The following is a 72,089-nucleotide window of genomic DNA, read 5'->3' as shown; positions in this document are numbered from 1 at the left end:
AGGAGGCGGCTAGAACGACGGCGCATTATTGGAGAGGGAAACGGTGGTCGGTGGACGACAGAGACGTGACAGAGGAGGAGTAAAAGTGAGCTCTGACGTGAATGGGGAGCTTTAGGGTTTTGGAGGGTGAAAAGGAATTACCTCTCTCGCACCTATTGTAATCCTCTTCTGTTCCCTTTTTTTTCGTTTTTTTTTTCGTTTTATTTTTGAAAGAGAGGACTCATTCAGTATTTGGTTGTGGTGATGTTAATGCAACAGTTGTTACATTCTTTTTGCAAACATCACCTACATACACCTTCAATCTTTGACCATTCACTCTAAAACTTCTTTTTGAATTGAGGTCTGAAATTTTAATTGTACCAAAGGGAAAAACTTGCTTCACAACAAATGGACTAGACCACCTTGACTTTAATTTACCAGGAAACAATTTGAGCCTAGTATTGTATAACCACTAGCATCACACATAATTTCAAATGGTAAAGACCAGATAGGTGTTGTAATTATAGGAGCAGAGACAAGTTGTTTCTTTAAAGTTATGAATGCTTTCAAACATGCATCATCAAACACAAAAGGGGCTTTTTTTTCAAGAAGGTTTGTCATAGGCTTTGCAATTTTAAAAAAATCTTTAATAAATCGCCTATAAAAACCTGCATGTCCTAAAAAACTCCTTACCCCTTTTACATTCAATGGAGGAGGTAATTGTTCAATTATTTCCACTTTTGCTTTATCATTCTCTATGTCTTTAGCATAAATTTGATGACCAAGAACAATACCCTCCTTTACCATAAATTGACATTTTTCCCAATTTAGCACTAAATTAGTTTCTTGACATCTTTTCAACACCTAGGTCAAATTAGATAGACAAGAATCAAATGAAGAGCCAAATACAGAAAAATCATCCATGAAGATTTCAATGCAATTTTCAACCAAATCAGAGAAAATGGAATACATACACCTTTGAAATGTTGTAGGTGCATTGCAGAGACCGAAGGGCATCCTCCTGTATGCAAAGACTCCATAACGGCATGTAAACGCTGTCTTCTCTTGATCTTCAGGAGCGACGACTGTTTGGTTGTAACCAGAATAGCCATCTAGAAAACAATAGTATTCATGTCCAGCCAATTTCTCAAGCACTTGATTTATAAATGGGAGGGGAAAATGGTCCTTCCTTGTGGCTTGATTAAGCCTTCTATAATCAATGCACATGCGCCACCCAATCACCTTTCTTGTGGGAATGAGTTCATTCTTTTCATTTTTTACAACTGTCATCCTACCTTTCTTAGGCACCACATGAACCGGACTCACCCACTCACTATCCGAAATTGGATAAATAATGCCCGCGTCTAATAGCTTTATCACTTCTTTCCTCACCACATCTTTCATTGTGGGATTGAGCCTTCTTTGTGGTTGTCGGATTGAGCCTTCACCGTAGGACTAATACCTTGTAAATCATCAATTTGCCAACCTATAGCAGATTTGTACTTCCTCAACACCTTTAACCTTTACAAGCTCTTCTTCTTCAACAATAGTAAGTTCATTGCTTATAATGACAGGATTGAGCTTTTTCTCATCTAAGAAATTGTATTTAAGGTGAGAAGGAAGTGGTTTTAATTCTACCTTGGATGTCTCGTTTCCTCCACCTTCACTTCTGTTGAGATCTTCTACTCTTCTGGTAGAACTGAATAAAGGCTTAAGAACTTCTAATTGATGTGCACATTGAACTACCTCTTCATCACTCACTTCTGCCTATAACTCCTCCGCTTGCATACCTGATAACAAAGTGAGCTCTAATGGACTCTTCCTGCCATGATTATCCATTTCTTTATACACCAGAGACTCAATAGTTTCAGCTCGAAAACTATCCTCCTTTTCCACCTTGTGTTTCATTGCTTCATTTATGGAAAATGTGACTTTATCATCGGCCACTCTTAACATCAACTTGCCTTGTTGTACATCTATCAATGCTCTTCCCGTGGCTAAGAATGGTCTTCCCAATATAATTGGAACTTTAGTATCTTCTTCCATGTCAAGGACCACAAAATCAGCTGGAAAGATAAATTTATCCACCATTACTAAGATGTCCTCCACTACTCCATATGGATAAGTCACTGAACGGTCCGCCAATTGGAGAGTTATCATAGTAGGCTTCACTTCTCCAATACCCAACCTTTTAAAAATGGATAAAGGCATCAAATTAATGCTTGCTCCAAGATCACACAATGCCTTACTTACCATTATATTTCCAATCTCACATGGAATTACAAAACTTCCTAGATCCTTCAACTTGGGAGGTAATTTTTGTTGAATTATTGCACTGCACTCCTCTGTGAGCATTATGGTTTCATCTTCTTGCAGCTTCCTCTTCCCAAACAACAAATCCTTCATAAATTTCGTATAGCTTGGCATTTGTTCCAATGCCTCTACAAATGGGATATTAATATGGTGCTTCTTAATGACATCAAGAAATCTTGTAAATTATTTCTCTTGATCTTTCTTCTTCAACCTTTGAGGAAATGGAATTGTAGGAACATATTCTCTCATTTTACCTTTTTCACTCTCTTCATTTTTCTCTCTCTCACTCTTCTCCTCACAATTTTTCCGCTCATTTTTTTTCACTCTCTTTTACAATATCATCTCCTTGTGCATTTTTCTTGCTACTCACCTCACTCTTTTTCTCATTTTCAACCAACCTCCCACTCCTCAATTGAATTGCCTTACATTGCTCCTTTGGGTTTGGAACGGTGTCACTGGGAAATGTTCCAGGAGGCCTTTCTGAAATTCGACGTGAAAGTTGACCAATTTGATTCTCCAACTTCCGGATTGAAGCTTCCTGATTCTTGAAATTAGTCCTTGTCTCATTCATGAAATTAGTAGTTTGCTCCACAAATGTTGAGGTTTGCACAGTTAATTTCTCCACAGCACTCTCCAACGTAGACATCTTATTTCCTTGGTTACTAGATTGTGCTTGATATTGATAAGGAGGCCTTGGTTGATTGGGTTGATTTGAACCACTCCAAGGTTTATTTGGTGGGCTCCTCCAATTTGAGAAATTATTAGCAAACTGATTTTGTTGTTGTCCCATTGCATTCACCTGCGCCTCTTTTGAGTTACTTGACACTCACCATTTTGATGCATTCCTCCACAAAAATCACATAGAAGAGACGTTGTATTAACAGCTTTTGCTTGCATATTACCCAACTTCTGCGTCAACTCAGTAATTTGTTGTGTTAACAACTTGTTTTGGGCAAGGATAGCATCCAAGGTATTAACCTCCAACACTCCAGCTTTTCTATTTTGCCGGTCAAACTGCATATTCATTGTATTACTTGCCATTAACTCCAAAGTCTCCAAAGCTTCCTTAGATGTTTTCAAATTAAACGATCCTCCAAACTTGCTGCATCCAGAATTGCTTTAAAAGATGGTACAAGACCATTATAGAATATTTGGACTTGCAACCAATCTGGTAAAGCATGATGTGGACATTTCCTCAATAGCTCCTTGTACCTTTCCCAAGCCTCGTACAGCGATTCAATTTCTTGTTGCACAAAAGTAGTGATTTCATTTCTCATTCTCGCTGACTTGGATGGAGGAAAGCATTTGGTTACAAATTTTGTAGCCATATCTTCCCATGTACAAATACTACATTGAGGTTGTTTATGAAGCCAACTTTTAGCTTTATCCCGTAATGAGAAAGGAAAAAGCCTCAAGCGGATTGCATCATTTGAAACTCCATTAATCTTCAAAGTGTCACAAATCGCCAGAAAATTCTCCAAATGAGAATTAGGATCCTCTGAACCTGCACCTCCAAATTGATTCTACTGGATGACTTGTAATAGTGCAGGCTTGATTTCAAAATTGTTCGCTTGAATAGGAGGTCTCACGATGCTCCCTTGGTAAGTATTTGTATTTGGCATCGAGTAGTCAAGCAAAGTCCTCCTCATAGGTTGTTCCTCAGCCATTGTTGATATATGCTCCTTCTTATCAATTGATGGCCCTGCTTTTCTTTCTTGCGATACTCCTATTGCATCTAGCAGTACGTTCAATTTCTGGGTCAAAAAGCAAGATTTTTTCTGCAACTGTACCTCGCATGAACGCTTAAAGACACAAGATTCTAACAATAAAAATCACTTGAAAACAAATTAACAACAAAAAAATAATTAAAACAGAAAAAACAACAAACTGAAAAAACAAACAATTTTAACTAACTAAAAATTAAAACTCAAATCTCAAGCAAATTAGATCATTAATATCAACAGAAAAATCAATCCCCGGCAACGGCGCCAAAAACTTGATGAACGTTTGGCAAGTGAACCAATCGTTAACGTAGTAATAAAATATCGTCCTCTAGGATTGACTTGTTGAATACTAGATTCCTAATTTACGTAATTTTGAGCAAATGTGAATCAATATAATTGCAAGCATAAAATTTGTAGCAAAAACTTTAATCAAGAGAAGAATCGTTAGAGGATTGATTTCGTACTTTTTCCTATAAAATTTTACTCCTTTTCAATTGATGCAAGTAATGTAATCATCCACTTGAGTTCACTGAGAGTTGTTTTACCCCTAATCCCTTAGTAGGTAAAATCTATTTATTGAATTCGAACTCCCAATTTCTTAGGTCAGTTTACAAAAATTCAATAAAATCATGAAAAATCAATGATCATCTCTATTGCAAACTAATTAGATACGCCCAATTTCCCAATTGTGACATACTCTAACCTGTCTTGTTTATAATCGCAAATAATCCCTAATTTCCCAATTGTGAAATTGCTCATAAATAAACGATAAAACCATAAACAGAGCACTGAGATGAAGAACATTAACAAAACATCAAATGTAAAAAGTAGAATTAAGTGATGCAGCTATTGTAAAATGTCCTCCTTGAAGAATTGAAATTGTAATGGCCAATAATATTTGCACCTGGCTATGGAAAGTGAGAAAGATCGAAGAGGAAATTGAATCAAGGAGTTGATTCCTGTCTGAACCTTGGAAAGTGGTTGGGGCAATTGCTAGCAACTTCGAAAAACCAATTGGAATTCAAATGGACAAGTTCTGCATGGAGAACTAACCTACACCAACCAATGATTTTAGGAAGACCTAATGATGTCTTTGGATAGAGTATTTTAATGAAGCAATTCATTCTTTTTGAAGAATTTAGAATTATTTGGAATGAAATGCTTTGTTTGGATAGAGAAATTAAAAAGCATTTAAAATGCATGCATTCTTTTGAAGTATTTCAATTAGCTAAATTAGAAGAAATTAAAATACCCCCAAATTTGTGGAATTTGAAATTCTTCTCCCCCCAAACTCACACTCTAGACTCAACCTCAAACGGACCCGGCAAGCCTGACAACCATGACGAGCTGGGCTGGCCGCACAATCCAAATGCATCGGGTCATCCTAACGACATAAACAAGTCAGGCAAGCCTGACTACCCACATAGGTCAGGTCGGCCCGACGACCCAGATAGGTTGGGTGGGCCCAACGACCCAGATGGGTCGAGTGGGCCCAATGATCTAGACAAACCGGGGTGGCCTGAGGGCACATACAAGTCGGGCGGGCCGACAACCCAAATAGGTCAGTCAAGCCCGACAACCCACACGGGTCGAGCAGGCCCGATGACCCAAACAAGTCTGACAACCCAAATGAGTCGGACGGGCTCGAAGATAAAGACAAGTCGAACCGACTCGACAACCAAGACGAATATGGCGTGCTCGATGGCCCGAAAGGGCTGGGCGGGTCTGACGACCCACACGGGCTGCATGGGCCAAACGACCTTGAGGTATCGAGTGTGCCTAATGACCTAGACGTGTCGACCAGGCCCAATGACCCGTATGGGCCCCACCTACTCAACAATCCATACTGGCACCACTAACCCGCTGACCCGACAATCCTAACTAGCTTGACGACCTAGACAGACCTCACTGGTCTGACGACCTAAGTGGTGTTTACCGACCCGATGACCTAGCCGGGTCGAGCCGATCCAACGACACAGACTGACCGGGTGTGCCCAATGACACGATAACCTAGATGGGCTGGCGAGCCCAATGACCTAGTGGGGCCAAGTTGGGCCAACGATTCAAACGGGTCGGGTCGGACTGGGTCGATGAATTTGACGGGCACGACCAACTCGTATGGGTCTTCAAGCTGACCAGACCTGTCTGGATCGTCGGGCCATCCCAACTCGTCTGGGTTTCCCGGTTGGCCTAACCTGACTAGGACATCGAGTTGGCCTGGCCCATCTTGGTCGTCAAGCTCATTTCCAAATTTATCATGAACTCAAAACATAATTAAGCCTAAAATAATATTGTTAAAATGAAATTTTATCTCACAAGAAATTCAGTTATTTTATCCAAACAAAAAATTGAGATGTAAGGTATTTTAATTTTTGTATCCAACTAAGTTATTTAGAAAATGAAGGGAATTTAATTGCAAGCAATTCAAATACAATGCATTTGAATTTCTCAGCATCGTTGAAATGCTTCGTCCAAACACAAGGTAAAGAAGTTGACTTGTTAGTTAGGTGACTTGTAAATAAGACTATGATTGTTTAGATAGTTTGTAAGTCTTTTAACCTGTTGTTGGCGGTTAATATGAATATTAATAATATGTTTTTTCAAATTTCCAAGTACAAGTTGCATGGAAGCCTATATAAGGCCTTAACCAAACTTTAATAGACACAACCTACATTAGTGTAGCAAAGGCTTTCTATGTCGATTAAAGAAGGTCTTTTTTGTCGATTCTAGACCTGACATAAATATAATTGGCGTAGAAAGTTTTCACTTTCTATACCAGTTTTGGACCCACAATAGGGGTTTTAAGATGTCCTATGGACCAGCCTTAGGCCCATCTGACTAAAAGAGACCATTAAATTTTAGGACATAATTAAAGTGGGTCTTACCGAATAAACATATAGAATATTTTGTATGGTACAAAGCTAACTTAAAAGTATATTCTTATCATAAGTGAGAGTTTTCTTATCAAACAAAGGAAAAGTACAAGATGTTTTTGCGTTTGTTAGCTAAAACACATGCTTGTTACAATATATTTTATTTAGGAAACACTTATGTTTTTTTAGACCAAACACTCATGACTGTTACTTTGTTGTAGAAACATTTGATCAAAACTAATAAGGGTCTTTTAGACTTTACTCTAGTATTCTCAAATCATGTTCCAGTGATTGAATTATTTCCTTCACATTCCCTTTTTGGAATTGTTTATTTGTAACTTCCAATCTCCTAAGAAGGTTGTATACATTCATATTTACTTCCATCGCAAGGTGTTTTCCAATGCAGTACATAATTGAACCATTTAGAGATCTTTTATGGCAATTTCTAACGGTTGTAGATTCATTATATGCACAAATTGTGACTAAGCCCCCTGCTATATTATTTCTCTTCCAACCAAAATTTGCTCTAGTTAGCCCTCAAAATGACCTTGAAAGTTCTCACATGTGAAAAAAAAATCTTATCTAGCACTAAAAACCCCATGCTTGATGTTTAAATTTTGTTCATCTATTCGTTATGGATTTTCCTCACAGGCTATATATGTGCCGCAATAACAACTGAATTTTTTTTCTAGACTATATGGAAAATCTGAATATGGTTATGTAATGAACCAACCCAACTGAAATCTTTTTATGAACATTCCTTACAAAACAGAATCCATAATAATCCTTGTATAACATATAGAGAATACGATAGCATGTTGAATAGATATCAATACTTTTTAACCTTGTTCAAGATAGATTTGTGCAAGTAGATGGATAGGGCATGGAACATCATGTTTTATAGGTCAGTGTTCCTCCTTGATTGGTAGAGGATATCCAACTTGTATGACATGTACTTTAATGTTTAGACCCCTCCATTGTAGCTTTTAGCCAACTAGACTTTATGTAAACATCATCTATTTTTCGATACTTTTTATGCAATATTTTCGACAAAAACTACCAACTTTAATAGGAGAATGTGGGTCAATGGATTCTACGAGATATTAATGTCCATGTCCTACTTGTGCTAATCCAATCTATGTTATCCTTCCTTAAAAAATAATGTCATTTCTTTGATTCCATATATACTAAACCACAACCATTCACGTATATATGATCTTCCAAATTTGGTTTCGAGATTCTTTTAAACATAAACTATTCTAAGTGGTATTTTTGTTCGTTATGTGATACAAACACATCTCTATCCAGATTTATATGAATTCCATGTAAAGAAAGCAATATTACAGCTGAAAAATAAGTGATTGATAAAGAAATATTTACAATTATGTTTTTTTTTTCTATTTCGTATAAAAATTTAAATTAGTCTCCAAATTTTATTTTTCTCAATTAAATCTCTATTTTTAAAAATATGATCTAACTTGGTCATTTATGTTATTATTTTACTAATAACGTTAAACATACATCGCATGTTAGTTAATTATTTTTTTACTACTTGATGTTGAAATTAACATGTGACATGGTCACTATTACATGACACGCACAGACTATTGAAATATGAATTTTAAAAATCAAATAAAAATTTAAAAAACCTAAAAAAAAACTCTTTTTTTTTTAAATATAGAAACCACATTAAATTAAATATAAATAAAAAAACATTGAATATAAAGATAAAATTTTCAAATATTAAGTAAAAGAAAATAGATATTAATTAGTATGAGCACTCGGTAGCCAGCTAGGTTTTGGTCCCAAAGGATGGCATTATTGAGCAAACAAAAGATGGCATGCATGGTTGAAAAGTTTGAAAAGCACTTATTTTATGTTTTTAGTATGCAAAATTTTGAGGAGTGTGGCGGCGTAAACATTAAGGGTTGAGGACCACTACACTTATTTCCGTTTGAAATCGCCAACTTGCTGGATGTCACCTTCACAAAACGTATTTCGTTTTGGTTTACATGCATTGCTTTGGAATTATCGGCACCTATTATGTAGCCAACAAATTAAACCAGTTTCGGATTCAAGAAGCAATTCTTACTGAAACCAGCGTTTGGTATCATCGTTGCGTTTGCGGAAGGACAATGATAATTACAGTTCTAACATTACGTGCACAAACCATACTCTGGAATATTCATGTTCACGGAAAACAAGAACATTCACACATGATCCATATTTAAATTCCATGAACTGGCTCTGTGTTCGCTTTTTTCAATGCAGCATATCGCATGTGATTCTTGACTTAGAATATCCAATTAGCTTTCTCACTGTGAACTACTCATATATACTCATTCAAACGGGGTGAGGTATATGGTTTCAAGAAAATAAATCAAATCAAATATATTATTTTGGATTGGTATAAAAAAACATATAATTAATAAGAAACTCAAAAAAGACTGAAACTGGATTATGGAATTTTTATATATTTTTTTTTTGTTTTTATCTATTGGAATATAATCATATTTGCGCATGATTTGATATAGTTTTTGCTTTGCAAAATTACATTCCTAAAATTTAAAAGTAAGTTTATATGAATGAGAGAAGTAAGGAGGTTTGAGTTGATGAATTAAGCGCAAAAGATTTAAAACTGCACCACTAATAACTTCTAATGGTCTAGGAATATTTTTTTTTTAAACTTAATTTTATTTATTTAAAATAATATATATTCTTAACTGTTTTTACAAGGTCACAGGTAACCTTGAAGGAAGATAAACTCGTTCTAGTTAGGTAAAAACTTCTTTGGATGAAAATGTTTCACCAAATATATATAACAAAATTATATATATTTAAAATTTAAACTTAAGCACTAGTTAAAATAATCTCACGTCCATTCACAGGTTTAGTGATATTTTTTAATTTCTCTCAATTTTTTTAATAATATATATATATTTGAGTTGTATGAAATTTTATAAAATGAAGTTATTTAAATAGAATTTAAACATAAAAAATTATAACTATTTAAATTAAGAAACAATTTTTAATCATATCTCAAATATTTATCTTAACAAAATATTCTTTAAACAATCCATATCTACTTTAGGTATGATAAGTAATTATTATTATTAAGGTTACATATTTTTTATTATAATTTAGTTCGTGATTAAAAAAATGTTAAAAGAATTTACAAATTAAAACGTTATTCTAAGTAATATTTTGTTTAAAATCAGATAAATAGCTAAAAGTAACACATTGAAAAATATCTTTAAAACTGCAGTTTATCACTCTCTAATTTAACATGTTTCTATTTCTTAAAGTGATAAGATTAGTATTTTAAGAACTAATTAAGTAATATAAATAAATAAGTTTAAGAATTTAGGTCCGGATGTCAAAAAAACTTATTTTGAATTTGTTTAATTTCAAGATTTGTACAACATCACTTTACTCTTTTTACAAACTAAGATGTTTTAATTTTTTAACATGAGAAATCAAGATTATCTTTTACATAAGAAATACAAAAAAATCAAGCTCCTCCTTTTTACCCAAAACCGAGATTTAGATCGAAGCTTATCAACTCCATAAGCTTACGACGTTCGTGACGTTACGGTACCATTTCAATCCTAATTTTAATCAACCACTACTAAATAATGATTAGTAGGAGCCCAACTCTACTTTTAACACCTTTTGCTTATTGCAAGGAAAAGAATTCGATATAGTTTTTGTTGAAAAATCAGATGAAAAATATAAATAAAGTGGACTTCGTGATACATGTATATTTACTGTTCTTAAAGATTTATTTGATGGACGACTCAAGAATTTAGGAGATTTAAATTAAATTAAAAAATTGGGATATTTTATTTTAATTTTTTTGAGTTTTTTTATTGAAATTATTTATTAGATTGTCATAATTAATTTTATTTAATATTTATTTTTCAGTAGAAAATAGGTCTTTTATTTAATCTTTCTTGAGACATTGTTGATCTTAAATAAATTTTTATTATTTTTAGTTTTAAGAAATTTCTTTTGACTGAAGCAAGTGTCAATGGAATTGTTAACATTATTTTATAAGTTATATATGCATTTGAAAAATAATCTATTCTTTTTATATAATTAAGAGTGTCAATTGGTTTATCATTTTCCAAACCTATATTTTAACAAAACAATTCATCTTTTTGAAGAATTTAAATCTCTTTGTAATGAAATGTTTTGTTTGGATAGAGAAATTAAAAAGCATTTAAAATGCAAACATTTTTTTTGAAGTATTTCAATTAGCTAAATTAGTATAAATTCAAATGCTCTCAACTCTTTGGTAGACTTGTCAATTTGGCCTAGTCTACAAGGCTTGGCCCTGACCTACGTGGGCTAGGGCACAAAAAGCCCACACGAGTGGGGCGAGCCTGATGACCAAGATGTGTCGGGCTGACCCGATAACCCAGACTATCCAGGCTGGCCTGACGACACAAACAGGTTAGATGAGCCTAACGACCAAAATAGGCCCGACGACCAAGACGGGCCAGGCAGGCTCAAAGACAAAGACAGGTTAAACCGACCTGACGACAAAGATGGGTTGAGCGGGTCCGATGGCCCAAACAGGCTAGGCGGGCCTGATGACCCACACGGGCTATGTATGTCAAACCTAGAGGTATCGGGCAAGCCTAATGACCTATACGAGCCTAACCAGCTTGACAACTTAGACAGATCAGACCAGCTCGACAACCTAGTTGGGTCGGGCCGGCCCAACGACATAAACTGGCCGATTAACACAAATGGGCTCGACAACCCAGATGTGTCGGGTGAGCACAACAACCTAAGTGGGCCAAGCTGGGCCAACGACCCAGACGAGCTAGGCCGAGTTGGGTCGACGAACTTGACGGACACGACCAGCCCGTATGGACCGTCATGCTGATCAGGCTTGTCTGGATTGCCAGGCTGACCCAACCTAGTCAGTTTAGGTTTCCTAGCCGAACTAGCTAGCTCGTCTTGGTTTCTTGACCAGCCCGACCCATTTGGATCATCAGGTCGGACCAGCCCAGTTGGGTCGTCGGGTCGGCCTGACCCATCTGGGTCATCAAGCCCGTTTCTAAATTTAGCATGAACTCAAAACATAATTAAGCATAAAATAAATATTGTTAAAATGAAATTTTATCTCACGAAAAATTCAATTATTTTATCCAAACAAGAAATTGAAATGTAAGGTATTTTAATTTCTTTATCCAAACAAGTTATTTAGAAAATGAAGAGAATTTAACTGTAATCAATTTGAATACAATGTATTTCAATTTCTCAACATTGTTTAAATGCTTCATCCAAACACAAGGTTAAGATATTTAATTTTGAAAATAAATCAAATTCATCAATATCCAACAAATGATCATGTGTTAAAGATTTTTTTAAGGTTTAAGCATTTTTCTAATTCATTTTTTAACTATTTTTATAAATTTATTCATAGCTCCTTTTTGTGATGCAATTAAAGCCTCAATTCTTTTCTTCTTTTGAATTTTTTAATATCTTGATTCAAATTTTCTAGTTTGCATATCTATATACTTTTATATGAAATAAAAACAATTATAATATATAAAACACTACTAAAGATAAGTATATAAAACGAATGAATTGAAATAACAAAACTTGATTTTTGTTGTCCAAGAAAGTAAACTTGATAGTAGATTTGTGGTATCTTGAAGTCTCAAGTCTCTTTCTCCTTGTCAAGTTTCAATTTTTTCACAAACATATAGAGTTTATTTTAGTATTAATCATTAATAAAAATAATTCAAAAAAATTATTGTTCTTCTCAACTTGATAGTAAATGGGCAAGATATATATGCAAAAAAAACTCTCAAAATCCGTAAATCGAAAGGTACCGAAAAACAAAACTGGGCAAAAGAAACACATTTCTAATTCTAATACAAATCCAAAACAAAATAAAAATAACATCAACACAAATGGAAAGAAAAAACATAATAACCAGTAATGAGGATTAAAACATTGCTACACATGGACAATATGAGATTTAAGAAGAGATTCAATGAATGTAATATGCTAAAACCCTAAAAAATGACTCTTAGAAGAGAAGAAAGTAAGGAGAGGTAAGAGAAGTCATATAGAGATAAAATAAGAAGATAGAATCTAGAATAATTATAAGAGAATAGAGATATCTAATCATTCTCTTTTTCTTAAACAAATCATAATTTACCAAAAAATGTTTTAACTCATTAATTATCATTTTCAATACCAATAAAAATTAACAGACAATAACAATAACTTAACTCAATTTTAATTTTATTTTCAAATATAAACTTATAATTAATTTATAGAGATATATTAATAAGAAAATATTTTTTTGAGGCTTTTTTTCTTAAACATAATTTTATAGTTTATTTAATAAAGAAATATTAGTGGTAAAAAAAATTTTGAGGCCTTCTTTTTATTGGGGGCCTAAAGCAAGTATTTTACTTGCTTTACCCTTGAGTCGGTCCCGTTTATTCGTATTGCACAAAGTTTCTGGAATACAATAGAAACTTCTCAAATATTTCTAAGAATTTAGAACTAGTAAGAAACTTTAAAAGCAAGAGAGAAAAGAAAAAATGAAGAAAAATTATGGGTCTCATAAAAGATGTAATGCATCATAGGTTGTATAGCAAGTTATATGAACTAGTCTCAGATTGAGAAACTTGACACACAATGCAGTTGGTATAGCAAGCTATATGAACCAATGACACTTGATGGTTTTAGTGATTTATCAATCTTACTAGGTCATGTATGTGCCTGGTATTCATGAGTGCTCTAGAGATCATGTCAAGATCTCATGAAAGTGGCCCCACTCGATACTCATATAGGTGATTTTATCAAGTGTATGCTGCAAATCATACATTGCTTGTAAGTGATATGAAAATCATTAAAAACTTTGTTTAAATTAAAATACTTACACCACATAGAATTTTAATTACAAAGTTTAACCTCTCAATAATGTAGTCTCTAGCACACACAAACACACACCCCCACCATAGGAACGAACATAATTGATTTAAATTAATTTAGTGCTATATGAGCTAACAAGTGACTTGTTTTTACCTATATGAACCTTATTCATGGGATTTCCAATGACGAAGGTTTGGTTACCATCACTTGTTTGTTTGCAAGTGACTTAAGTTTCATTCCCCTCAATGTTTCTAAATTCAAATTTCTTCCTAAGGGTTTCGTTAGAGGATCTGCTAATTTCGTTCTGACTTCACATAGTTAATGGAAACTATTCCACTCTTTAGGAGTTGATTCACCAAATTATGTCTAAATTGTATATGTTTATTCTTTCTAATTAATTTATCAAGTCATTTTAGTGTAAAGAATTTTAAATTATTCAAATAAATGAATTACCCTTCTAAATTACCTCATCCAAACACAACATTAAGTTTTGGCTAATTGAAGTTCTGATTGAATTTGATGAGAGATGACTTCTAGGTTGATTAACCATATCTAAACTTACTCTTTGATAGTATTTTATGTCTTGTACTTCTTCACATTGGATACTTTAATCCTACCATAGACAATTTAAGATGAATTTGTTAAAGTGAATTTGAGGGGAAAGGAGGTGGATGTAGAGTTATTTGGATTAAGGAAAATATTGTGAGAAATGAAAGGATTTAAGAAAAAAGGTTTATGAAAATTAGTGAGTGATGTGATAAGTTTGATATATATAAAAAATATTTTAATTCATAAAAATAAAATATTTTCATTTTCTTGGTTATAAAAATAATTTAAAGTAAAATATCTATTTATTATTAATAATAATAATATTGTTATTATTATCATCGGTTGAAAACAATTTTAATTAAATATTACATTATAATAAAATTAACACTATTATTAAGTAATTATTATTGTAATTAATGTAGTAAAATTAATTGGTATGAGGCTCACTTCTGCACAAAGAGAACCTATTATAGCCACAAAATCGGTTCTCATGTTGCATGTGTAGCCTTACATGTGATGAATAACTTATTTTGAAAACACGTGGAGGGTAATTTCATGATCTCATGTCATGTTGTATGCTAATGAATCCTCATTTATCTCTGTAACAATGCGAGGATGCAAATATGACACTCACGTGCAATTCTTCTCCTTCAAATACCTTTAAATCTTTTGAAACAAATGAGTTACCCACTCACAAATCTATCTGTTTATATACAGGGCATAAGTGGAAACAAACACACTCTTAGAGTAGACCATTTACTCCTTAATTTGATTGTGAAAACAATAATGATGATTTGTATATAATAAAAAACATTAATTTAATTTTAAATATTCGTTTTATCATTAAAAGACAATACCCTATTAACTATTAACAAGAAAAAAGAAACATTTCTTTCCGTGCTGAAAAATAAATATAGAAAGCGAAACATGCGTATTAAGAGAAAAAGAAATATTTTTCTCCTTTTACTTTAAGGGAAAGGAAGAAAGAGATATAATGACGGGTGAAAAATCAAATTTTCTTGTTTTTTATTTTTTATTTTCTATCTACACACTCTAAAAATCTAATAATTTTTATTTGTTTATTTTTCTCTCTTGCTTCCTTTTATCCTAACTTTTTTCCTCCTTAATTGGAACAAAGTAAAATTGACAAGTATGGCTAAGGCAGAGAACAATCCAAAATTGACTTCTATAACAATGGAGATTACGAGAACTTGGACTTGAAAATGAGTTTTGAATCAAACAATTATTTGTGTCGTGGTGGAAACAAACCAAACGATACTTCTACGAACCCGTCTTGTCCCCAAAATTTAGCATATCACTGTGATGTGGCACGTTCATATCACTGTGATCATTTTTTCTTCTCACCATGGAACAAAAATTGGGCTAAAGCACCCAAGGAGGTAAAAAAGAAAATTGTGTTTACCAAACAAAAAAATTATAGTTTATAAGTACTGCAAGTAAATGAGTTATGTTTTACTTTCGTGCACCCACATGTCGAATAGAAATATGGAATGCTATAAGATTATTTCAATATAAAAATAAAAATAAAAATAAAAATAAAAATATTTTGTATTCATAACCTCAATTAAAATTCAAAATATCTTATCAATATATTAAAAAATATACAAAAATATTATGTCTCTACTTTGTCTTGTAGTAAAATGTAACCTTTCATAATTTTATTTGTGGATCGTTGAGTGAGATGACAAAAATGTTATTAAGGAGTGATTTAAATTTAATTTAATTTTACAAAATTAATCTTTAAGATATGATTTGCACATATTTAGATATTGTCAATTAATCTTAACTTTAATTAATGTGAAATTTTTAACATAACATTCCCACATCCCGATATATATATATATATATATATATATATATGGTGAGATTAAATCTTAATGTATGGTTCAATATGTTCAATAGTAAATAAAAGAATAGATCCAATAAATAATAAACTTTGTTATCATAGACTTTAATTTATAATTTTAATAATATGCTAAGAAGTAAATTTTAAATTTAATTTAATTTTACACAATCAATTTATAAGATAAAATTTGTACATACTTATATGTATCATAAATTGATCTTATATTTATTCAATGCGAAACTTAAAAAACAACAACTAAGTATCATTTATATATAGTCTAAAAGAAATACTCTCGCACAAATTACCAACTATAATATTTTTAACCTTCTTAGCCAAAATGTGGAACACGAGTAAGATTCTTCGGCCTTAATAATTTGTACTGGACATTTATTTCAAACGTACTCCTACGCACTTAACGTTTTTTTCAAGACATGCATTAATCAATTACCTTAAAAAGGGGAGTTAATTAATTAAAATAATAAAAAAAGTACATTTAATTTCCACTTGTCTATGATTCAATAGTTTTAGATTTTTCAATTATGTTAATTTAGTTTTTCAAATACCTCAAAATATCTTTCGTTTCTCAAAATTTGAATTGAAGTTATGTATTTCAAATAATTTATAATTTTACTTTCCTATATTTATATACTATAAATCAATTTCATATTAACGACTTTAAAATCATACAATTATAAATGTATAATAAATTTAATTGACACGGTGGTGGAATAGCAGGAACTTAAATCACATTAACTATATCTTAAACGAATTCGAACAATTACAATATTTAAAAACTATAAAATAAAACCTAAAATATATAGAAGCCACTTAAATTTGTTATGATGAGAATTGTTGTGAAACTTGAGTAGTAGGCTAAAGTGTAACTTGCATCACTTGTTTAATTGGTGAATTGTGAATAAATTAATGCATGCTGATTTGGCAGCAAATAGCAACGTAGCTGCCCCACTTGCTAAAGTGTGAAAATCGTGCTTTTTGGTTAGTTAAAGGGCACGTTCGATTGCAGTGTTTATGTCAAATTTTGTCTCATCCATGTGAGGGTCAATGTTGTTGTTTTTGCTGTATACATAGGAAGGTTCCTCCTGGCGACAAATGATTCATATGAATTTTGTTATTACATATGTGCAATCAATGATGTTCTGCAGAAAAGCTTTGTATTGGTTTTTAATAATGACATTGGACATAAAGGAATAAGGAGGGAAATAACCAGGAAAAACACATGACAAGCACCTTTTGAGACAACCCTCAACTCATAAACCAATTAATAAACAACTCACACTTATGTTCATCCACCCTATATAGTTCCTCCAAAAGAAGCTAAGTCTGTAGCACCACAATGCACAATGCTCTATATAGGTTTTCCTTCTCACTATAGGAATAAAACCTTGTTATCATTTGTGTAAGGTTTTATGTTAGAAGTGAGTTTTAAGCCTAACTTAATCCCATAAAACCGATTTGTAAGATGAGATTTGCACCTGTAAGACTTCCAACACACCCTCTCACGCCGAGGTATATACATCTTATGCGTGAGACTCATATATCGAAGAGACTAGTAAGTAAATAAATTAATAATGAAAATAAAATAATAATTAGGTTAATGAGGAGCAATTTTTTCATAATAAAGATCAACCTAGCAGAACAATAAAGTTTTATATCTATATAAACCAGAGACAAGGCTCCCTACCAGCCAAGTAAATATGTATGTTTCTCTAAATCCATCACGTAAGAGAAATCTTGGACCGTCATTCATTGAATTGGATCCCAGAACATTGAGGAACAATTTCTCATAAAGACAAAGAATCAGGTCATTCATTTCATTGAAAACTAGAGGATATTTGCTAATGAAAAAAGTTATACATTCTCTCCCTTTTTAATATATATGTGAGAATCATGTAACTTATTTAAGATCCTATTTGAGTTTTTTATGTTACGTAATTGTATGAAAGACATAATGTTCTTACATATCAAAGTCTCTTATGAAATTATGTGATTCTTCTAATATTTTTTTTCTTCTCAATTTTATAAACCCTAATTATGAAAATTTAGGGGTTTTTAATTTATGATGTTTTTACATATGGTGGGTATGAAAAATAATTTCTTTTTTATCCTATATTATGATTATGGAGTTTTTATTGTACATGTTTGATTGGATGGTAAAATTGTGTTCTTTTGGTTGTATGCGTAAATATTGATGTTTTCCGTGTAAATTTTGTAGGTTTCCAAAAATATCTACATTAAAATCGACTCTAAACTACCTTGTAACAAAAACACTCATTTTTCATAGAAATCTAATTTTTCCATCATACAAATCAAGAGTTCCCAACATACTATAAAGCATATATTTGTTTAGATGATCCTATGACACATTTTTATTATTAATAGTGACATAAGAACTATATAGGATGGTTACGCAGACAGATAAGAAACAATGTTACACTGGATAGAAGTAAAAGAGAAAAAGATCAAGTTAATCTTTTACAATTTGCATGACACGTTGATTGTTTCTGAAGTAAAAATTTAAAATATCATGGCTATCAAAAAGTATATTTAGGTGTTTTGAGATAGTTTTGGAAGTCAAGGTTAACTTTCATAAAAAAATAAAATTGAAACCTTGGGAGTTGGCAAAAATGAATTAAATAGAATTTGAGTGGAAATTGTCTCGTTTATCTAAATTTAGCCAATTAATAAATCAAACAAAAATAGAAGGCGAGGATATACGGATATGGAAAAAGGAGGAACACAAGTATTCAGTCAAATTTGCATAAATAAAGTTGTATAATTCAAAGTTTTGAAAAAATTCTGGTACGTATTTTTATTTATTTTAAATATTATGTTCTATATATCCTGATTAGAAATTTGGTACAATGAAACAATGAACATATCTATCTAGATTTTAACAAATCAAAAGAGAAAAAGAAGTTTATTAACTAATAATATTATTAACGAAAAAGCTATGAAATCAAACCTTTTATTGGCTCGATTGTATTATGAGAACACCTTTACAACACATTTTCCAAGTATCTTTTATTTAGGCTTATATGTCTTCTTCTTAGAATACCCCATTATGGATTTACTTGCATGCAACAATATGCTCTTCCCAAAGGCACCTAACAATCGACAACCACATTTCAATTAAGTATCTAAGGACTTTTTACGAATCTAAAATACGTTTTTCAAGTATTCAATCAATTTTCAAAATTATGTTGTGCATATAGAATTTTGTTCAATGCAATTTAACATTTATCTCGTACAACTAACATTGTAATACGCACACCTTCCAAATTATACAGTTTGTAAGACATCTCAAGAAATATTTTTTTTTTATAAAATAAAAAGCAAAGTCGTAATTTCAAAATAAAAAGGACGCAACATAAATCAAGGGACTGAATGAACAAATATCCTTATTCTGCGAATGTGTAATTAACAATAATGATATAATAATTCATAATATATCATTATCCGTAATTAAATCAGAAAACCCAAATATATATTCCACCTTCAATTAATCTCAATTGTAACTTCAAACGACTTTGGATAATATTCTATATTTATAAGATTATAATATTTAGAAATTATTATTAAAAATACCGCATTTATATATTATCTAAATATTTTAAAACCTATTTTAACTAACGGTTTAAATTCTTTTTAAATTAAAATGTTCTAATTTAAATCACGCAATAAAATAATATTTTAAATATCTAACATATAAAAATATTCTTAAAAATAAAACATAACTATCTATAATACCCTTACATCTTATATCTTTACTAGAAAACACACATACTTAAATATTAATTTCTAAATTTTATTAAAATTATTTATCAAACAAATCCACCCTCTATTAAATATAGTAATAAATTGAAAATAATCTTTTAAACAGTGTAAACGGAAAGCCCGTGTATACACAGTAGAAAACAAAAAGAAGAGAGAGTTAAGTTTTGTATTTGGGAAGAGGAATATTTTGGTCTTTACACATCCTCCTAGTGGTGTACAGAGAAATTAAAGGATTGCAGGAGCCCATAAGTTAATTAGACCGGGCCAAGTAATCCAGCAGGCCCATATTTGTATTTCTGTTTCTCACTCAACGCAGGCGCCGTGGTTTCACACTCCATCGTCATCCTCAGAAGAAAAACCCTAATTACAAGTTGCCAGGGAAGTGGAATCAGAGCTGTGAAACGCTAAGAATGGGAGGAAAATGTCCGCACCGGAGCGTGAAGAAGAGAAGATATTCTCACAAGACAGCACGCCGAACCAAATTTGAGTTGAAAGGGGACGATATGGTTTACGCGCAGGTAAACAAACCCGATGAAGAGAAAACCCCTTTACCCGTAGACGAAGATTTGCCTGGGATGGGACAGTACTATTGCCCTCACTGCGAGTAATTTCTTTTTCTTCCTCTCTTTTTGTGTGCTTGTTTTATCAATATAATTAACGTTTGTATATATATTGATTTTCTAATATGGGATTGAAAAATTTGGTGTTGTGGAACACTGAGATGCCAAGTTTAGGTTATAGGAATAGAAGATGAAAAGGGTACATGGGTAATAACAGAGAGGAGAAAGACGAGAGAAAGCATAGATTTTAGGTCATGTTTGATTCACTTTTCAGTTTATGGTTTTAAAAACTGATTTCTCGAACTTTTTAGTTCTGATTATTCAATAACCTGATAAGAAGAGTCCCTGATAATTCTGCACTCTAGGAGTGGGTTTATAGTTAGCATCGGTAGCATTTTTCTTCATGCTGTTTCAAACTGTTAACTGGAGTCTGTTTTCGTCTTTCTTAAACCTATTCAATCCCATCCCTCTTCTCCGTTTCGGAGCAACATGGGAGAACAAATCATTGTATGTTTTCCTTAATTCTCAATCTGCTTATTCCGTTTTTGTTGTGATTTAAGGAATATGGATACTGAAGTATTCGTCTCCAAGCTCCCTTCTTTTTCTTGTTGCTTTTTTTGATTGTTGGTTGGTTTCATGATTAGATAGAGTAATTGATTTTTATTTGTGCAGTCGGTACTTTTCCAATAAAACTGTGAGGGATGAACACTTTAAGACCAAACGACACAGGAGGCGGTATGCTACTTTTTCTTATGTTTTGTTTTTGAATCTATGCTACATTCTCCCCTTATTTATATTGGTGAAGATTGGTTAAATTTATAGAATCGATAGTGTTTTGTTGTACTCTTGTTTTTTATGTTTGAGCTTTCAGATATGTGAACATATAAAGCTGATGGACACTATGAAAGGAACAAGTCTTGCTTCTTAATAAGAATTGAGTGTAGTTGAACATAATACTAGAAAATTCAAGCTTCTTTAGATAAAAGAAATTGCATTTGGAACTTTAATAAAAATAAAATTGATCCTTCTTCTAGTCTCTGTTTTAAAAGGAATGATCAAATTGGATGACTCGGTATAGATTATGGATGGAAAATAGTTAACCAAGTCATGCATGTTGAATAGCTTGATTAATTACTTACCTCAGTCCTAATTATTACCTTAGCTTGCCCTTTCCCTGCTTATACTAATAAATTATATTAATATAAGGTGTGAATTCGAATTGCCCTTTTCCTGCTTGTACATTATTGGAAAAGTGAAGACACACCCACACACACACACACACACACACATATATATATATATATATATATATATATATATATATATATATATATATATATATATATATATATATATATATATATATATATATATATATAATGAAGTTAAGTGGCTCTGTTATTTTAGCTAATGAGGAATTCTATCAACACGCTTATCATCAAAATGTTCTATACTTGTTCCAACTCATAACATGGCAACATATATGTCAATTGAAGTGCAAGCACACTGGCATTTACATATTGTAGTAGAATGATATTGGTTCTAATATTACGGTTTGATTGTGTAGTGTAAAACAAATGATGGGTCCTGCACCACATACTCAACTTGATGCCGAATTAGCTGCAGGGATGGGTATGCCAGACAATGGACCAAAGCTGATGTCAATGTAACTTCTTTTTTTGTAGTGGGTAGAAAGATTGTCCTAGAGTTTAAGATATAGTGCTTCTTTATTACACTACAAAGCAATATTAAATTTTGAATGCTGTCTTTTTTGTTTAATTCCTATCTTTTGTTTACTAGATGAAATGTTGGAAAACACTATTTGAGAGAGTTTAAATTGGAGTTAAAGGTGATTTTGATAATCGCTCATATGGAATACAGTGGTGTGTGTATATAGTAAAAAGTGATTTAGGTTTGGATTTTGAATGTAATATGTTTTTATAATAAAACTTGAGACGAAAATGTGCACTTGAGTGTTCAGAAAATTGCAAAAGAGGGTGAAGAAAAAAGTGGCAATTGCTAAATTGATCCCCCTAATTGCCAACTGAACCTTGAGTTTATTTAAACAAAGTTCACCTTATGCAATCCACGTTAGAATTGGTTACAAATGTTGATTGTAATCGAGTAATGTTGATGAACAATTTTTTTCATTGAGTAAATGATGTAATTTTTATATAAATAACGTTGCTTGAGAAAAAATGTTTTGAATGAGATGCATTAACTAAAATACTATTTAAGTATTTATGTTGTATTTGTTGTAAGATTTTCAAATTAATTAAATATTCCTTTTAATAACTTAACATTGTAATGTTGGAATAACTTACTTTATATTATTATCAAACAATTCAAAAATTATTCTAATGTATTGATACTTATTTCTCCTACTATAAGTGGGGTGACAGCTAGTTTTGACATGTTGGAGGATATCATTATTGCCGAACAAAACGCTTATATTGCATTTGTGGGTAAAAGTGTAATTGAACAAATAAGGTATTAAAGATTAATTGAACAAACAAGGTATTGAAGATTCTTATTATGGATAATTAGATTAAACTGTCTAACTAATAGATAAAAAAATTTAAGAAAATCATTTTAAAGATTTCATTAACCAAATAAATTATTATTATAGTATATAAATTATTCAATGTTAATGTAACACCCCATTTAAATAATAACTTTAATTTAAATGAAATGTCACATACCATGATGCCAGATATAACCAAGAATCCTTGCCCAAACCCCCGAAGCTCACCCCCGAGCTATATGTTACAAATGTTACAATGAATCAATTTTCCCTCATCACAAGGTTAGTCCTTAATGAATTTCAAGTCTCCTGCTACTCTCACCACAAGAGTCAGTCCTTACCTAGTTATACATAAGCACGACCCTGAGAATCTCACCTAGAGATACCAAGGAATTACGCACTGACACGGACCAACATTCTTAATCAATCAAACGAGTTCAACATGCGTATACACATATATAAATATACATCACATACAATTTCTCATAATTCACCTCTTTCGTATTCCCAGCCAACTCTGAACTATCATTGCACACTTTTACTCGATACTCACAAGAACGAAACCTTTGATGTTTTTAAAGAATTGGTCTTCGTAGAAATCTCTAGGTCTTGAATAAGATAGTTCTTCTCACGCACCTCTTATCATTTCTAAGCATCATCTGCCACCATCCGCTGCGCTACTTTGATCTATACCCAAGCTCACTTGTTTGTTTACTCAAAATAATGATCCCTTCATGTCCGCCATGACAAGGAAGCAATCGTCGTTGAGAAATCCTCCTCGAGACCCCTATAAAACTTGCAGAACCCTTTAAACTCCTCTTTTGATAGCCTCAGCGTTTCATTTTCTCAACAATGTATCTATCCTTTTATAACCATATTCCTTATTAGTCACTCCAACCTTAGTCAATACTCTTCCTGAACGGCTTGACACACCACAACTTCTCTTTAAAGATTCACCAAACTAACAGTCCTCCTGGTGATTATACTGAGTTTATACCATTATGTCTCCAACAACTCTTTCACTTGTTTCTCTTACTTCGCAATCCTTGCATAAAGCTTCCAATTAGAAACTATCAGCACAAGTTTGACTTCAGACCCAAATGCAAAAGGGAACATCACCACTCTAAAGCGAAAATTCTAATGTTTACTTCAAAATAAATCTATAACTCTTCTACCATTGAGATTCCTTGCATTTATTTTTCGCTTGCCTTTATCGTTTAACTCTAAGTCACATGACACCCTGCCCTCATCTTTCAGCTTGATCCACACTTGTTACACCACCACTGACATATCTCTTCAAATCAAAGGATACTACTTCGTTGGAGATCGCATCTCCTAAGAATGAGATTAAGAAAACAACCAATTCACTCTTGAGATTATGTCCCAACCTTGTAAAGGAAACAATTCAAATTGGCTTTGAATTTAAATACTTTGATCACCACGAAGGCACCACACACCCGAGCGAGTCTCCACTTGGTCGCAATTGTAGCAAAACTATCGTCTCAACCTCAGCCCCTTCTTAAGGCAACTATGACTTCTTTACCATACTGGCGACATCAAGGAGTACACGATCCCAAGAAAACCGGCTCTTAGTCCAAGCATCACCTCGTAAGGTGCATCTCTGGATGAGATTTATTCGTGCTAATTACTTTAGCATCAACCCTTGTAGACACCATGTCAACTACTCAAAACTTTTCTTTTCACCCCCCTTCATCATTGTGCTCCGACGTCAGTTGGGTTGTCCTTCCATACGAGAATAACCTTTAAAGGTGTGTCCTTCCTTCTGGTGCGTGAAACCTTCCACTTTATACCCAAGGTCAAATGTCTTGCTCATGGGAACTACTTTTCCTTGAAACATCCCATTAACAAAGTTGAAAAGACCCCTTTCCACCTGCTGACTGTTAATTCTAATATGAACCTCTTATCCATCTCAGCCTCTCACTAGAGGTTTGCCATCTCTTCGCACTTCACGGTCTCTTCCCTTCTTAGCTTGCTCGTTGCTAAGCGATCTCTCCACTCCCTGCAGCTTAGAATTTGCCTATTGTTCCTCTTCCACCACTCCAAGAAGCACTAGGTGTGACCATATGACTATATTCAATGACATTTCTCCTTAAGGGTGGCAATGCGGGTCGGCCGGCCTTGTTTAGGCCCGCCCCGCATAAGGCCCGCACATCGCGGGTCGGCCCGCCCCGCCCCGCACATTTTATGCGGGCCACATACTCTGGCCCGCGGGCTCGCGGGCCGACCCGCTTTTTTTTTATTTATTTATTTTTTTATGATAAAACTTTCAATGTTTAAAAATTGGAAAATTTTAAGAAGTTCACAAAATTAAGTAAAGGCTTTGGGGAATTAGATGATAAATTGATAATTCAACATTTTCATCATATTCATACTATGACATACACAATGTATTCTTTAAATTTTAGCACATTAAAAGTTACATAATACTTGTCTTTTCCAGTTATACAAGAATTTGAAATGTTAATGCAAGAGTCCATAAAAGAAGTAATTAATATACACAAGTGCAAGTTTTTTTTTTCTGCGGGCCGATCCCGCGCGGGCTTGCGGGCTTGCATGTACTGATACCTTTCAGTGTTCTTAATCTTTGGATTCGACTCTTTTTTATAAAACTTGTAGTATTGCTTCTCGAGAGTCTATCCTTAAAGCTCCCTCTGCCCAAACGTGATTTTGTGAACTCTAGCATCTTTTCCGGTTTATCAACCCAAAACTTAGCTATCCTTACTCAATTATATACATCGTACATCGACTTTCTATCTCTGAGGCAAGACGTCGTCTTAGAGACCCCATTCAACGCTTATAAAGATGATCAAGCCAAGTTGACATTGAATCCGCATTCTCTTATCTCTGTAGACACTAGAAACAAAGCACAGAGGCGCAGTAAGACAACCTAGATCCTACAAAGCAACACCCTATCACTTATAGACAACCAACCCTCTTGTTTGTCACCCTTTTTTCCCAAACCATTAGAATTAGGAAGGAAAACAACATTTAATCTAGTCATGAGTGTGCACCCTCATTACTTTATCAAGGCGTTTTCTGTTCTCAAAACTTTTGGTTTCACTGACAAACTTGACTAGATATGACTACTTTCGCCCGCGAGGCATGACAAACCCACAACCTCAGGTCATCCTAAGGACGAACTGCTCTGATACCATAAATGTAACACCCCATTTAAATAATAACTTTAATTTAAATGAAATGCCACACAAATAGAAATTTAGAGACAGGTCCTGGAGTATGGACGTTACTCCTTACAATATCCAAAAAGCTAGGAGAAACTAAGGCACACCATGATGCCAAATACAACCAAGAATCCAAGGACTTAACGAAATTTAATAGAATACTAAAGAGCAAAACGTACATGGGCCATAGTCCTAAAGAAAAGCCCAAAAGCAGAAGTCAATCCCAAGGCTAAGCAGGGGAACCATCACCTTCCTGTTGACCACGGGTGTTCCTCGCATCTGCTCACATCAACAAGTTGATGATCATCGCAAAAGAGAGTACCACACAGTAGAACACACAACAATAATAAAAGGGTAAGCTAGAGCCGAAAATGGTTTTATCATGCAGTCAGATATACTTTCACAGTCAATTATATATACACCACTCAAGCATGTTATGACTTTTCAAAACAATACACTAAGACTCGACTCGATTTGACTCATCCGGATACATATAACTTGGTTGGATTCAGGGGATGCTTGCACTTGTGGTGGATACCTCTGCTCACCCCCGAGCTATATGTTACAAGTGTTACAATGAATCAATTTTCCCTCACCATAAGGTTAGACCTTAATGAATTTTAGGCCTCCTGCTAGTCTCACCACAAGAGTCAGTCCGCTCTAGGTGAGACTAACTGACTCCTTAGAGTGTCAGGATGCAACCTTATCTTGAATCCTTACCTAGTTATACAGATGGGGCACCACCATGGACACCCACTAATAAGGGCCATGGGATTACGTCCTGACCACTGAAGCACGACCCTGAGAATCTCACCTAGAGATCCCAAGGAATTACGCACTGACACGTACCAACATTCTTAATCAATCAAACGAGTTCAACATGCGTATACACATATATACATATACATCACATACAGTTTCTCATAATTCACCTCTTTCGTATTCCCAGCCAAACCATACCAACTCATTATTCTCGAACCATGAATATGGAACTCCGTCTCATATCATTATCATGCCATATTGATACCAACCCTTTCGTGTCTCATGTCGAACTCAAGCCAAACTCATCATTTCAATTCCATGAATCACCTCATACATATATCATACTCACATCATGTAAAACTCATAAATCTCAATGTTACCATCTCATGCATACAAAATCACTCAATTCATAACTCATGAAGCACATCCCTCATGCATAAACATTCAGAACATACTTTAGCACAATAACCCAGTCCTACATGTGATATTCACCCAATTAACATAGAAGAAAACAGTACAGGGTGCATCCTCGCCCAACTCTCGCTCAATATGAGGATACTCGCTCAGACGAGAGGTTTCCCTCGCTCAGGCGGACTCCCCTCGTTCAGGCGAGAATTCGAGGAGTGGGAATAGTGGCTCCCTGCAGGGTCTCGCTTAGGCAAGCCCTCCTCCCTTAAGTGAGAATGCATCTCGCTCAAAACGGAGACTCTTCGCTTAAGCGACCCTCGCGTAGGAATCCTGGGCGAAACCTCTGCTAGTCTCGCCTATGCGAGACAAGCTCGCTTGGGCGAGATTATCAGACTTCGCCATTGTCCGCACCTGCATCAGTTATATTTTACGCATATGCAATATTACCAACCCTTCCCCGCATTCACAGTAGCATACCAGTTCAAGAATCACGAAACACCAACCAGACAACAGACAAGCACATGAAACTGAAAAGGGTTCTAGCTTCCCTTACCTGGAATAAGCTAGCACAGTACTCCGACACCAACCACGAAACACAACAGCTCTAGGAAAAAGCTTAGAAGTTGAGTAGAAACGAGCTTCGAGCGAACTGGTCTGAGATGGGAAAGCAAACCCTAGTAGAGTAACGGTTGCACCTCTTAGAACAAAGGGGCAGATTCTGAAAGTGAGTAAGAGGGATAGGGTTAGGGTAGACTTAGGGTCTGTTTTTCCCTTTGGGCCAGCCCTTAGGCCCAACTCAAATGGGGCAGCCCTTTTTAAATTAGGGCAGAAAAAGTGGGCCTTACAGTTACAATAATGTACAAACTATTTCTGATCTTAACACAAAATAGCAAGAAAACATTTAAAGGAATGACAAATTAGGCTCATAAGGCTACTTCACAAAGTGAGTTATTACAAAAGTTTCATTCGATTAAAAAATACTTAAAAGTTAAAGAATACTATTTGTTAATGGTTAGCAATGACCAAAATTTGTTCTTAACTATTTGTCAAAAAATATCTATTGGTAATTACTAATAATTTTTAATTATCGGACAATATCGCAACTGAATCTTCTTTTCCTCTTCCTTTTCTCTCTCCTTTTCATTTTTTCTTCTTTTTCCTCTTCCTCCTTTTCCTTTTCTTTCTTCTGCTCATCTTCCTCCTCGATCTCTTCCTCTCACTCCTCCATTGTTGTCATTGTTGATTCGCTTCATTTGTCGTCTCCTTACCTCTATCATTGCCTTGTTGTTACCATCTCCTCCTTTTCCTCCTCCACTGCCTCTTTCACATTCTTGTTCTCTTCTTTCTCTGGCTCATTTATAATTAATTTATAACAAATATTTAGTTAGATTTGACAAGAAAATCAATGTCCATTTTACTGACAAAACTACCAGTGAATGTTTTATAGAATAAAATTACCACAAATTTAAAGAAGATTGAATTACTGATAGATTTACCAATGAATTTTCAAAAATTTAATTTAAAAAAAAATCATTATCAAGATGTTGACCGACATATTTTAAACAACATGATCAAAGTCTAAAGCGAAAACTTTTACATCTATTTTACAGATGAAATTTATCGACTGAAATATCTATCGATAATACACATTATAAATTACCGACAAGTTTTATTAACAAATTCATTAGTGATGAATATTTTTGTTGATAATAAAAATTCTAATGGATATTACCATGAAAATATTTATTTATAAATTCTATTTTGCCAATAAAGTTTTCTAATCGGTATTTAATATTCTTTTTGTGTTAGAACCAAAATTCAAGTTGAAAGACATGTAATCCTTACAAAAACATATTATAGAATAGACTAAAACCATAATATCAATCTTCGAAAATATTCAAGGAAAAGAGACAATTATTCACTGATGCATAGACACGTTGGGTAAGGTTACATAGAAATACGTTCAAAATTCGTGCAATCTAGAGTTATCAACACACAAGGAAAAATATTATTTAAAAATAAGAGGTTATTAACCTTCACACGTATTTATCTGACTGATTAGTTTTATTTTTCCTTTTTCAACTAACTCAATCACGTATTCTTATTTCAAACATCCGCATTTTACTTTTTATTAGTGTGTTAACATCTGACAATATATATTTTAAATGATTTTTAAATTGAATTTCAAATAGTAATCACACTAAATAAAAATAATTTTAAATAAAATATAAATTGAATTTTAAAATATTAAAAATAACAAATAAAATATTTTAACGTATTATAAAGTTTATAAAATCATAAAAATTATAAAATTAAGTGTTTAAACACAACAATAATTCCAAACATTTTGAGATTTAAGAATAACATAATTTCTATATAAGTATACGTATTGTATCCTATATTTTTTAAAGATAAGACGAATCATCGTATTAGATACGTGTTATATTTAATACTCATATTGTATATGTGTATCATAGCAATTATTATGTGTGTATCCTCATCAAGTAAGGTATCTCTAAAATCATTAAATTTTTAGTCCAATATCTTTCACAGGAAAAAATATTTTTTGAGTTTGTATTTTTTTTATGTGACTAAAGCAAAACAAAATAAGTTTTGAGAAAAAAACATTCGAATATGGCTCAACCATTTAGTCATGAGCCAATCCCAAAGTTTTACTAAGTAGGTGAGTATCATGATAGTTCAGAACTACACCCTGAACTAGGATATTCATAAGCCAAACTTGAAACTATCTAGTACCTGCTTAGCATTACCAAGGTTAGGTAGTGAATATATATCTTTTATGGACCTATAAATGACTAATATTTTTGAGAAATAAATAATTATGATTGTACCAATGTTTTTATGAGAAACACTCAACTACCTAATCACTTCCCAAAATAACTTTTGATGTTCATAGTGGGCCATCAAAAGTGGAATATGGATCCATATGTCTGATAAAATGAGATTGAGTCTTGTGGTTGTAAGTCAAATTGTAGAGTTGTCAAAATGGGCCGCTTGGCCCGACCCACCACGAGTGGGTCACTTAGTGGACCAACCCAACCCGGCTCACTTATTAGTGAGTCGAACAAATTTGAACTCGACCTGGCTCATCACGGATTGGTGGATTAACGGGTTGGCTCACTAGCCCTCTTAATTAAAATAAAATATAATTTTTTTCTCAAGTCATAAATTATAATTCAAATTAAAATTTAAATAAACTTCAATACAATCTAAATACAATCCAAAATTATGTTAAACTCCAATACAAACCAAAATAAATTTAAAAAAAATACAAATTACTATCTAAGATCAAAGCATTCTTGTCACTTATCTAACTATAATATTAGAGTTTTGAATGAATAAATCTACGACATTTTCATCTCTTGAAGCATCTTCTTTATCCCCATCTCCAATAAAAAAGAATGTTAACTAACAATATTCAAAGACTAAAAGTAATAAATAATTCAATTAATTTCACAATATTAACAATAATGTTACTTGTTAGTTCAAAACCATGCAACCAATTTTGAGTTAAAATGAGTGCCTCAACATTCTCTAGAAGAATGGAAGAATGATATTTGGTTAGCACACAAGAACCAAGACTAAAGGCAGACTCACTAGCAATGGTAGTGATTTGAATGCTAAGCACGTCACAAGCCATCTTAAATAAGTTTGGATAACGATCTCGACGATCCCTCCAATAGCTCAATACATCCAACTTATCAAAAACATTTGGATCAAGATTCCCTTCATCTAAATAAATATCCAATTCAGATCTTCATGTGTCATTAACATGTTGGCTCAAATAATCAACATATCCCTACAATAATATGAGAAAAAATTAATGGCATTCGTAAGTAAGTAACAAAACAAAGCAAGTTATTTTGAGAATTAAAAACTTACATCAAATACATCCATCACTGGCTCATCATTTGTAAAAGAAGCAAGTTGTGTTGAATGGGCAACTTGAGAACTTGAACTGTTTGACTCATTTGGATTTAATTTCACATATTCTTCAAACAACGTATACATGTTATCCTTTAAAATATTAATCTTTTCTTCACAAGTAGAATGATTAATCTTTGAATAACAAAATTGAATTGCTTCAAACTTCATCCGTGGATCAAGAATAGCCCCAATAGCAAGAATGTCACAATAATGATCCCAATACTTATTAAACTTGTTCATCATACTCAATGACATATCTTTAATCTTCGGATCATCACTTTTTGCATTTTCTTGCAACAAACATTGAATTTTTCAAACTTGCATGAAGTAACGATTAAAAGTTGGATAAGAACCTGAAATCAAATTAGTGATAACATAAAATGGCTTCAAGAACTCACATTTTTCCAGCCCTTTTCCATTCATCATTTGATGGACAATGAACATAATTTTTATCACGGATAGTCAAGCATCCAAAGGAACGTCGATATCTAATTGCACTCCCAAGCATAAGATAGGTAAAATTTCATCTAGTAGAAACATCCATTCTCAAACCTACTTTGGTATCAATATCTCTTACTTGAATAACATTCTTTAAATACAATTCTTGCCTCTGATCCTCTCACATACTTGATACTCTCTCTAATCTTATGCAAAGCATCATAAGCCACCATTAAACCCTATTGAACAATAATATTCAGTACATGTGCACTACACCTTACATGAAAGTAATCACCATTACATATCAAACTATTTTGCAACTTCAATTGCTCACACATTTTTTTGCAACACCTCACTGGCACTAGCATTGTCTAATGTGATAGAAAAAAATCTTCCTATCTATTCCCCAATCAAGCAACAAAGCAAACATTTTTTGTGCAAAATCATGACCGGTATGTGGAGGTTCCATTTTACAAAAGGCAATGATCTTACTATTCAACTTCCAACTAGCACCAACAAAATGAGTAGTCAAACAAATAAATCCTTCTTGATTTATAGAAGTCCAACAATAATATGTCAAACAAATTCGGCTATGAGATTTACGCATTGAAGGTTTCACCATTTCCTTGTGTTCACGAAATTTCTTTGAAATATTAGACACAATTGTATTCCAACTTTGATGAGGCTGCTCTGTCGTGGAAACGTCGAATGTCTGCTCCAATCGATGGAACACCAATTGATCCACGAGGAATCGCGCTCGAAATGCAGCGGAAGGCTCGAATCTCTACTGGAGAGAATGATTCTTTCTCGTTCCAATGGGGAACCTTTCAGATTCTCACTTAATCAGAAACCCTAAGAGGTAAAACCTCAACTAGATAGGTGAGCTGGAAAATGGGGGATAAACCTAGCACTATTCATCGAAGCTAATCGATACAAAAGGTTGGCACGCCTTTTTATAGGTGAAGGCAGTAGGAAAACGTTAATAGAGAAGGGAAAGAATAAGGTAGTTGTCTATCAATCCTAACGGCAAAAAAACGTGACTCATGAACCCTATGGAAGGGAATGCGTGAAGGTAGGATGAGCTGCTATGAAGGAAAGGTGGAACCCTAGGTGTAGAACGCATGAAGGAAAGGCATCTCTCGTGTTTCTAAGACGAGAGAAAGGTTGGATGCATTTGTGATGCAAGAATGAGCGTTGTCTTCACACATTGATGTCATTTGGTTGATTCAATTTGATGGCCCAAACAAAGTTGAGGCACGTGTTATCTGCGCTGCTGGATACAAAGGGGTTAACATAGAAGATGTGATTGGGTTGTTAGCAAATATTGAAGTTTTGGCCCAAACTCATTGATGTTGGAATGGTATGTTGATGTGAAAATGTTGCAGATCTTCCATGCAGCCACTCCTCATGGATTCTTGGATCCATGGTACCAAAACATTTTACAAAGAAAATATTGAAAATAACACTTAAATGTGTGGGCCAGAATACAAGCCCGTGAAACTTATACAATTATCTAAGTATTTAAAAGCATAAAACCTAAAAATGGGTCAGGCCATTTGCTCATGATGAAAGCCTCTTAGGGTGATATTCATCATACTTGGACAAAAATGAATATGAAATAAAGAGTTGCAAAGTGCTTGTAGATGAGGCGAGAGTCCTGCAAGGGATACAACAATAAATACATAATAAATAACTTACTTTAAAACTATAAACTTAATTATTATAAATTGTAATAACTTAATTCTTTCAGACCCTTGCATGAAGTTCAAGGATTTAAGCGTTATAGTCTCTCTTCTTTGTAATAAAATAACCAACCAATGAATATAAACTAACGAAGTTCACATTTTCTTCACTTCACCAAATGAACTTCGTTCATGCACTTTGCATATACTTCACAGTTACTTAACTTTACAATATTATAATATTTTACTTAAATTTACAATATTATAATATTTTACTTAACTTTACAATATTATAATATTTTACTTAACTTTACAATATTATAATATTTTACTTAACTTTACAATATTATAATATTATTGTTTATACTTTTTAATATTCAAAGATTAAAGAAGACCTTTGCCTGCACTTCACGTGGGTAATATTCAAAGATTATTTATGTAGTTCTAACAGTGTAAATAGGACCCACAAGCATTTCAAATCCATGACATGGTAAGCATACAAGCATTATATGTACTAGAAAAATGAAAACAAAAAAGAATGACCCAGTCGTTTATTGAATGCAAAGTACTTCTTTCAGAAAACTAATTGTACCTTGGATTTGTCGTCAGAGCAGCCTCAGTAGATCAACAAGGTACATGATGCAGAGCAGAGCATGAACCCTAATTGTTTAGTGAACACTTGAACTGAAAAGAAAAATAGGGAAAATTATGATTGGAAAGAAAACATGAGGCTATAAAGTAATTGCTTATATAATCAATAATACTAGAAGAATAAAAGAAAAAAACAAGCCAACAGTAAGTGATGGATGAAAAGTTATCTGCTTGTTGAGTTGCAATTGATGTTGATCGTTGAGTTGAGATGCAACGTCAATCTCCTTACTACTTGTAGTTGAAGCTAGGTTTCCATTTGCCAACCCACCAATGTGTTTGGTAAAAAAAAAACTCAATATTGCAAAGCCCAACATAATGTGTGACCATGCTGGTTGGTGGGCCAACCCGGCTCGCCATGGGTTCAACCTGAGTGAGCCGGGTTCTTGGTGGACCGGGTCAAAAATTGATCCGTACTGAAATTTGTAAAAAAATTTCAACCCAACCTAGCCCGAACCCATGGTGGACCGGGTTGGCCCACGAGTTTTGACCCACTTTGACGACTCTATCATATTCCCAGTGTCTGTATTGTTTGTTCAATTTATTAAGATTAATATTTAAGGCTTATAAAGACCTCACTCCTTTCACATTTTTCTTTTATATGTACCTATTGTACAAGTAGAAGGGGAACCTGCTTAGTGAGAGTTATTCGTAAAATTTGGGGGATCTTCTAAAGATATACTAGTGGATAATTTATATTAATATATTTAAGAGATATTAAAAATATAGATAATCTTCTATTTTGATGTAGAACTCTTAATATTATACAAAATACATATTTTTGTAATATTTCATGAATAATTACATATATATGATAAACCTTACCACCGTTATAATATTAAACTTTGTTATGTTTAGGTAATGCTAAGATATATATATATATATATATATATATATATATATATATATATTTTGATATGAAGTTATGTTATTGGTTGTGTTTTCTTAAAAAATCTTATTGTACAAAAGAAAAATTTATTTCATCTTTTATCAAATAATAATTATTTACATAATAGTGGAGTGTCACATAACACTATTTTGATATTTTTTATTTTTTAACTAATTATCATACATGTAATTTTATCAGTATAATTGCATAAATAAATTTTATTTACTATAATATAATAATTTAATGTAACTTTCATGAATCTTTTTTATCAACATCTAACATATATTGAAGTTTAAAAGATGAAAGTGTTATAAAATAAAGCTAATAACATAGAGAAGAATAGTTATCAGCACGATGCTCCAACCAACTGAGGACTAGTGGAAAGACCCTTAGTAGGAAAAACCTTTTGGGATAAAAATCTAGTGAAGGAAAAAGTACACCATTCTATATAATATTATTTTTTACATCTTTTATTTCTCCCCCTCAGGTAAACTTACATCATTAAGATGACAAAGTCCAATCTTGTGAACCAATTGCTCAAAAGTTCTTCTTGACAAAGACTTTTTAAATAAATCTACTAGATTTTCGCATTAACGAATCTTTTGGATTTCTACATCATCCTTTCAATTGAATAATGCAATATTGTCTTCATGTATGGGTGTTGATTGCTTTCTTCTCAAGGATAGACCACAAGTTTGTCGCACATGTTGAATTATAGACCTTAACTGAACATATTCACGACTTACCTCATGTAATGCTAAAAATTATGCATGATTTTGACGATGTTGCTATTATGGTCTCTTTCACATATCGTCATGAAATCATTCTGCTACCACATGTGAATAAATATCTTGTTCGTGATAAACCATTGTGACATTTTGAGAATATAATAAATAACATGCATTTGCATAATCCATTAGATTCAATTTTGAATCATTTGGATAAAATAATTTCATATTCATAGTACCCTTAAGGTAACAAAGTATATTTTTTACTCCAATCCATTGTTTTCTTGTAGGTGAAGAACTATATCTTAACAAATTTACAGCAAATGCAATATCACGTCAAGTATAATTAGCAAGATACATTAGTGTTGTTATAACACTAAGATATGGTACTTCTGGACCAAGTAAATCTTCATCATTTTCTTGAGCTCTAAGAAGAGCATTTATCAACATCTAATGAACTCACAACTATTAGAGTGCATAATGGATGAGACTTGTCCATTTAGAACATTTTATGTACCTTAATTACATAAGCCTCTTGATGTATAAAAAACACATTTGTTTAAATACTCAATTTGTAATTTCAAACAAAAATTTTGCATTTTCATGATCCTTCATCTCAAATTCTTTCCTTAAGCAATCAATTGTCTTTGTGAGCTCATTAGAAGTTTTAACGATGTTTATGTCATCTACATAAACAATAATTATGACAAATTAATTTTTGGTTCTTTTCATATAAATACAAGAACAAATAGGATCGTTTCTATATCCTTCTTTTAATAAGTAATCAATAAGACGGTTATGCCACACACGTCCTAATTGCTTTAATTAATAAAAGGGCTTGTGTAATTTTATTGGATAACCCTCTTTAGAATTTTCCTTGTTAGACAAATAAAATCCTTTAGGGATTTTCATATAAATATGATTCTCAAGAGAACCGTATAAATAAGTTGTAACATCATCCATTAGATGTAACTGCAAACCTTGTGAAACTAGGATAATCAAATATTGCAACGTTGTTGCATTCAATACTAGTGAATATGTCTTTTCACAAATCAATATCAGGTTTTGTGAAAAATCTTGAGCAACCAATTATGCTTTGTATCTAACAATTTCATCATTCTTAATTTGATTTTTGCTCAAAAATCCATATGTACCAAACGGGTTTTACACCTTCAAGTGTGCGAACTATAGGTCCAAAAACCTTTCGTTTAGCAAGCAAATCTAATTATGCTTCTTTGCATATTTTCATTTTGGCAAATCATTTCTTTGTCAACAATCTTCAATGATCATTGGTTATTGATTCCCATCGTCATTCATAGCATTCATCACTATATTATATGTAAAAGTTTCGTCATTGTTGACTTCATTTTGGTTCCATAATATATGATTCATGACAAAATTTATTGAGATCTCATCATTTTGAACAATTTCAAGTACCCGAGCTTCTTCTAGAACCGAATCATTAATTATGTCAGATGAATCTTTTGAGATTTTCACCTTTTCGTTTAGGCATCTTGCATTTTAGCTCCCTTTCCCATTCAAAAGTTTTTATCTTTGGATTCAATAGGACTACCACGCTTCAAGCTTGTCTTTGAAACTAACAGGCTTACCACGCTTTAAGCATATTATGAATTAATATCAATTATCTTCGGAGCATTAGCAGTTGGTATTGGTTACCCTTTTTTCTATCAGTAAAACATAAGGTAATTGATTGCCTAATTTTGAAAATGAATTATCCTTTAAACTTCTAGTTCACATTCTTTTATTCGAGGATCAAGACGAGATAATGATAATTCATTCCAACCAATACCTTTTTTCAATTGTTTTCTTTCTCCCTCTAATGTTTGAAAAACGTATTCATCAAAGTGATAGTCGAAAAGTCAAACTGTAAATAAGTTTTATGTTGGTACTTCAAGATATTTCATTATTGAGGGAGAATCATATCCAACATATATTCTCAATTGTCTCTAAAGACTCATCATAGTCCCTTTTGGTGGGGAAAACATATATACCACACCAAAAATTTCTTACATGAGAATATTAGGTCATTGACCAAAAAACCAACTGCATAATAGAGTATTTGTGATAACTTGTTGGTTTGATGTGAATCAATAATGCAACATGCAAAATTGCATATCCCTAAGTAGCCATTAGAAGATTAACTCTCATAAGTAATGGTCTTGCAATCAATTTTAGACGTTTTAATAATAATTCTGCAAGTCTATTTTGTGTATGAACATGAACTACTAGATGTTCAACTTCAATTCCAATTGATATACAATACTCATGAAAAGCATGAGATGTAATTTCACTAGTATTATCAAAGCATATTTTCTTAATCGGATAATCTGGGAGGTGAACTCTTAACTGTACTAATGACTTTGCAAATACTTGATTGCGCGTTGATAATAAACAAATATGTGACCATCTAGTTGATGCATCAATTAAAACTATGAAATATATATGATCCACATGGTGGATTTATTGGACTATAAATATCACCATGTATTCGTTTTGAAAATGAGATTGGCTCATTTCTAATTTTTCCGATGATGGTTTTATCAACTTTTGTGAACATATAGTACATGAGAACTCATTGGTCTGAAGAAGTTTCTTGACTCTTAAGTGGGTGTCCACATGAGTTTTTCAACTATTTTTCGCATCATGATATATCCAAGATGACCCAACCGATCATGCCAAACAAGAAATTCATTTCTATTTGTAAGCTTCTAGCTTACAATGACATGCATCAATTGCATTACTATTGTAGTATAAGCCATAAGAGAAGGCTAATAATTTCTCTAATACACATTTTATATTTGACTCAATTCGAGTGATATAAAGATATTTAATATCTCCTTCATTGTTTGTCTCAATATGATATCCATTTAAACGAAACCTTGAAACTTAATAAGCTTTTGTTAGATTTAGGAGAATAAAATGCATTTTTAATATGCAATCTTGTACCTCTTTGTAGAAGTACAATAGCTCTTCCAGAGCCTTCAATTATATTTGTAGTACCAGAAATAGTACTAACATTGACTTCTCGCATTACCAAACAAGAGAAAAATTTATTACTCTTGAGAATAGTGTGAGTTGTTGCACTATCAATAAGACATATATCCTCATCATTGGTGTTAGTGTCAACATCCATTCTTCATATAAACATAAATATCAATATGAGAAAATCTTTTTTTAACACTCTTATAACCAATGAGGTGATCAATGCTTCCATTTGGTTTAGCAAAGAAGATAATAATATCAAGATGAGTATCATCCATATGGCCATAATCAGAATCACCATCTTCATAAGCAAAGTATATTTCTATGTTCTTCTCATTATTTGTAGGATGCTTTGGTGTACAACAAGCACAACTCAAATGGCCTTTATCATCGTAATGATAATATATACTTTCATCTTATTTGCCAATATTTCACATTTTTATTTTCCCTTTTCTCACATTATTGTGCCACTTCGGGTGAAAAAATGTGTGTTTGAAATTTCCTTTATATCCATGTCCATAATCAATATCACGATCATGAAAATATAAATCAAATGTTGTTGCATTCACTTATAGCAATATAGCAGAACTAATTGGACATGTTTCATGATTTTCTACTAAAAGCTCAATGCTTTTTTCAGCCATACAAAGGCATGAAATAAATTCATAATATTTACTACTACATTCACTTATGGGAATGGAGTAGATTGGGCGGATCTCATGATTTTTCATCAAAAGCTTCATTACTTTGTTCAGCCATACAAAGGCATGAAATAAATTCATAATATTTATTATTGCATTCACTTATGGGAATGGAGCAAAACCAGTTGGGAGGATCTAATGATTTTCATCAAAAGTTTCATTGCTTTGTTCAGTCATACAAAGACATGAAATAAATTCATAATATTTGTGAAATCTTTTTTTCACAATATTGTTGTTGTAGGAGCAAAATAGTTGCTTAGATGCTTTATTTTTTTCTTTAATGGTATCTCCAAGACCCATTGCATCTAAATGTATTTCAACATTTAATATTGAATATAAGTTATGCTTCCTTGTAATATCAAGGATCACAAATTCAAATTTTATAACGTTTGACGTGTTCAGAACTAGCACAAAAAATAATAATAATCATTATAAAAAAAATAATAAGACGAAGACGAAAATTGATGAAGTCAAACAATTCTTATCACAAGAGAAAGAATATAAGGTAAAATTGTAAATGAAGAAATGATTAGAAAGAGCCTAGATTGAGACACGCAGAGCATTGTCATTAGAGAGAAAACTTCCACTAGTCTTCAGTTGGTTGGATCATCGTGTTGATAATGTGTTATAAATTAAATAAAGCTAATAACATAAAGAATAATAGAGAATAGAAGGAAGAATAGAGAATGAGATAATATGGAGCAACTTCTCTGTGATTATTGATAGGAAGAGTCTTATTTACAGATAAACATGGTAACCCATAAAGGATACAAATCAAATAATTAATACAAATATTTACATAAAGAACAATCAATGAATCATATGAATAATTGTATCAAATCAATGGACGACTATTAATTCATAACAGTAAGATCTATATTAAAATTATATTGTTATTAGTTTAATCTTTATTTTTTGTGAGTTTAAATATTATAACTTGTATTAATGTATAAAAAAAGTATTTCATTAGAATTTAAAAAATTTAGAATTTAAAAAGTAAACAAACATTTGAAATATCTTTTAATTTGAATATTTATTTTCTTTTTATATTTTTTAAAAATATTTTTAAATTTTATTAACTAAATTTAATTAATGTTTACAAATTTAATAAACATTTTAATTCTCATGATATTTTATTTGATATTCTAATTTAAAATATATATATATATATATATATATATATAATTTTAATTTTTTTCTAAATATTTAATATTAAAAAATTAACCCTTATTTTAATATTACATATTTGATAATATTATAATTCATTTACATTTTGTTTTAATTTTACAAAAATTAAATAATTAAAATTGAAACAATAAGTAAATACAAGTATGAATATATATATATATATATATATATATATATATATATAAAAAAAATTTAATATCCATTCAATTTGAATAATAAAAATGATTTTTTTTTCTCGGAATAGATATAAAATAACAAAACCCATCACACCGTTACTATTCCTAATATCAAGTACTTTTACAGCTGAAGTAACTCTAAATAAAAAAGGGGAAATTGATAAACAAATAGAAGGAGACATCTGTCAAAGAGAATAGTTTTGGACACACGCAATGTTTATTACTAATCATTAAATTATTTTTTAATCATGATAATTAGATAAGAAATTGTATAAATAGCTTCAGTAGGGCTGCAAATTTTATAGTAGAAATCGCTATCCTGAGTTATTACAGTCAGTATTACAAAAAAACCAAAGGGATCTTCTTGGCCATTTAGTAGGCAAGTAGGGTTTGATATCCCTAGTTAAGTTGCTCATTAATTAATTGTTAAACTAGATTACAAAATCAGACCATGTTCTCTAACTGGAATTGGACTACAACACTTTTCGTCAACCTTCAGTGGAAGAAAAGATGAGTAACATTCCTCCACTAATCATTCTATGCGGAATTTCCCTACAAGCAGTTGAACAGCTACTATGCATATCTAGCCATAGCACTCTATCAAACAAAGTCAATCAACCTTTGCCCAAAATTTCCAGAAGATAAATCATATACAAATTTTATATGGTTGTTCAAGGACTACATCTCCAATTCTTGACAGATAGGCGTTGACTATCATTCAGTTATTTTGCCCTGTTCTCGTTGTAAAAGAAAGGGAAATACCCTTCACACCCATGGCTTTTTCATCCCCAAAGTTTTACACTCCATGCCAACTTGCTGCGGCCTTTTCACTGGATATTATGCTGTTCAGCAGTGAAATGATCAATCAAAGGAACAAGCCATATAAATGAGGGGGGGGGGAATAAAAGTGACGGGAATGCATATTAAAGAAAGACAAACCATTGAACAGAGCAAAGAATCAAGAGCTGTGATCCCACCATTATCTACAACTTCCCAGTGGTCAGTGTAAGTAGCAATCAAGAAGTTACAGAAACAGCATCATTTGAGTCCACCTTCAACTGCAATCCAGACACAAATAGACTGGTATAAACATATGTGCCAAGCAACTAAAAAAAAGACTAATTTTTCCTACCATCTTGAGATGACTATGTAAAGAACCATGTAACATCTTTTTGAGCTTCTCACAATGATCAACCATGTGACCCATTCTAATTAATTCGTCTAGCCTGTACAAAAGCCGCTCAATAGTTGTGTACGGGAACCAAACAGCAAACGGTCTTTTCCTTCTAATTATATCTGCTGGTCTCTGCAAAACGATGTTACTACAGTATTAAATACAGAACGGACAAAGGACACCGCGGCTAAACCATGCACTGCATAAACTTGCCAGTTGCCACCACACTGTATCAGGAATATCTATATGACAGAAGAAGTATTGGAACCCATATTAATAAGAAGAGATCACCAAGAAAAAAAAAAAAACTCAACATCAAAAAGAAGAAAAACTGGGACAACTTGTTCCCAAACCTATGACATACTTTGTTGCACATCGGAAAAGAAAGGGAAGAATAGCTTTGATTGTTATTCATAATAGACACCAACTTGACAATGGTCACAAATGCATGAGGTAGAAAAACCAAAGACTAGCCCTTTCTGAAACACAACCTTTCCTAATCTTTTGACATAGAAAGTGCGTAAATCTTGAACCACTAACATTGTCACAAAATACGACCCAAAAACTTGTCATAAAAACCTAAACAAGCTAAACCACATAGAAATCTTTGCACTAGTTAATCAGTGATCACCACAAACTCCAATCAAAATTATCAGCACCCACAGTAACCATTCAACATATCCAAATGAACTGCTTCCAAACACCCATCAAGTAACATTTCCACTGTAAAACAATTTTCAGCCCTATTCAGTCCATTAGAACAACCATAGTGTTAGGCATATGCAATGAGACTTTCCAGGTTTGAACCAAGACCCAGCTTTACCATTGCACTGGGGCTTAATACAAGTATAGTAACAAATACAGAACTCTTGAAATAACTTTCAATTTAACTAATATTTTCAATTTCCATGACAAGAAAAAAGTTCTGTTGAGTAAAATATTTACAATGCAGCAGACAACCCAAGACACGTAAAGAAGTGGTGATAGAAGTAACTAATTGTCGAGATACCATACATCAGTTGAGCATACACAAATCAAAGTGATCATTAGAAGAGCAAAAATGTACCATTGAGGCAAATGAGTCTATGCACTCAAGCAAAAGGTAAGTAGCATCTGCATAACGATCATAGGTAACATAAAGCTGAAACAAAGATGCAGGATTTGATTCCCTGCCAGTCATCCCCCACAACCTTTCCTTTTGACCCTCCTGTCACAAGCCACATAAACAATATCAACTGTACAGAAACCAATATTGTAGAAGCCGAGGCTGGCTGAATGAGAATGGAAAAGTATCCCTTAATTTTGTAGAGCAGAAGCAACTAAAATTGAATTTATTTAGTTGCATTGGAAAATGAACAATTTAGATAGATTCATATAGGAATCATATACTTGTTGAAACCATACTGAGACCAATTTTCAAAACAAGCAGGTACTCTCTTGCATCAGTTAACGCCAATCGTTAACTGCAGTTTTCAGCCTAGAAAATTACCTTGAACAATTGCACAAGCCAAAGAGGCAATTCAATATTAGGATCTGCACGTAGAAGAGTCTCTGCAACAATAATCGGTAATCTACCGTGAAATTCCTTATACCTTTCCTGCAATTTAGGAGCAATTTTAAAGAAAGGGTGAACCAGGGACAAAAAATGAAAATAAAAGGTACATAAACTGACTTAAGAAACCACACACAACAAAATGACAGAATGGTACACCCGCTAGGAAAAACTACGAGACTTGTACACGCGCAAAAATGTCTTTTATTAGGGAAAGCTTCCATCAGTGACAATATACACAGCTGAAAGAAATTCAAATGAGCATGGAACGCTAAATCCAATACCACAAGTTTATGGGGTTTAGGTTCTTTAACCCTTAATGAGTAGAATCTTATGACCTAGCTCTAACAAAGGAGACAAGACATTCGTTATATTATTGGTTCTAGAAACAAATCAAAAGAATGTCAGAAAATGACATTACCAAAGCTCCAAGCATAACACATGTTATTCTTTTATAATATTCCAACTTCACTAGTTTCTAGATAGCAATAATGCTTACATAAAAATAACATTCTTCTCAACTTGATACACCAAATCACATAATCTACACTTGCATGAAAATTTTCCTTCTTGTTTCCCAGATTGTTAGACAACAAAAGCCAAAAAGATGTCTAAATAATCAGAGGAATACCCTTTAATCATTGAATACGACAGAGTTAAAAACCATATATATATAGACAAAGATTAAAAATGCAAAAATCATGTAATGGACAACACAATAAAACAAGCAGAAGATACTAACAAGGTAAAGCTTGAGTGTTGCCCACTGGTTGCTTCTTTCAGTTCGTGGAGTTGTGGAAACTGTAATAGGTGAACCGTGGACTACCATCTCATTCTTTGATGATGCCAGTAAATGACTGCGTTCCCTGAAATAAATAAAGAGTACATGATACAATCTATACTGACAGAAACAGTGTAAAGAAGTTTTCTGAAAATAAGGCAATTGCCAAAACACTAAATAAACAATAATGAAATCACAAATTCTAAACCAAACAGAATGACCTTTAAAGTCAGGTATCATATCTCATCAATTTAAAAACAAAAAAGGTTTGTAAAAGAATGGAAAGGAATAGGTCAACATACTCGACCCAGGCGGATTCCACCTTGTCAAGACAGCATTTCAGTGAGATAGCAGATAGCACTCTTTCCATCTCCCTAAAGAGAAATACCAAGACTATAAGGTCAACAATATACACATGCATGTGTGTATGCATGCAACACAAGTTCAAGATGTATACCTCTTCAGTGCAGAACCCTTGAAAAATCTTAGAACGACTGTAAAGGCCATATCATATAAATTGTTTTGGACAAGAAGATCAGCCAAGTCTGAGAGAGCTCCATGTTTTCCTTCAAAATGAAAGAGCGGGAATGAAAACTGGTTTGAAATTCTATCAAATGAAAAATACAAAGTATTTTGAAATTTAATGACATCAGAGTTGTTAAGGAAGCAACCATATGAGTTACCGACAAAAGATGCTTACCAGAAAATGTCCACTTGACATTTACCAGTGACAACATATACTCTGCTGAAGTTAGCACAAATTCATTCTCAAGTTTTTCAATATCAATTGAGGACTGCCAGCCTTGAGGCTCTGCATCATTATCAGCTGCTGCTGTAAGGTTCAGAAAATAGCATCACCAACACTCCAAAAACAAATAAATAAATTCTTTTATTATAAAAGAAGAAATTCACCAAGACATGGATCGTTATATCGAGTAAGGAGAATAAGGTCCCCTTAAAGAAAAAATTAAAAAAAAAAAAAGAGAACAAATAAAACATTAATGAAGCAAAATTACCCAATCCCTCAACATATTAGCAAGAGTCACTTTTAAAAAGACTACATTATATAAGAATCCTTTTCGATCAAGCATATTTCATTCTGTTAAAAAAATGAAGTAAAATTGGTGATATAACATGACTATTGTAGTTGAATTACTTACAATGTTCATCTGGGGTTCTTTTAGCTTTCTTACTTGGATAATGTTCATTCACAAGAGAACTTCCCTCAACCAAGGAATCAATCCAGGCATATGCAGGATGAACAAGATGTAGTGCATTGACTGCAGCAGAGAGTGCATTCAGCCTCTCTTGCAACATCAAGGAATTGCCTACACTATCTTTCAACGCTGCTTCAGTTCTCAAACGAGCAGAATACATGTATATATAGTTCGCTGCACGTCGCCAATTATGCCGGTGCATTTGAAATGAATAAAGCAACTTGTACAAGTTTGGCTTAGCAGAAATATCTGATCGATCAGCCTACATGTTACATGTAAAATTTATGGATATTCTAGAAAACTTCAAATTAACATACAATTTGTCCAGAACAGGCATACCTTCCAAGCAAGCTCTTGCTCCACTTTCTCCACTAAACCAATAAGGGGAAGTCTATTGCTGCAAAGAATCTGTAGATAAGGGCAGGAGGGTACTAAATAACGTAAGTAAATGGAAATTTTACCAAAACAATGTGAAAGGAAAAGTATAAAATATTTGGAGGGAGTTATTGAAATGCAGCTTCCTTTAACACAAAAAATGAATTAAATTTTGACATATACTTGAACTATGTAAGAAAATAAAGAATTATTTTAGTGATATCAATCACACCAATTACATTCTCATCATCTCTATTTTTAATAACCAAAACCTTCAAGGAAATAAAAATATGCAGAAAAAAATAGGAAGATTATGAAGATATTTTTTTCCTAATTACTATAAAGATATTGAGAATATTTTAACCTAATAATCTGCCTTATACCACACATATAACTCTGGAAGTAAGGAATAACGTCACACTGTTTTTAACTAGAAAAGTACAGGAATCATAACAGATACAATAGAATAATTAGAAATATAGAAAAATATCATTAGCATAAAATGGTAACCCATAAGCAGAGACATTCATACATTTACATATTGCATCCCTGCAAAATGTTGTAGGAGTTAAATTTAACTTGCAAACTTCAGTTTAAAAACCCACTGGCATTCGTAACTAATTAATATTCTTGTAATCAAACTTTGAACACAGTAGCACAAAAGTACGGTCGCAAAAATACAATCTATTTTAAATATTAACCTAAAGAAATCATTAAGTAGATCATTCAAAGAAGAAAAATCAGAAGAGTTTATCATAGTTATCCAACCTTTATAGCTCCTTGTTCATATAGAACAATTATGAATCGTCTCAGGCAAATGTATTTACTCTCCTCATCTGGATTTGAAATTATTGCACAATATGCATCATAATATCGACCAAGGTCTAAAGCAAATATGAAAACATTTGCCCATAGTCGTCCTTTGATGGTTGTCACTGATTCATTAACTGAGTTGTTTGTGCGGATGTCATCTTTCATATATAGAGCCTCATCAACTTGCTCAAGCGCAGCAAGTGCAAACTGGCAAGCACCCTCACTAATGCTATAACGTTCAAATAACTGCATTGCCCATTGATAATATTGAAGCTTCCATGTAGCAATTGATGTACAACCACCTGCATAAAAACCACAAAACTGAAGCTACGATTATCCATTTACTTACTAAGATCATTACAATTAAGCTACAGAAATACTCACTAAAACCAAGGTATATAATTCCTAAGTCATCTGATAAACTCTGCAGAGCCTCAGATGCACCATTTCCAGATGAAGACCTGAATTAAACACCAACAGTGATGGGTCATACCTCAAGGCAACCACAAGTAAATATGAAGAGAACATAAAACACAATAAAAAAATGAAAACTATACACATATAGAGAGAGTTACAACACGAAGACTATTATTTATGAAATTTCTAAGCTGACAATTGATTCAGATCTTCTAATATACTTCCTATTGCCTTCTCTCCTTGCTCACTTTCCTCCATTTGTTTTAGTAACAGATCAATTGACTTTCGTATTATTTTTGCTCAAGGTCATAAGTTGTTAGCATTGAATCTGTTTAAGCAATTTGTGCAACACTTCAGAACTGAGATTTAATACTTAGGACTTTCTGTAATAGCAAGGACATAATAAGTGTTAGAATAAGTCATCTTAAATAGAATTTATTGAAAAGCTGTAGTGTGCTTTGTGTTGTACCTAGTTTCTAGATATGACCTTTCTTATTCTTTTCTCTTCCCTCACGTTCAAACATGGAGAAACAAGAAGCACAATATAGTTGATAGATCTAGTGCAAAAGTAGAATATTGTGTTATGGCAGCAGCCACTTGTGAGCTTACATGGCGTAGGCAACTACTACTACAACTAAAAATAGGGGATATCCATGAAACACAACTTATTTGTGACAATCAAGTTACACTTCACATTGCATCAAACCAGGTCTTCCATGAAAGAACCAAACACATTAAAATTAATTGTCACTTTGTTCGAGAAAAGGTGTTCTCTGGAGAAATCACTACTGATTTCATCAACTCTAACAATCAGTTGGCTGACCTATTCACCAAGTCCCTTAGCGGCCCTCGGATTGAGTATATTTATAACAAGCTTGGTGCATATGACATATATGCTCCAACTTGAGGAGGAGTGTTAGAATATAATTTGTTGTTACAGATTTCTAGGAAATCAACCGTTACATAATCTCATAAATTAGGATGATTGATAATTATTAGGTGTTTTTATTGTAATTGATTCTATTTAATAATATAAATACATTCAGAACATATACAATTCTATAATATGCTTGGTAGCTGGGAGTCGTTTTGGCACTAGGTGGCTACAGAATGGTGGCAGGTTATGGCTTCATACAACACAAATGGTATATGGCAATACAACGACACAATACATGTCATATAAATATCTAGATACATTAAAAATTCACAAAATAATAATGATAAATGCAACTTATGCAAATTCAAATTACAAGCATAATTCTCAGACATCATTATAGCAAAATAAAAATTATAAATCATTGTCATCATATATAACTACTTAATGCTTATTTCTTACAAATAGGAAGAATATCAACTTCCCTTTCTATATTATTTATCTTTCCCTAACTTTGAATTATGTATAACCACATCATGCAAATAATAAAAAGAGAAATAGTTCAAAGGTGTGTTGTAATACCTAAAGAAACAGCGAATGGCATCAGAAACTTTTTTATCCTTATGGGCTGCATGTAATCCACACTGCACTTGTGCAAGTAGGCAACACCCTAGAAGATGATGACGTATGCACCATCCACCATCAGCATCTTGAATACTATGGGATGTCTTCTCTTTTAGTAAATGTGCTTCGGCAATCATAAGCAATTGCTTTTAAAACATTTGTAAATTGAAATACAAGATATTTTCAGTAAACATAACTATACAGTAAGAAAGAAAGAGAAAGAACCCATTGTGGGGAACAAAAAGGACAAGTAAATTAACCTCAGCAGCACCAAACTGGCCATGTTTGAAAAGAATAATTGCAAGATCAATAGAACGGGTTAAGAAAGTAGAAGATTCTCCAGCCTGACCCCAGATGATCCAATTGATGAAGTCTCTTGCCCTATTAATTAAGCTCTGTGCATTTGAAAAGCGATCTGAAGAAAAGTGGCTATGGTTTAAGGATGAACTTTCAACATTGAGCAAGAATATAAAAGCCAATGTAAAGTCAAATCTGCCCAGGTTCTCATTCAGCAATCTTTTCCCCATGTTGTTATCTGTATCACGCTCAAAAAGGTCAACACAATATCCAAAGTATGGCTTATACATACTCAGTTCAGTAAGCCTCAACTGTAAATGTTACAAACTCATAATGAAAGGGAAGGAAAGAAAATAATCAACTTTATTGCTTGAATGACAATGAACAGAGCATGGAGAAAGATCTCTACTCCAAAGATTTTCCTTTACAACCAAGCCACGACCCTATTTACCCTTTGGTAACAAAGCTGAATTTCACTCCCTACTCCTATTTAAGCTAAACCTGTCTTTCCATCCTCTAACTATTGACGATCTAGCGTATCTAACTTATAATATTTAATGAATCTCTAGCAGCCAGAAAATGTAGTTTTGACGTTTCTTTTAGCCATTGAACATAAGCTGTACTTTGCTGAATTATTTTACAGTCTATGATCTTAAATATATAACTGCAATCCAAATTTCTACCTGAGATATCATGAGGTACAATACCATGAAAGCATTATAATGAGGAGCTTGGTAAAAATAATTTTTTCAACTACCCACCTCTTCATTATTAATATAAAATATAAATTGTACTTATTATTGACCAAGAAGGATTTAAGGAACTACTCTCTTTCTCAATAATTTTGGTATGGCTTCTTTCATACCAAGTATCTCACATTGCTTTTCTTTATTTTGCTCTCTCAAATAGTATTGCCTAATTGGGTGAATCCAAATTTGACTCCGAATTTTAAGTTTTCACATATCACATCACAATACAACACATGGAGATGACATTCCTTGATTCAAACAGTTCTTTCATTAATTTCCTAATTGATTTTAAATGTCTTATCTCTTTAATTTGTTCCTATCTGATAAAATGGAATCTGTGAAATTGACAAAGAAAAACAACTTCAGTTTCATCTTCTTAGTTCATACGGTAAGTGATTTCACCAACTGTGTTACAATGATGACATTTTTATAGATTTAACCAAATTTAAAATCCTAATAATATGAAATAATTACTTGTTTCTTCCAGAATTCAGAAGGGGAATAATCTTGTGAGCCTGCATCCCCTTACAATGATAAATTCATGCCAGCCAAACCAAATTGGAACTTCCATGATACAATGTAAGTAAAAACACCATACAGCCTACCTATTTGTAGTGATGAAAGTTTAGAATTGAAATCCTCGGTTACAGCCAGTGAAGATGGTGTGATCGTAAAGAAGATGATGATCAGCCATTCAAAAATTATTTCTTGAAGCATCGGAACTAACTCAAGCTGTACTTTGTTTATATCATCATGGGTCAAATGGACCTGCATGAAGAGCAATCGCAACATATATGTGTGAAACAAACAAGACATTAATCTATATCTACAAAGATGCAATAGAATCACGTTAACAAATACAACTGTCTGTATATGTTAAGAACTTGATCAACATGAAAGGTCAATTTATAGGGAAGAGAACATAATTACCAGTAACAAATATAAAATCAATCATTGATCCTAATATCTACCGTTACTACATGTATAGGACTCTAACATATCTACAAGATTCTAAACTCCCTCTCGAGCTCAAGGATATAGTTGATATGTACCAAGTTTGTTGCATATGTACTTAATTCAAGTACCCCTTACTCGGTGAATATATTTGCTAATTGACCAAAGGAATTGGACAATACTAGTACATACTTTACCCCAGACATGACTTTCTATCTGACAAAGTGATAATAAACTTCAATATGTTTTGTTCATTCAAATCATACATTTAACACCTTCCCTCAAGATGGAGCATACTTATAAGTCAAGTTTGCTACAAATGCCACCAACATAAGACTCTATGAGAGACTTAATGAACATGTCAATACATTGGTAGTTGAATTTGCCAGAGTAAAGACAAAGTTGTGTATATGCTAACGAAAACACAAACAAATTGGATTTCCTAAGGCGTGCATAATCACTACCTTAAGGACTTATCCGCAGTATATTGCGCAAATCCTCTAGGATACAACAAGAACTTCTCAAATATTTTCAAGAAACTCGGAACTAGCAAGAAACAACAGCGGTTAGCTGCAGACAGTGGCGGACAGCAGTGAACGGTGTTGGACAGCAGCAAACAGCAGTGACTACTGCAGGACAGCAAGAGACAAAACAAGACAAAAACCAAAGTGGGATAAGATTAAAAGAGAGAAAATATATTTTGGAGGGCTTGAAGGTCCCCTCTCATGACCTTCTATTTATATTGAAAAGTCTGATACAAGAGGAGCATAGAAGATAAAAGGTCTGCACTAGACACCCAGGTACAACAGTAGGTACGGCTGGTAGATGTTTCCAACACACTACTCCCTACTGAAGCTTAATGATTATTCTAACAGTTGTAAAGGAGGGAAACACAGCGCAATGGAGGTTGTGGTGAGAGTTTGAGATCATCTAGTAATGGAGGCTGCTGCAATTAGATTTACACAGCAATGAAGGCTGCAATTAGATTTACACAACAATGTAGGCTGCAATTAGGTTTACACAACAATGTAGGCTGCAATTAGGTGTACACAACAATGTAGGCTGCAATTAGGTTCACAAAGCAATGAAGACTGCAATTAGGTCACACGATTAGAGGCTCCCAAAGATCAAGAGTTCTAATACCAACTCAAATTTAGAAGAAATAATTTCTTTCTTACTATATCTCCTTACATACATCTAATACATAGACATACATTTGTTGTATATTTTTGGAAACAAGAATAACCTATCTTAGGGAACAAATCCCAAAGATTGCAGGATTGTTATGCTGATAGTAAAAGCAAGGTACAGCAAACATACAGAATTAAAATACAATACGAATCATATTTAAAACTTTCTAGAATATATTTTGACAAGAATTTTATAATTTCTATCTGATTTAATTAGACAATAATTTCAAATAAATTATGCTTAGAGTAAAAAAAAATTACACTTAGGACAACAAGTATGCATACATGAGGATGGACTCACCTGGCCACTGATGTCCACCAAATAGCTTAGAAATAGAAGAAAGTCCCAGGCAGATTCAAACATCACTTTTGCAATCTGATAAGTAGTATGTACTATAACGGAAGAATTGATGCTTGATGATACTTCAGTATTAAAATTTTGTATTACTTTCTTCGGAACCAAAAATTTCAGGAAACACTCAATTACATTTAAAATCCTGCCCCATGCGGAAGCCTTTTTGTACAAGCTTTGAAGTGACAAAAACATATCCACGGAAAGTTTCCTCAAACTTTTATGATCTGTCAGCTCCTTTTCCAGAACAACTACATGATTACCAGAAGTAGATGTTTGGAACACTGGACCTGACATACAATATCCAGTTTCTAAAATCTTTACAACATAGCGAATGATATCTTCAGAAGAGATCAACGGTGTAGTAAAAAGAGATTCATAAAATATAGAAGAAGCAGTTTTGCCCAACTGTTGGCTGAAACTCATGACACATCTGAGCAAGTCAATTAGAATTTCACACTCCAGATCATCATCAAAGATATCCATGAGGCCTGTGAGCTCACTAACATCATCTGAAGAGCCTACAAAATATAAACAAAATTTATATTAAGAAAAGCATATGAAAGCAGAGAACAGATTATAATGTAAGTTAATTAATTAAAAACTATTAAGTTGTATAGAACAGATGGAGTTCTCAACTCCATCTTCATTGTAGTTTTTTATTCTTGTTAGTTGCATAGTATCTGGTGAAAGGCAACCATCAGTAACTGTTGAAAGGATAAGCAACAAAACAGGTCACGAAATACTGCTCTAGTACCACATTGAGAAGAGAGACACAGAGAAGTCTCAAATTTAGAAGGACGAATATTTTATTTCTCATACTGAATAATTGGGCCATTGGACCTATATGCAGACAAGCCTCATGGCTGTTATGGAAACATTATTCAGCTAATTCTAGGGAGACAAATCCCAATAGTTATGGGATTTATTCTAGAAACACAATCCTAGCATTAACAACAAATAATCAGTTGTGATAGAAAATAAAATTTAAACTTTCTTAAAATACATTAAGTAACAATTTTGACAAGGAATATGATGAATTGCGTATTGTGTACACACGAGTATTCCTATTTATAATGAAAAAGAAATATAATAATAGGGAACAAAATTGAAATTGAATAACGAGAAATATTTGGTAATATACCCATATTTAATATAATCAAATCACATCTCTTAACACAACCAAATCATATAATATATAACACTCCCCCTCAAATTGAAGCATAAGTATCATGAGACAAACTTAATACAAATGTCATCCACTCAAGACTCCATGAGAGACATAGTAAACATGTCAGCCAATTGGTTACTAAAGCTGACAGAAAATAATGACAAAGTTATTAATAGTCCCATACATTTTTCTCCATCAAAATGACAATCCATCTTCAATATGTTTCATCCTTTTCAAATCATATATTAAAATACCCTATCAAGCTGAAACATACGTTTCACATGAGTCGAGCTTATTGAAAATGATTCAGAGGGAATAGCTGTTGAAGAGCATAAAATGAATCAATAACACAGCAGTTGCCAGAAACCAAAAACTGCTAAGGGAGCGAGCCAGCCACTGGAAATCAAAAAAATTATCAGAGGACACAGTAGCTGAGACAAGCAAAATTGCTCAGAGAGCAGCATGACAGTTGCTGGGAAGCAAAAATGCTCACAAGGCACGACAACTATTATCAAAGGGCAAATATGGTCACCACACATCACGGTGATGCCAATGATAGTGGTTGTCAGCCTGCAAGGGCTCAACAAAATAAAAAACATCGAGGAGGAACAATACTTGCTGATAAAATGTCAATAATGAACAGTATTTGCCAAAAACAAAAAACTTGTAAACTGTACTGTCCAAAAACATTAATGCTAAACAGTACTAAATAGAAACATCAACAGGATTCACTGGAAAAACAAGCTCACAAAAAAGACTTTGGTGGTGAACTATCACTACAGTTGTGAACAGAGTATCTGGCATGAACAGTGATGACAGTGGAAAGAAAATAAATAGGAAAGAGTATATGATTGCTAAACAACTTACTCTTGTGAGTTGTGGACCCACAAGGAAAGAACAGATTTTGTTCCGTTCACGTTAGACCCTTGATACCATGTTGAAAGGATTAGATACAAGTCAGGTCACAAGGTATGGTACTGCTCTAATAATATGTTGAAAGAAAGTCAAATAAAAATAATGAATTTTGAGTATTGTGTAGACACATGATTAATATTTAAAAATGGGAAATATTTGGTAACATATTTCACTATGAACTCATATTATATATCTCTATTTAATGTAATCAAATCATATTTTTAACATAATCAAAACATATCTCTGACATTTACAATGAGCAAGTTAATGAATTTAAAACTATTAAGAGTTGTATTGAACAAATGTAGTTCTCAACTGCATTAACTTGGTAGCTTGTTATTGTTGAGGATCCCACATCTAGAGATATGACCAAATTATACTATATGAGTGGAATGCAATCCTCATCTTATCAAACGAGTTTTGTGATGTTAAGTTAGGCTTACAATATATCTACTTCCTAAGATGGTTTTGAGGTTTATCTAGTGAGATTTTTTAGACCTATTGTGCCACCTATTATTATTAGGTAACACTCAAGATGTTAAGTCCTCAACATGATAGGATGTGAAAAAGATCTCACATAGATTAAAAATAAGATAAAATTGTGAATTTGTAATATATAAGTGGATCGCAAACCTTATCTTATCAAGCCAATTTTGTTAGGTTGAATTAGGCTTGAAGTTCACTTTCTAAGAGTTATTCTTGTTAGTTAAAAATTAATGCAGAAAGACGGCTATCACTTACAATATGCCAGCTGTCACTAACAGTTTGTAACTACCTAACCACTGTATCAATTCTTCATTATACCTCTCTTTTTGATTCAAAATACAAAAGATTCAATTTCTTTCTCTCTTTTCTCACTTTCCCTGACAGATTCTAAAGGTTTTCTAACAACAACCGTTTATGGAAAAGCCAGAAATATATGTAATAATATAAGAATTCACCGAGAGAAAAGAGAGAGATAACTATAATTAATATTTACCCTCCACGATCCGTTCAATATCTTCCAAAGACCGAAAAAGTGAAATGGAACTTCTTCTGATTAAACCAATGGCATCAGAAGAGGAATCAACAAGCAAACCATACAATGCATTGTTCTTGCACCAATTATGGAAATAGCAGTTGAAAAAAATTTTCCAGCAGTGCAACAAAGAGACCTTTTCAGATCCAACCTACAGCATTATCAATCTTGTCAGTTTGCAACAATTTTCCCAGCCTTAAAATTAAATAGAGAAAAATTAAGGACATATTAAATAGATTTAGTAAATATGACAATGTTAACCTCATGTTCTATGATGGAAAGTATCTCCTTCTTTATCCCATCAGCAGTTAATGTATGCAACTCAGATTCACCCAAATGCCTGCTATACTCAACTATAGTTGCATACAAAGTAGCATTATGATGAACCCCCGAAAGAAGCAACCTTCTTAAGAAAACACAAGATACAAAAGGTAAAATATCATCCTGCAGAAAAGAAATGACTGAATCAAAATCTTCCTCTTGATGATTTTCTTATTTCATCAATAAAAGAAATAATTAAGTTGTTTCCTTAACCATAAGAGAACTCCCAGAACAGTAACAATTTACATTTCACTTGATAGAAAATCCTTTTACTCCAGCATAGGTAGTTTGAAACTTAAATTTCTCATCTACCATTTTTTCTAAACCTTGAGAAGCAATTAAGGTAAGTTGCTTCTAGTAACCATTAACAGATATTGACAAGCTAGAACTAACCACTTAAATTGATACATATAGATATCCTAAGCCATGAAAACTAAGTACGTGATAAGTAACAAGCACCAAGACCTTATCAGGTACGCAATACAGTATCATTAAATATGCCCTCAGAGTTTGGATACAAACCACTACCATGTTCTTAGAGTTGGATTAATCATCTTTTTGTAAAATCGTCATTAGCTATAAGCACACCCAGTGCACATGTACTTGAGTGTACACAAATGCAGTGCAACCAATGAGTGCAGATGCATTCAGTGAACTATGAAGTCCGACTTTTTTCTGTAAATAATAGCAAAGCAATAAAAGGTCTCCAAGACCTTTCAAGATGAAAATTATACGTGACCTACTACCTTTGAAGATGAAAACATTGAATGTGTGATCTGTAAAATTTCATCTGCAAGATGCTCTGAACTTTGAAATAGTTGATCAGCAACAAATTCCTCCTGTAAAGCATAAGAAAATGCTTCTACCCTGACAAAACACAATATAACAACTAAGAAAAAACAATCAATGGATGTCTGGATTTTTGTATAGGATGATTAGGAGCTCTCCCTGTCATCATTTGTCTAGCAAACTTTTTCTTTTACATCTTCATATATAGAGTTAGGAAACTTTCACACTAGTGTGAAGTGAAATTACTCTTTAGATGATTGAATAACTTAATGAATTTCTTCCTAAAGTTACAATGGATCATATTAAAAGCTACCACCATTGGATATTCCTAAATGAGTTTCAAAATAACCCAAAATTGACTATACTGCATTGCATTTGCAAGTAATATAATTTATGTACCATATTTTTTTCAAATATAAGCAGTTATCAAGAATCTCACTATAATATCTAAATTTTCAGAAATTTGACGTAAAACTGTAACATAACATGATGGCTACAGTACTTGTAAACAATTTGGAGATGAAAAGCATTTTTAAAAGGAAATTAGGTGGAGTATAAAATTTTAAAACAGCACCAAAACAAACCCTCACCTTGCCTGCCTCCCTCTTGAATTATGGACAACTAGTACTATCATTATGAATTGGCAAATATTTAGCTACATAAGAGTTCTAAACCAACTTCCTTCTTTCCTATTGAGCAGTAAAATGCTAACACCACTAGAGATATAGTTTCAGGTTTTTTATTCTACAACTACTTCTGAAACATGATCAAATGAACAGCCAGATATTAAAGAACTGAAAATGTTGCATACTCATCAGTATTTGTAGAGAACGTGTGTGATACTAATTCATCATCCTTCAATATCCATATCTTCTCCAATGTTAATTTAACATCAAGGCATCTTCCCTGCAAAAAATAAAAGGACACTCACATCTGGAGCAAGGGGAAAAGTCACGTTCAATTCAAGCTGAACGAGTAAAAACAGCAGATTACCTCCTCCAAGGGAATGTTTTGCACTGAAGACTCCATAGAAAACACGATTTTATCCCCAATATTATACAGGATACTACACAAAGAGATCGTCTCCAAATTTTCATCCTTCACAATAAAGCCTAAAAACTCAGTTACAAAAAGAAAGCAAAACAAACATAACAAGTCAAAGGGTAATATCAACTTTACATTAACTAAACAGTGAATGTTACAACAGATTTTAGCATCCTCAACAGGCAGCCCAAATTTCTCTCAACAAATTTGAACAGAAATAGGTTCTTATGAACTTTAAACATAAGAAAAACTACAATTTTTTTTCATTTCAGACAAAACTAGGATAGAAGGCAGAAGATTCAATCCAAACAGCAGGAGAAAAAGAAAGGAGGGAACACAAAAGAACCATCAAATTTTGATCAATTATTTGCTTTAGAGGGAAATCTCGTGAATTAAATAAGTAAACACAACAACAATTTCTAGGCATTAGTTAAACAAATTCAGATTGGGTTATTGCAAACCCAACTCATTTGGCTTATTAGCTGGCAATTGCATAAACAAGCCTGCATACACGATGAATATGAAATTAATTTTAATATCATTCAAGGGAAGAAAAAGGAACATTTTATCACACTCCATCAAATAAATTGAAATTATAAAACATAACAAGGGAGTAAACTGTTGCTAATTAATATTTCATATGAAGCATATTTCTATATCATCAAATTATATTCCTACTTCACTAATTAATGCTTAAACATAACATCTTAATCTTAATCTTAATAGGTTACAAAATGCAGTCCATTCCAAGTCAAGCTTAAATAATAATTAATTATCGTTGTAAAGTTATTACCACCAGACCTATACTTCAAAAGACTATTCACAGATTCTTTCATAGGCTTCAATGTTAGTGTAGGACCATAAAGTTATTAGTTTAAACTGTTGTGAGAAATACATTTAAAATAGGAAATCTTCAATCCACCAATGCATTTTTTAATCCCTAATAAGATATATGTCTTCCTTTAAAAAGTCCTGCTATCATCAAACTTCAGAAACTATGAAGTTTCTTTCAAGAGTATATTCAAACAGAAGATAATCTAAACATAATCAATATTGGATAGTTGCATTTAAAAAGAGTAAGAAATCAGAATGTCTTTAAATGCAATACCAATGTGTCTCGAAATAAAATTGCCAAAGGAATTATGCCGATATCTGGGTAAGATTGACCCACCCATAACCTCACAAAGTTAGCACCTGAAGAACAAACAGATTTTGTGAGTATAAGTACACAAAAGAATTGGGAGAACACAAATACCAATAAACAAAGTAAAGGAGAGATCAAGTGTAATTCACTTTAAATTGAATTTGATATGCCAGCAGATAAGAGATAACGTTACTAATAGATTCCAGAAAATTACTCAGACAAACGAAATTAAACTAGGAAGTTTTGTCTAGGCGTAAATATGTTTGAGGTCCTTTCATATACAGAGATTTCGTTCTAATCCCAGCAAAAAAATGAGTTACTATCTCCACAATATTCACTGTCACCTGATTACATCCAAATAGAGTATAATAAAAGAAAATAACAACCCTGAAATGGTGATATGGAAAATTTTTAAAAATCAAGATACTTTAAGAAATGCGTGTAAAAAAACATAAGTACACCACATCTATAAAGAGACATTCACATTACTAATTGCTCATCATATAACAAGAGTCAAAAAAGATAATCACCATTAAAAATATACTCGTAATCAAGCAAGCATGGCTAAGTATCTTTTCCCCCACTTACTAGAATGTATTCTTGTTACTATAAACCCAAAAATATACATTTTCCCTGCCCAAATTAGAATAGCACAGAAAGCACACATTTTAACAATAAATATAACAAATAAAAAACTACAGTAAATGTGAAATTGGGTCTCAAGTTATTTCTTAGAGTACCTTAGCCGTCAGGTAGTCATAAAAGAAAATTTTCAAAATAATCAATGGATATGTGTCAAACACCAATACTTTTTTTTGCATTTTGAGTATTTGGATGTCATAGTCAGGTGACCATCCATTACATAAAACATGCTTTATGTCCCTACAAATATAGAGCTTTTGTCCTCAAAATATGCCGAATTTTGTTTACTCCATAAATATAGTAATTTTTGCTTTTAGATGGTGCAACCTAACTGTGTAAAGCATGTTTCAACCTACCATTATGTCGACGGCCAAACCAAGTTATGGCAACCATAGTCATTAGAATCTTACGATTTACAATTCAATACATTTTGGCTATTGACCGATTTGTATCTCAAGATAAATGACTTTATACCTCACATACGCGAATGACTTTGTGTAATTCAATATATACAATTCAACCATTCATGGCTTTTTATTTTTTCACCAATTCTAATGAAAAAAAAATGTGAGCTTAAACAGGAACTAAAAAAGAACACTTAGGAACTTCTACTTTATTATTCTATCTTTGTTTGCCACTCATTCAATGAATCTACTCTATTTGGCTATTCAATTATTTTGTTTTCATTCTTGTTTAGTATGACTATTGCTGAAGAAGTTTTCTAGCTTGAATTCTTTACATTGAAAAATATATTATCCATATTATATGTTTGAATTAATTTTTCACTGTACTTGAACCTTACAAATATTGATGGTTCACTATTTGAATCTCAATTTGATAACCTTGATGGCAAACATTGTTGGATTAAAAAGTCAAACCAAAAAACAGAAACTTGAAAAAATGGATGCATTAGCAGGGACTAAAACAAATGTAAGCCTTTGATTTGTATTTTTTCTGGATTAGACCATCAAAGAGATACAAAAGGGATCAAGTAGCAAAGGAAGAACACAGCACAAAGTTCCTCACACACAGCAACTCTCTCACTTAATACTCTTCTATTTAACACAGCCATCCCCTAAACTTCTGACACATCATACATATAACCTGCTCATTAAACCCCTATCTAAATGCATAACTAACTCCAAGAATCTCTTCTTTGGACCCACACAAGCCCAGTCCCAACCTGTTAGACTAACCCAGTGGCAGATTCGAATCCCCATACTATGGACAAATAAACAAGACAAGTGGGTTTTGCTTTCTTCAATCTTTTCCTGATTCCTACATGTGACTACTTCCTTTTTTGTCAAACATGCACAATCAAAAATCTTTAGCATTCATTATAGATAAAGACATCATTACAAGGAAGGAAGCTTCTGCAGTACCCATCCATTAGTGGATTGCAAGGATGCCAATAGCCCTAATAATTACTGGTTTACCTGTCACAAATCCAACTTAGTTGTACAAACATAGGTAATCTCTTCATGAATTTTTATGTTTATTGCTAGAGATCCCACATAGGCTAAATACATGGCCAAATTATATAATACATAAATAAGTAAAAATTTTAACTTACAAATCGATTTTGTGAGATTGAGTTAAGTTATCCACTTCCTAAGACAGTATCTAAGTTTATCCTAACAAAATTAGTTAAGTCCATCTGGTCACTATCAAACCACCCATAAATATCTACTATCATGCTCTAGATGTCCAATCCTTGACGTGAAAGAAAGTATTAGAGATGTCATATCAACTAGAGATATAGTCAAATTATAGTATATACATGAGTGTGCAAGCCTCACCTTCATGGTAGTTGAATCGAGAATCGTATTGCATATCGGATAGCTTAAATTTTGAATCATGAATCGTAAGATTCATAAACATTAAAGAATGTAACATAAACTTAAATATACAAGATATATAAATATGCAAAATGTATTTATTAAATTAATTAATTATATATATTTTTTACCTTAAATATAAATGTTTTATTATTATATAGTATAGTATTGTGTTAATACCAATAATGCCTCAATACCAAATATAATTGAAAAGTTACGATATTCAAATCTCTTTGGCTTTACTGGTCTCTCCGTCAATGTATTTCTTCGTTCTCCCTACACTCAAGTCACATTTCTTTACCAGCAATGAATGAAATTTGAATTTCCACAAACCTCAGAATTTTGCATTTCAATTTCTCCTTTCTCCGATGACCACCACGACATTCAAATTCAAATCCACCACAAAGAGAACTCCCGTGGGAGCCTCCTCCACAACACTCAGAAATTATTATAGTCTTTCTCAGGTACTCTGTTCTCAATGTGGTACTAGAGCAATACCATGACATGTTTTGTCACTGATCCTTTCAACACTTATAAAATGGAATATGTGATTAAATATTGACCACAAATTACTAAGGATACTAAAGGAATCTCCCATAAGGACTCTTCCATAACTTTCAAAATGAAAGCAAATTATTTCTTTATTTTTCTAAATTGACAAATTTTTAAATAAAAGTAAATATAAAAATAATAATCTACTATAATACTACACAAAAGTATATACACAAAGTACACAAAACTTTGAAATGCATATTGATATTTTTATATTCGTGTATAATATTTCAAAATGCTTGCAATATCTATAGGGAATAGCTAGAAAAAGGATAAAACATAGACCTAGAATATGTGTGTGTGAATGAAAGTTAATAGACAAAGTGACAAAGAAAAACACTGCTCAGCTGGAGCAGAAACTAACTTCACTCATGTTTGTACTTTTCTATTGCCACCCAAACAAAAATCAAATTATGCTTGAGAATCGATAGAAAGAGAAGAAAATAAAGTAAATGAGGGAAAAATATTGAACCCAACAAACTGAGAAAAACAAGTAGTTCAACTGGAACAATAGATGTACAATTTGAAACAACAAAAAATTTTGCCTGATATGGGAATAAATATCATCTTTGTTTCCTTTCCACTAAATATAAAGATTATGGGATTAGTGAAGAACGTCATTAGCAAAATGTGACCTTCCCTTCAGGGGGGGGAGGAAGAGAAAGAAGTAAGAAATACCAGGAATTAATAATTTTATTAATATTTTCATATTATTTTATAAATTATTTATCATTACAATAACAAAACACTCAATTATGGGACATAAACGCCTATTATTTTAGCAACATAATCAACTATATGTGCAACATAACCAATGAGGTTGCATCTTTGCCCACCTGCACAGTTCTCTCTTCTTTATCTCTCTCAACGTGATTTTCCCCCCATTCTCACCACCCTGCGCAGAATCAACAGGCAATGGGACCTACAACTTTCCTCGCCAATCCCTCAAAATCAGCTCAAGCAAACTACAACCATACTACCTAATTCTCTCATTTTCAAATGTTGCAACAGTCCATTGGCTCGGGCAAAAAGAAGCTTAGAGTTCCTAAAGGAAATTACAAAGTTGCATCTACCTTTCATGGAAGTTTGTTGTCCCATACACAATATTAAAGAAGACACAAAACTATAATTTCTTTTCTATCACTGATAAAACTTTAGAATCCAAAAAGACCGCTTTCACAATAATCATAATCAATCCTAATTCGCTACTATAAACCTGTTCAATGCTAAATATTAAAAGGTCTCCCAGAAGCTGGAATAATATCAAAGCCAGCCAGCGCTTGGCCCTAAACATCCCAAATTATATGCTAATAACCTAATACCATGCAGTGCATGCTATTTCCAATTTTCATAAACCTACTAGTTAAATAATCATTGGGTCCTGAAACCTCCTTAGTTTATCTCATTCATATAAACATAAGCACTGCAAAAAACAAAATTAACAGTTCACTTCAACATTAATGGAGGCTGGTAATAATGGAACAAGTATAACACAAATAAAATAATATAGCAATCCACCAGCAGATTTCCTAATTCATCCCATTCATGTTAACATGAACATTGCAAAACCATAACTAACAGTCCTTTTCAATGTTTATAAGGCCTCCATTGCAATGGACAAATAAAAAATAATGTAGGATGGAATTAAATCCAAGAGGTAGACAATACCTGTCATTGTCATAGTCCCCATGTTATGGCTAAAGACCCTGCTGTGAGATGCAAGATCCCAAATACGTAAAGTCCCATCCAAATGAAGAACAAACACAAACTTTTTGTCGTGCAACTCCAAAATTACCAACTCCTGTACAGTACCTACCATTTTCCCCCTAAATACACATTTCAATTACATGTCTTATAATTCACACCATAGTGACAGGTTCAATTGACGAAAGAGACAATATATTAGAAAATTGGAGAAGATACTAAACATGCTTAACGAGTATTAGAATTTAAAAAGAAAATACCGTGGTATTAAACCCCACAAGCGTGTGATTCCAGCTTCGTCTCTCAGCTCATGAACAAAACCTTTGACAAAAACAAATTCAAAACAAACCATTGAAAAGTGATAAAATAGACATCACCGAAATTTCAAAACAAGAGAAGAAATTAAAGACAGTCAGAAGATGAACTTATGTTGCTATACAACTGAACCCCAACCCTATTTTCCAATTCACAATTAAAACATCCCACAACACCAGCCTAAACCAGACTAAGGGTGAAGTTTCAGTGCAATCTTAAGTTCCAATAGGACATACAAATAATACAGCTGAAATTTACTATGAAAGCAAACAGAGGCAAGAGAAAAACGCATGCCCAGAGAGGAAATAGCAAGTTCATACCAGGAGCACTGGGGTCTAGAACACCGAGTTGGAAACAGAAAACAGAACCATCACTCGTGCCAACAACAAGACCCCCGGCAGTGGCTGTCACAGCAGTTATCGCTGCCGCGTGATTGGCAATATAACCACGCACATTAACCTCCAGAAGCTCGTCCACAGGAACAATGGAAATGGACGCATATGCAGAAATATTTCGAATTCTCAAGAGGTACGCGACGCCAGAGACAGTCAACACATAGAGCAAGTAAGGGAATCTAGAAGCACCAGAAATCTGCGCAAATGACAAAGGCAACAAAATGAATTGCCAAAGCGAAAAAAACACACCAGCAAACCGTAACCAAACGTGGTGAAGAAGTTAAGAAACCTCGTTTTTGCATATGAACGCGAAGGGGCAAAGCGCGTCGGGGAAAGTGAATCTGAGTCCCACGCGAGGGAATTCCTTCGAAGCAGCGAGTTCAAGCAACTCGAGAGAGTGAGGTAGAGCCTTGTGAATTCTCCTGCGGTCAGCAAAACGGTAAGTTTTCCGAACGCGAAAAATGAAATTAAAAAGAAGAGGAAGAAGAGAACCAGATGAGATAGGTAGGAGGATCTCCGACGACGAAGCAGGAGGCGCGGTCGGAGGTGGTAGTAGAAGCGGCGTCGCCATTGACGGCGACAATGTTGGAGGAAGAAGGAACGTGGAGATCGATCCAGCGAACGGCGTCGCTTCCGGCAACGGGAACTTCCTTCCCAGCCAATGCTGATCCCGTTACCATTTTCTTCTAGTGGAATCGCAGTAGCGAAGCAAAACCCTAGTGCATGTGAAGAAGAGCTCGGGGTTTTGAGACTTGGCGCTAAAAGGTGAAAATAAAAAGAAAACGTTAGAAACATTTTTAGAATTTGACTCCCCCGTCTTTATAGTTTAATTGACTCAATTTCAATAGGATTTTACATGATAAAAAAAATAGCTTGTGTTTGAATTATAATAAAATAAAAATAAATTATATTTTATTATAAAATAAAGTTAATAATAAAGGAGAGAAGAAAAGAGAATAAAGGAAGAATAAATAATGAGATAATAGGGAGCAACTTCTTTATATATTAGTATTGATAGGAAGAGAGAGTCGCATAAAGGAAACAAATTACAACTTACTTAATACCTATGTTTACGTAAAGAGTAAGAGTAATGTAATGAGTCATAGTATTGATAGGAAGAGAGAGAGTCCCGTAAGGAAACAAATTACAACTTACTTAATACCTATGTTTACGTAAAGAAATGAGTCATATGAGTATCAATCATACCAAAATCATATGAGTAAATGTATCAATGGACAATCATTAATTCATAACATTCCCTTGCGTGTCTATTAATGAGAGAATGTGTCTAATTAAAACCTTACTAAGAAAAACCCTTTGGGATAAAAAAAATCTAGTGAAGGAAAAAGAGTACAACATTTTATATTCTTTAATACAATATTGTTCATGACATATTCTATCTCTCCCCCCTCATATAAAATTACATCATTGAGGTGACAGAGTCTGAACTTGTGAATCATTTGCTCAAAAGTTATTATTGACAAAAACTTTATAAATAGACATGTCATATTTTCACATGAATGAATTTTTTGGATATCTATATCATTCTTTCAATTGAGCAAGATACTATTGTCTTCATATATGGTTGTTGATTCCATCTTTGTCGGGGATAGTCACAAGTTTCTTGCACATGTTGAATTATATACCTTAACCAAACATATTCAAAACTTTCCTCGTAATTCTATATGATTAGATGATGTTGCTACTATGGTTTATTTCATATACCATCATAAAACCATTGTGTTACCACATCTGAACAAACATCTTGTTTATGATCAACTATTGTGACATTGTGAGAATATGTAAAATAACATGCATATACATAACTCATTGGTCTGAATATGAATTATTTGGAAGGAATAAGCTCATATTCGTAGTACCTTTAAGGTAACGAAGTATATGTTTTACTCCAAACCATTTTCTTCTTGTAGTTGAATAATTATATCTTGCTTAACAAATTTACAACAAATGCAATATTAGATCGAGTATAATTGGCAAGATACATTAGTGTTTCTATGACACTAAGATATGGTGTTTCTGGACCAAGAAGATCTTCATCATTTTCTTGAGGTATAAGAAGAGCATTTATCAACATCTAACGACCTCACAACTATTAGAGTGCATAATGGATGTGACTTGTTCATTTAGAACATTTTACGCGCCTTAATTATATAAGCTTCTTGATGTATAAAAAACACATTTGTTTAAATACTCAATTTGTAATCTCAAACAAAAATTTTACCTTTTCAAGATTCTTCATCTCAAATTCTTTCTTTAAGCAATCAATTGTCTTTGTGAGCTCATTAGTAGTTCCAATGATGTTTATGTCATTTACATAAACAATAATTATGGCAAAATCAATTTTTGATCTTTTCATATAAATATAAGAACAAATAGGATCATATCTATATCATTCTTTTAATAAGTATTCAATAAGACGGTTATGTCATACACATCCTGATTACTTTAATCAATAAAAGGGCTTGTTCAATTTTATTGAATAACCCTCTTTAGAATTTGTCTTGTTGGGCAAATAAAATCCTTCAGGGATTTTCATATAAATATGATTTTCAAGAGAACCGTACAAATAAGTTGTAACATCATTCATTAGATATAAATGCAAACCTTGTTGTGCAATTAGGATAATCAAATATTGCAATGTTGTTGTATCCAATACCACATAATATGTCTTTTCATAAATCAATATCAGGTTTTGTGAAAAACCTTGAACAACCAATTGTGCTTTGTATCTAATAATTCATCATTCTTTATTTGATTTTTGCGCAAAAATCCATATGTACCCAACGGGTTTCACAACTTCAGGTGTGCAAACCATAGGTCCAAAAACCTTTCATTTAGCAAGAAAATCTAATTATGCTTATTTGCATGTTTTCATTTTAGCCAATCATGTCTTTGTCGACAATCTTCAATAATCATTGGTTATTGATCCTCATTGTCATTCATAGCATTCATCGCTATATTATATGCAAAATTTTCATCAATGTTGACTTCATTTTGGTTCCATATTATATGATTCATGACATAAATTATAGAGATCTTATCATTTTCATCAATTTCAGGTACCTAAGGTTCTTCTGGAACAGAATCGTTAATTATGTCAAATGAATCTTTTGAGATTTCCACCTTTTCGATTAGGTCATCTTGCATTTTAGCTCTCTTTCTCATTCAAGAGTTTTTATCTTTGGAACCAATAGGTCTATCACACTTCAAACGTGTCTTTGGAACTAACAGGCCTACCACGTTTCAGGCGTGTTATGAAATAATATCAAATATACTCAGAACAGTAGCAATTTATATATGATTTGATTACCCTTTCTGCCAGTAAGAATATTTGGTATTGATTGACTAATTTTGTAAGTGAACTATCCTTTAAACTTCCAGTTCACATTCTTTTGTACGAGGATCAAGATAAGATAATGATAATTTATTCCAACCAATATTCTTTTCCAATTATTTTCTTTCTCCCCCTAATGTTGGAAAAACTTATTCATCAAAGTGAAAGTCGAAAAGTCAAACTGTAAATAAGTCTTTTGTTGGTAGTTCAAGATATTCTATTATTGAGGGAGAATCATATCCAACATATATTCTCAATCCTCTCTAAGGACCCATCATAGTCCCTTTTGGTGGGGAAATTGAAGCATATACACCACACACACAAAAATTTACACGAAAATATTAGGTTACTAACCAAAAACCAATTACATAATAGAGTATTTGTAATAAATTTTATCTTAGAAGTTATGTCCAGTTAATTGTAATGCTATATCAAAACCGACTTGAATTGAAAATTATTTGTAGAATATAATGTTAGTTTTGAAATGGTGATTTAAGCCAAAAAGGGGGGGTTGAATTGACTTTCTAAAACTTTTTCGAAAGCTTAAACATCTTTTCAATCGAATCAAATAGACTAGATCGTTAGGATGTAAAAGTAACAAATAAATACACTTTCAATCGATTAAAACATAAAATAGTAGACTAATTTGTTCTTGAACTATGAAAGAGTCGATTAAAAAGACAAATCAGTCGGCTAAAATACTGAAGATTTATGCAGAATGCAGAATTCGTAGATTTAACTCAAACATCAATCTTTTACATACAAGACTTGTTCCAATCAATATTTTTAACAAATATATAACCTCAGATTATACAAGAATGCATTAATCACACCAAAGAATGAATTGCTTAGTTTTCTTGAGTTTTAGAATAGATTCAAAGTGAGTGAGATGAAGGAGAGAGAATTGCACAGTTGTTTTTATACTAGTTCACTCAAACACAGAGTCACATCCAGTTTACGAAGAAAGCATGAGCCTGGTTTCCACTATATTCAAAAGTTTTAGAAATCACACACCAAGATTACACTTTTTAACAAAAAAACTCACAAGATTTTTGACTCACACAAAAATCTAGACACACACCCTACAAGAATCACAATTACAGACCTGAAATCACATCAGGCAAACCAACGAGAGGCACAAGAACGTCCAAACCTGATGGTGGCTGTCCCTAGCCAACCATACATGTGTTCTTCAAGCTACTCACAAGCTAAAATGCCTCCAAGATCAACCAAGATCTTCAAACCACGAGTTGCAGCTGTGTATTGTAAAGAGAGAGAGTTCTCCAGAGAAGAATGACAAAGTTTTGTGCTCAAAAACTCAGATTCACACCTCTGCTCTAGAAAACACAACACATATAGTTTGGTTTAAGTGAGAACAGTCGATTGAATTTTCTGTATAGTCAACTGATTTCACTTGACTTAAGTGAAATCAGTCAATTGAAAAATAATTCAACTGACTGAATGCATTCATATAATAAACTATATATTGCAAGCCTTTTTACCTGTTAAAACCCATTTTAACTGATTAAAAGAGACACATTAAGGCACACAAGACATCTAACATATGTCATATAGCCTAACAACATGATATAACAACAAAACATTACATTTAACATGTTATTTTCATATTTAACACATTAAAACTTAATCTTCAAGTGGATCTTCATTAATCTTCATCAAACACTTATAATCTTCATGCACATGGCTTTATTAATTCTTTGCTTCAAGTTTGCTTGTGCCAACAATCTCCCCCTGAATTGATGAAGCCAACATTCTCGAGTTGAATTGATGAGCTAAGATCCATAGAGAAACCTTAAAAAGCTTTTGCATACAAGATACCAAAATCCCAAACATACATCCAAGCAAAAGAACACAAACATACATACATATCACATATGCATATGCTCCCCCTATCACTAATAATGTGATTTAACTTCAGATATTAGATTAAGTTTGCAGTATTATATTGTTCCAATAGATTTATTTCAGGTTTTCCAATTTTAACACAATTTTAATCATTTAACACAATTGTACTCATTTTTCTCCCCCTTTGGATTCATCAAATGAAAGCAAATGCATAGACAAATGTGGAAAGATGAAAATTTTCATTAAAGCATTAACATAGGGTAGTATCAAGGCAGATGATACTTAAAACAAACAGAGCAAAAAGGAAACAAAATGAAAAATCATGAAGTTGAGACTGATATAATCAGTCGATTGAAATAGGAAAGTAGTCGATTAAAAAACTGGAACAAATAGACAGACACACAAAATGCAACACGAAAATGCAATGCATGACCTATGAGCCATCCCCTTCACTCATTCCTAGGGTTATCTATAACATCCCAACCGGATATTACTAATTCAAATAATTAAAATAGGAAATAAGTATAAAATCAAATTTATGACAATTCTTTTTCCCAAAACGCGGGAAAATTTAAAACATTTATTATACCGTAATAAACCAAAATCCACAAACCATAATCGTCGATTACAAATTCCGAGTCTGGTAAGATAAAGGTTTACCAAAAGTTTAAAATCCATAAAACAAGAAAACATCATAAAGGCTTTTCCCCTAGCTATCCCCTCTCCGAATTTATGCTTCACCAGCAACACTTGCAACATCATCTGCTTCCATGTAACGAGTTACATGATCATCGCCAAACACACACAAATAGGGTGAGCTCAAAATAAAAATGCATTACAAGGTACATTATAATAACAATTAAAAACCCCTAACACTTCTACTACACTAAAATCTCGGACCCAAACTTTCATATCTTCCTCTAGACACCTCTTGATTCTACACCCTTTGATGAACATACTAATCGATCTTTGTTGCCCGAGTGTCTACTCGTCCATCCGACTACAGGCCACCACCTAATAGTCCACACACATGAATAAATTGCCATGACCGCGACACCAAGTGGAGTTCCTCAAAATGAACCGCAGTCTGTAGTTGTCCTCAGACTACCAAACTCAATCAGTTACACTGAAGAGGGCAATGTTCCAGAACCCCGCCGTACGAGCCACGATCTCGCACACTCCACTGGACTTCTAAAATCATCAGGCTATAACCTTGAGTGGCCACGTGTTACCCCAATACAAGTTACACTCGTAATTAGGGATGGCAACCGGGCAGGGCGGGGACGGGTTTCGCTATCACATACCCATCCCTGCAGAAAAAATTCATCCCCATCCCTATACCCAAACCCAGGGTATTAAAATTTTGTTTGATCCCTATCCCCACCGGGTAACAGGTATAATCTCGTACCCATACTCGTACCCGTGTTCTAACTACTTCAATATTAATTTTTATAAAAGAAAAAAAATTATTGTAAAGAAAACATAATATAATCAAATATTCAATATTAGGAGGGATTCTTTCTTCCATATGAAATACTTTGAAAAAAATTATAATTGTTTACATTTTAGATTAGAATACCAAATAAAATTTCATGAGAACCAAAACATTTATTAAATTTGCAAACTACAAACATTAATGAAACTTAGTTGATAAAATTAAAAAATATTTAAAAAATATATATAAAAAGAAAACAAATATTCAAATTAAAACATATTTTAAATGTTTGTTTACTTCAATTTTTTAAATTCTAATGAATCTCTTTTTTATACACTAATAAAAGTCATAATACATCACTTGATCAAAATAACACAAAGAACAAATAATAAACATAATAATAAAATTTTGACATAGATTTTGTATCTTCTAAACTCCAATATATGTTGGATAATGACAAAAAAATATTCATAGCAATTACATTAAATTTTTATATTGTAGTTAATAAAATTTATTTATACAATTAAAGTAAAAAAATTACAGTATGATTAATAATGAGTTTTAGAAAATAAAAAATAATTTGATAGAATATATCGAAATACTATTCTACATGATGAAAATAAAAAATAAATAAAAATATTAAAAAATTAACAAATGTGTGTCTCAAAAATAATTTGAGAGACTATTGAAAGAAATCACACAAAAGAAATCAAATGTATAATTAAGGGTATGATAAGATGAAAAATACCTTAGAGATATAAGAAAACTTTTCAAATATCAACATATATACTCAATGGTTGAAAAATAACGAAAATTATTTTAACGAAACAAAAGAGTTCTTCAAATTAAACAAAAATTAATAATAATACGTAAATATTTTTTTTATATTACCTTAAATTGAGAGTATAAACATTCTCATGTGAAAGGAAAATATATAATAAATAAAAATATTTAAAAATAATAGAAATATTCAAATGTGAGGCATACAAAATTTTTAATCAACATACATCATTTTAACATAATTACATAAAGGTTATAATAAGATGAAAAATATATTGGAGATGCGAATGAATTTTATGACAAACCAAATAATTAGAAGAAATAGAAAATAGAAAATATATATAGTTACTTAATTAATTGTGAATATTTTAATTAATAATTTAAACGGGATGAGAGATATGACGGGGACAGGTATTATGGCGGGGATATGTACATCCTCATACCCATCCCCATACCCAATTGAAGAAGTCGGGGATTCTCCATACCCATACCCATACCCAGTCAATGCGGGGATTCCCCGTCAAAACGGGGACGGGTTCGGGCAATACCCACGGGGACAAGTTTATTTGCCA

General features: G+C 32.7%; 2 protein-coding genes and 1 non-coding gene across 6 annotated transcripts; 2 read left to right on the top strand and 1 right to left on the bottom strand.

Annotated features, from left to right (window-relative positions):
* Positions 1 to 3,465: 3,465 nt before the first annotated feature.
* Positions 3,466 to 3,572, top strand: LOC114192839. The gene has a single exon (XR_003606158.1). It is a non-coding gene; the product is annotated as a small nucleolar RNA R71 (small nucleolar RNA).
* A 16,740-nt stretch (positions 3,573 to 20,312) lies between these two features.
* Positions 20,313 to 22,528, top strand: LOC114190324 (zinc finger protein 593). Its single transcript, XM_028079156.1, has 3 exons — positions 20,313 to 20,610; positions 21,239 to 21,301; positions 22,134 to 22,528. Exons 1-3 carry the CDS (start codon positions 20,417 to 20,419, stop codon positions 22,234 to 22,236), a joined length of 360 nt encoding a protein of 119 aa, XP_027934957.1. The 5' UTR covers positions 20,313 to 20,416; the 3' UTR covers positions 22,237 to 22,528.
* Positions 22,529 to 41,136: 18,608 nt separating this feature from the next.
* LOC114191021 (nuclear pore complex protein NUP160) lies at positions 41,137 to 64,854 on the bottom strand. 4 transcript variants are annotated; one of them, XR_003605913.1, is made up of 28 exons: positions 64,574 to 64,854; positions 64,371 to 64,503; positions 64,007 to 64,277; positions 63,632 to 63,692; positions 63,336 to 63,493; positions 58,600 to 58,685; positions 57,441 to 57,545; positions 57,259 to 57,353; positions 56,405 to 56,525; positions 55,599 to 55,781; positions 55,299 to 55,488; positions 52,183 to 52,754; positions 50,343 to 50,505; positions 48,952 to 49,226; positions 48,650 to 48,837; positions 47,161 to 47,237; positions 46,732 to 47,078; positions 45,928 to 45,996; positions 45,532 to 45,850; positions 45,072 to 45,203; positions 44,829 to 44,937; positions 44,674 to 44,745; positions 44,333 to 44,456; positions 43,528 to 43,635; positions 43,105 to 43,245; positions 41,997 to 42,170; positions 41,804 to 41,922; positions 41,137 to 41,706 (listed from the first exon to the last, which is right to left on the bottom strand). XR_003605913.1 is itself a non-coding variant. In XM_028080156.1 (28 exons), the coding sequence occupies exons 1-27, from the start codon at positions 64,759 to 64,761 to the stop codon at positions 41,881 to 41,883; spliced, it is 4,503 nt and encodes a 1,500-aa protein (XP_027935957.1). In that variant the 5' UTR covers positions 64,762 to 64,854; the 3' UTR covers positions 41,137 to 41,706; positions 41,842 to 41,880. The 4 variants fall into 4 exon arrangements, 1 of the variants encoding a protein (XP_027935957.1); XR_003605914.1 differs by having other exon boundaries at positions 45,072 to 45,200; XM_028080156.1 differs by having other exon boundaries at positions 41,842 to 41,922.
* Positions 64,855 to 72,089: the final 7,235 nt, after the last annotated feature.

Source organism: Vigna unguiculata, chromosome 7 (assembly GCF_004118075.2).
Source record: "Vigna unguiculata cultivar IT97K-499-35 chromosome 7, ASM411807v1, whole genome shotgun sequence".
NCBI lineage: Eukaryota > Viridiplantae > Streptophyta > Magnoliopsida > Fabales > Fabaceae > Vigna > Vigna unguiculata.
This window is presented reverse-complemented; position numbering and strand designations above follow the sequence as displayed.

What these genes read in the sequence shown, in the direction of transcription:
- LOC114190324 (XM_028079156.1), top strand. Translation starts at nt 20,417, where the DNA reads ATGGGAGGAAAATGTCCGCACCGGAGCGTGAAGAAGAGAAGATATTCT. An exon ending in TACTATTGCCCTCACTGCGA is followed by an intron (nt 20,611 to 21,238) that starts GTAATTTCTTTT and finishes TTATTTGTGCAG; the next exon opens with TCGGTACTTTTCCAATAAAA. An exon ending in ACCAAACGACACAGGAGGCG is followed by an intron (nt 21,302 to 22,133) that starts GTATGCTACTTT and finishes TTGATTGTGTAG; the next exon opens with TGTAAAACAAATGATGGGTC.
- LOC114191021 (XM_028080156.1), bottom strand. Translation starts at nt 64,761, where the DNA reads ATGGTAACGGGATCAGCATTGGCTGGGAAGGAAGTTCCCGTTGCCGGA. An exon ending in TATTGAACGGATCGTGGAGG is followed by an intron (nt 52,755 to 55,298) that starts GTAAATATTAAT and finishes TATATTTTGTAG; the next exon opens with GCTCTTCAGATGATGTTAGT. An exon ending in AGCAAGAGCTTGCTTGGAAG is followed by an intron (nt 45,851 to 45,927) that starts GTATGCCTGTTC and finishes TGTAACATGTAG; the next exon opens with GCTGATCGATCAGATATTTC.